This window comes from Balearica regulorum, chromosome 3 (genome assembly GCF_011004875.1).
Source record: "Balearica regulorum gibbericeps isolate bBalReg1 chromosome 3, bBalReg1.pri, whole genome shotgun sequence".
Classification (NCBI taxonomy): domain Eukaryota; kingdom Metazoa; phylum Chordata; class Aves; order Gruiformes; family Gruidae; genus Balearica; species Balearica regulorum.
In genome coordinates this window covers 59,076,597-59,148,685 of record NC_046186.1, presented here as the reverse complement: position 1 = coordinate 59,148,685, position 72,089 = coordinate 59,076,597, and the positions used below count along the sequence as shown (strand labels likewise).

General features: G+C 41.6%; 1 protein-coding gene across 3 annotated transcripts; it reads right to left on the bottom strand.

The window, feature by feature from the left end:
- Nucleotides 1-19,920: 19,920 nt before the first annotated feature.
- Nucleotides 19,921-70,663, bottom strand: TRMT11 (tRNA methyltransferase 11). Of its 3 annotated transcripts, none has more exons than XM_075748030.1 (13): nucleotides 70,530-70,663; nucleotides 67,612-67,677; nucleotides 66,812-66,885; nucleotides 65,406-65,487; nucleotides 65,220-65,312; nucleotides 64,024-64,158; nucleotides 62,234-62,390; nucleotides 58,043-58,123; nucleotides 57,206-57,370; nucleotides 55,729-55,801; nucleotides 54,852-54,983; nucleotides 51,161-51,281; nucleotides 19,921-20,095 (listed from the first exon to the last, which is right to left on the bottom strand). In XM_075748030.1, exons 1-13 carry the CDS (start codon nucleotides 70,602-70,604, stop codon nucleotides 20,018-20,020), a joined length of 1,332 nt encoding a protein of 443 aa, XP_075604145.1. In that variant the 5' UTR covers nucleotides 70,605-70,663; the 3' UTR covers nucleotides 19,921-20,017. The 3 variants fall into 3 exon arrangements, with proteins under 3 accessions (XP_075604145.1, XP_075604144.1, XP_075604146.1); XM_075748029.1 differs by lacking the exon at nucleotides 19,921-20,095 and adding an exon at nucleotides 42,827-43,419; XM_075748031.1 differs by lacking the exons at nucleotides 19,921-20,095; nucleotides 66,812-66,885; nucleotides 67,612-67,677; nucleotides 70,530-70,663 and adding exons at nucleotides 42,827-43,419; nucleotides 66,286-66,304.
- Nucleotides 70,664-72,089: the final 1,426 nt, after the last annotated feature.

Genomic DNA, 72,089 nt, shown 5'->3' with positions numbered 1-72,089 from the left:
AGGAAACAATGTTTGGAAATAGTGGCCTGTTGAGATTCAGGATGTGGAGCACTTTTATGGCCCGTTATGTCCTAGAGAGATTAATGATATGTGGAGTTTTATTCCTATTTTCTGTCAGCCAGAAAAGTCCTCAAGGAAAATAGGCATACAGAAATGAACACAATTTAGATATAGTAAATAAAATAAATCATAAAAGGTATGGTTATACTGGGGTTTTGTTTGTACCTTTGACCATACTAGGATGAACCAAATGAAAATCAGAATATCACAGGAAAATAGCACCAAAGGGGACCTTGAAAGACAAGCAGCTCTTAACTTATCTACACCTTGCCTCCCAACGGTGTGATTCAAACCCTGCAGAAGTCAATGTGTGTCATAGGCTTCGGTGGCTTTAACTCAGCTCCTCAGTGTTTTACAGTCCCTTTGGAGCAAGAGAAATCTAGCTTGCCTCCTCCCATACACCAAATAAAGTTTCCAAAATGGCACCTCTGCCTTGCTGACTATACTCTTTTCTTTTTTAATTGTACACGTGTATCCCTGAGAAACCTCACTCCAAGTTCAGGATAAACTCGTGTTTCCTCTGCTTGCCAGAAGAAAATGAAAAGTAAAGCCCCATCAATTTTATTGCTCATAATTGTGGATAAAATGCAATATATTTGGCTCATATAAATTTGCTAGCAAATTATATTCAATAAAACCCTGGTGAGCAATTTAAAAGCATAAATCCCCCCATGCTGAAAAAAAGCTCATAAATTATACAAGAAAAAGGAGTGATTTCATCAAAGAGCCAAGCTCTGCCCATGGAATGTTTCAATAGTACTGGATTTATAGTTTTCTGGGAGACGATTTATGATCCCTAATTTTCTGCAATAAAAAGCTCAGCAGGGATTCTCTGAATGAAATATCTTTTAACAAAGAAATAAATAAAAAAAAATCTATCTGAGAGTGAATGCAGACAATGCCATTCTTGGAGAGTTGCCCCTTTCGTGTTCCTGATCCAAAATTAATCATGGAAGACCCTAATAAAGATTACATAGTGAGAAAGGAAAGGAAGACCATTAGGCTTTGAAATAAATGTGTTGCACAGTTGGAGAGGGCATTTTTAGTAATAAATTCACCTGTGATACTTCATAGCCATTGTCTTTAAATAAGAATAAAATGATCCGACTGCTTTAAAGGAAAAGTTAAACATTTCCAAAACACACAGGGATGATTACATTTTATAAATAACCCAGAGAGGGAGGTTGTGTGTGAAAGCTGTGCACAGACCTGACGTGTAATCACAGCTAGATGCACTGAGAAATTCACTCACTTCCCTAATTTTAGGGCTCTGATTCATAGTCCTTGCCAAATTTAGTGGTGGTGGTTGAAGAGGTTACTGATCTCATGGGCCATCAGTCACCAGGGACCGTGAATCAGAGTACACATCTGTCGCAGGTCACAGACCAGGGCGCTAAGGTGCAGTGAGAACAACAAGATCTAAGTTAATATGCCAGGTTGTGAATTATGACAGCTGAGGAGGAAACTTAATGTCTCTTTAACTGCTATAGGGATGGGATAGAAAAAAATATCTTCATTCACCTTTTAAAAGCTCCCACATAAATCATCAAGGCTGTGACCAAGAACTCCTTTGAGAATCTGCTACTGGGTGGTAACAGAGAGAAGATAATGGGCTGGATAGACATTTGCTGTAGTACACCATGGCTGTTTCTCATGATGTTATTATTCCCATTTTATTGATAAGAAGCTGAGGCATATAAAGATGTAAAGACCTGTGTGAACGATCAGACAAGCAGACTGACAATACTGGGATCTGAGCCCATTATCCTACATATCAGATTGAGGACTGTCCTCTCTCTCTGCCCTACTAGTCCGTCATCCATACACAGTCCATGATCCTAGTACACAGGGACAGGGATAGCCACCAGGATAAGTGGGACCAGTGAAAGTACCTACTGCTGAGTATCTGCATCGCGGGGATCAACACTCAAAATCTCTTGCTGCCCCCCCAGACTTCCAAACTTTGAGAAATAGAGAAAGGATGAAGGTGCAGTTCAAGTAGATTTCCCATTTCTATCCATTGTGTTTTCCCTGTTTATTTCTCCTGTGTGAGGGCTCCAGTCTAGACCCCCAAGCTTTCAGCTTCCATGGCAAAAAATACAGACACAGGCAGTTTGGGGCTGATTAAATGCCCATGCAAGCCTGTAAATGAAATGACTCTATTGCCTTTGGTAAGTATTAGATTGAGCCCTTGCCTAAATCCATGTGACACAAATGATAATAAAATGCTCAAAAACATTTTGTTTTGACAGCAAACAATGGGCAGAAAAGGTTGGTGAAGATATTTGACTGACCAGTCTTTTTCTCATCAAGTTTCATTATGAAATAGAACAAGAATTGCTGAAAATAACCTTGGTTCAACTAACTCTTTCTTACATAGCACAGCAGACTTAGTTGACAGAGCTTCAGGAAAGAGGGGTAAGAAAACTGCAGCAAGGAGGAAGATTTTTCAATAAATTAATTTAAACTCACGTTGCAGCTCTGGAAGACTACCAGCTAAGAGTGCTGAGGCAGAACAGCTGGCTGAAAGGAAGGAAGTGTGTCTTTGGAAAGGTAATTTGTAAGTATTAAGCATGCAAGATTTGCTATCTATCATCTATCCCTGCTCCAAAACACTTTACAAGCACCGGGCATTTTGCCCATGTCTGTCTGGCAGGACCTGGGACTACTTCCTAGCTCCTCTGCCTAGGTATTCATGCCAGCTACATCCAATGCTATGTTGGGCACAGACCCAGCTACAGACTGGTCCCCTCCATCCCATGCAGTGGAAACCCCAACTTATGGTCCAGGAGGTAACTCCAAAATGCCCCTGCTGTTCCCTTGACCTGGTCAGAGTGTATGTGCCTGGAGCTAACTTACCCTGTACTCTGCAGACAGCATTCGTGGCTGAAGCAGACCAGGAGAAGGCATTCATCAACACCTCTTCATTGTTCCCCTAGGAAAAAAAAAAATGTCTGCAGCTTGATCATTCACTGCTCTTACAGAGTTGCTTTCCCTCCCCCTGCCTCCCTGAGGATCTCGACTGTATTTCTGATTGATCAAGAATGCAAAATAAGACTTTTTTAGCAGGTATAAGTGTTCTAGTTATCTACAGATATTCCAGTAAATACATCTATATTCTTTTCATCCACTATTGATATCAGAAGAGACTTTAGGCAATGTATACATGTAGCCATATATTAACATGACTACTTGGCATCCCAGTGTACCAAAAAGTAGCATTTTCTTATGCAGACAGTGGTATCTGGCTTCCATACCAAATAGCAATAACATTTACTTGACATAAGTAGAAACATCCCTACAAAACAACAGCTCCCCACAAAATAAAGGCATTCAAAACTACAGCTCTGTGATCCATTCTGTCAGCTGACTAGATTAAATTTCAGAGACAGAATGAAATGTCTTTTTTTATATATCTTGGAGATAATTCTAACATTTCAGTAAATGACACTTATCACTGATGCTGCAGTGTCCTAGTGTGTCCCCTGAAGTACATCAACTGGCTGACCTAGGCAGGAGCTTTTTCTGCTTAGGAACAGCTATTTCTGAAAGGGTCTTTTAAACACTCCTTCTGTGGATCTGTCCAGGACTTTGACACAACTGGGGGGAAAAAAGAAATCTCTTAGTTATTTATCTTTATCCACAGAATAGATCCAAACCAACCCTCCAGAGTTTTACTCGATCCCATACGGAAACTCAGGTCAATAAACATGGTAATTATTCATGGCATTGTGAAGCTTTATTGCATTAGTATCGGCTCCCAATGATCTGCAACAATAAAAATAGGATTTGAACAACTCACCCAGTATTAGTGCCTAAAATAGCAAAGCTGGATCTCCAGTAGGTTATGTTCGGAGAAGTGAAGGAACCCTGCCTGAAAGCTTTCCCTTATTCTTGTTCAGCACAATCTAATTCCAGTTACAAGCACTGATGTTGGAGGAACAGGCGGACTCAGTCCATAAACACATGGCTCCGTGGCTGGTGTCACCACCACAACTTTGGGTTTTTTGACGATGGGATGGTCTACACAGCACCAGGCTTGATGAACTCTGATGGGACTCACCTCTCTCAAAGGGGAAAAAGGGTCTTTGCCCAGGAGCTAGTGGGGGTCATTGACAGAACTTTAAACTAGGCTCGAAGAGGGAGGGGGATAACATCAGGCTTACCTGTGACATGTTGTGGGACGACATGCCCAGGTTGGAGGGACAGGGTGCTGGTGAGGGCCCTCAGCCTATTGCTCAGACATGTGCTGGACACACCGCAGCATGCTTGAAGCCTAGAGGAGATGAGTCAGGGGCTCCTGAGGCAACGGGAACCAACAGGGAAACACTGGGAGAATACATCAAAGGAATTCCAGCCACTCCAGCCAGTCAGTCAGCCTCATCAGGGGTACAACTGAAACGCCTCTACATGTACACATGGAGCATGGGGAATAAACAAGAGGAGCTAGAGACGTGTGCATACCTGCAGGACTATGATCTCATTGGCATCATGGAGATATGGTGGGATGGCTCTTGTGACTGGAGTGTTGGAATGGAAGGATACAGGCTCTTTAGGAAGGACAGGCAGGGGATACGAGGAGGGGATGTCGCCCTTTATGTCAATGACCAGCTGGAGTGCATGGAGCATCCTGGGGATGGATGGAGGAGCTGACCAAGACCTTATGGGTCAGGATTAAAGGGAGTGCAGGGGCAGGGGACATCATAGTGGAGGTCTGCTACAGGCCACCTGACCAGGGAGACTGAGCAGGTGAGGCCCTCTATAGGCAGATAGGAGCAGCTTCATGTTCACAAGCCCTGGGCCTTATGGGGGACTTCAACCACCCCGACATCTGTTGGAGGGACAACGCAGCAGAGTGCAAGCAATCCAGAAAGTTCCTGCAATGCATTGATGACAACTTTCTCCTCCAAGTGATAGAGGAACCCACGAGGAGAGATGCCATGTTGAACCTTGTTCTTAACAACAAGGAGGGGTTGGTAGGAGATGTGAAGCTCAAGGGCAGCCTTGGCTGCAGTGACCACGAAATGGTGGAGTTCAAGATCCTCAGGGCAGCAAGGAGGGAACACAGCCAACTCACTACCCTGGACTTCAGGAGAGCAGACTTTGGCCTCTTCAGGGATCTGCTTGGTAGAATACCATGGGACAAAGCCCTGGAAGGAAGAGGGGCCCAAGACAGCTGGCTAATATTTAAGGGTCACCTCCTCCAAGCTCAGTAGTGATGCATCCCAACAAAGAGGAAGTCAAGCAAAAACACCAAGAGGCCTGCATGGATGAACAAGGAGCTCCTGGGCAAAGTCAAACAAAAAAAGGAAGCCTACAGAGGGTGGAAGCAAGGGCAGGTAGCCTGGGAGGAATACAGAGAAATTGTCCGAGCAGCCAAGGATCAGGTTAGGAAAGCCAAAGCCCTGATAGAATTAAATCTGGCTAGGGATGTCAAGGGCAACAAGAAAAGTTCCTATAGATATGTCAGTGATAAAAGGAAGACTATGGAAAATGTGGGTCCCCTCCAGAATGAAGCCGGCAATCTGGTTACCCAGGATATGGAGAAGGCTGAGGTACTCAATGACTTCTTTGCCTCAGTCTTCACTGGCAAGTGCTTGAGCCACACTGCCCAGGTCACAGAAGGCAGGGACTGGGAGAATGCAGAACTGCTCACTATGGGAGAAGATCAGGTTCGAGAATATCTAAGGAACCTGAAGATGCACAAGTCCATGGGACCTGATGAGATGCATCCATGGGTCCTGAGAGAACTGATGGATGAAGCCACTCTCCATCATATTTGAGAAGCCGACACGCTGGAGGGAAGGGATGCCATCCAGAGGGGCCTTGACAGGCTGGAGAGGTGGGCCTGTGCAAACTGCATGAAGTTCAACAAGGCCAAGCAAATGGTCCTGCATGTGGGTCAGCGCAATCCCAAGCACAACTACAGGCTGGGCGGAGAATGGATTAACAGCCCTGAGGAGAAAACTTGGCAGTGCTGATTGATGAAAAGCTGAACATGAGCCAGCAGTGTGTGCCTGCAGCCCAGAAAGCCAGCCATGTCCTGGGCTGCATCAAAAACAGTGTGGCCAGCAGGTCGAGGAAGGTGATTCTGCCCCTCTACTCTGCTCTTGTGAGATCCCACATGGAGTACCGCATCCAGCTCTGGGGGCCCCAGTACAAGGACATCAAGCTGTTGGAGTGAGTCCAGAGGAGGGCCATGAAGCTGATCAGAGGGTTGGAGCACCTCTCCTATGAGGACAGGCTGAGAGAGTTGGGATTGTTCAGCCTGGAGAAGAGAAGGCTCCGGGGAGATCTTCTAACAGCCTTCCAGTACCTGAAGGGGCCTACAGGAAAGACGGTGAGGGACTGTTTCTCAGAGAGTGTAGTGATAGGACAAGGGGTAATGGGTTTAAGCTGAAGGAGGGTCAATTCATATTAGATGTTAGGAAGAAATTCTTTACCGTGAGGGTGGTGAGGCACTGGAACAGGTTGCCTAGAGAATCTGTGGAGGCCCCCTCCCTGGAAGTGTTCAAGGCCAGGTTGGATGGGGCTTTGGGCAACGTGGTCTAGTGGAGGGTGTCCCTGCCCATGGCAGGGGGGTTGGAACTAGATGGGCTTTAAGGTCCCTTCCAACCCAAACCATTCTATGATTCTATGATGCTATGATTCCAACTGACCTACAGTAGAGATCTTGCAGCCACTAAAAAAGGAACCAAGCAAATAAGAAGCCAATTCCTCAAACTGAAATGTGTAAGGGGACATCCAAGAGGAGACAAAACAAGTAAAAGTCAATTGTACAATAGGCATAGAAGAAGCATCTTGAGTTGGAGAACAGTCTGCCTATAGAGACTGAAAACAGCGAGAGAAATACCACCCAGGGAGGGGTCCGGCTTGAACGAACAGCCCCACAGGCAGCATACATAAAATGCAGGGTAATATTTTTGCATAGTGTGTTTGTTCTAGTAAAGTCAGAGTCAGAAACATCCTAGAAATAAGGCTGGAAGGAATCTCAAGAAGTCATTTACTCCATTCTTTTAATGCGAGGCAAGCTAAATACAGCTGAGAGTGATATGCTCAATCTGTTCTTTAAAAATCTCTAATAAAGGTCAAGCCATGGATATACGTGGAGAGTAAGGGAAGGAACTGAATTCAAAACACACTACCTGCCTTGCAAATGGCCAGATTCCCCAAGCTGACCTATGTGTTATCTGTAAAGTCACTTTATAGAAGCAATAAGCTACGTCTTTATTGTCAGTTACAACCAGAAGTACTGGGTGTTGGGATCAGATCACCAATGCTAAAGCTGGATGCTCTTCTTTTCTTCAGAAAAAACAGGAGAGGATAAGGAAGAAGTGGGAAATGGCCCCTTTGAAAGAGAAATCTACTGTTATTGACGCAAGAGAAATATCTCAGTACGACAATGAGTTGGCAACTGGATCCTGATGGCTCTTCAGCATATCTGGGAACTTCCTAGAGTCACAGGTCGTGGCACTGACCAGCCACGAGTCATGAGTTATAACCTTGAAGTCAGCCTCAGCAAGGTCAAGATGTCCCCACATCATTCATTTAGATTTAATGCAAAGGTTATTTTTGTTTGTGATTGTTTCTGAGAGCTGAAGGCATAGGAAGCTCTTCCCAGAATTTCTGAAGGTATGATCCAAGACCCAAACACCATATAATCAATATTCAGCAGCACCCAAGCATGAAGACTTATGACAGGAAAATATTAAAGGGAAAGGAAAGAAATGCTCAACAGTAAAAACAAGTGCTTACTAAGTAAGCCATAAATGAACCAGGGGATGTCTGGGCTAAATATCACAGTGTAATTATTCCTTTCTCCACTTAATTTTAGTCATAAGAAGGGTAAAAATGGCTGAAAAGGAAGGCAGACCAAGAGGAAACTGTGTGCTTTGCCAAAGGTCAATTCTAGGATGCCTGTGGAAGTGAATCAATAGAGAGCAACAGAAAAAACACCTGGAAGGCACTAACCTGCCTACATGCCCTCTGGGGCAATCAAATATCTCCTGGTGATTCTGGGTTACAGTGAGACAAATCAGTGTTGATGTTCATGCCAAGCCACAGATACCACACTCAATTTGTTAGGGAATAACCCCAGGTCTTTCCAGAAAAATATTTACTCCTTCCATATCCTGTCAGTGAGCAATATGGAAAAATTTCCTTCTAATGGGTGAGTGCTGTGTCCTAAAACATGACCGGGAAACCATAGCTTGTACTTCGTGCATGAAAGTACTGGAGAATTAGAAGCTCAGCTGAACCATGCAGATTGTCTGCTGATGAGGGTAGATGCTTATTAAAAAAGTGTGGAGGAATTTATTCTTTGAAGTTTACAGCTGTTGCCATTTCAACCACAAGGCCAAGTTTACATCCATGACAGCCGAAAAACACAGCACAGAAAAAAGAGATCCAGCTTGCTAATTACATGACCATTTTCCACCTTTCTGAGGGAGGCTTTTGTTTCCTTCTATTTCAGTGGCTTTGTCAGGGCAAAAGATGATTTGTTTGGTACCCTAGGAAGATGAAATCTCTTGCTGTTCCCCAAGACGGGGTAGCCGGGACAGGAGGAGCGTCTTGGAGCAGTTTCTGTCCCCTCTGGGTGGGAGGCCAGGCTGTTTTCAGTATGAGTAGGATTGCCAGTCTCTCCCCTCCATAATGCCTTCCTGCCTCCACACTCCCCATAAAACTACCTCTACCAAAAAATTACTTCCCTCACAGAGGGGAGCTGGGATGGGACTCAACTAGAGATGAAAAAGCACATTAGTGTCCATGCTTATCTTCTTTTTGGGTTACCAGTTAAGATCCAGCAAAGACTCTGGAGATGTGTTTTTCTTGTTACCTGGATAAAAAGCTTATGCTCTCTAGCCACTGCAACGACACTCTGACATCATGCGTTTAATGCAGTGTATTGAACAAATGAGAACAACCTTCCACTGCCTTCATGTTATATCCTTGATTAAACTGAGCTGCTACCTATTTGTACTTCACCTCAAAGCTGGGCAACCTCTTCACCATCCAAAACCAAACCTTAACATTGTCACATGGCCTCAGTTCAAATCTTAACAAAACCTTTTTGGAAACATCCCTGAACCTGTAGCTTGCTTAGTCTGATCAGAAGAGCACAGGTGTCAGGGCAGGCATCTCTTTATGTTCATCATGCTCTGTGACTCTAAAGTTGATGTCCTATGGACATGTGCATATGTGAGGGACAAGGAGCAGCCTATTGGATATTTGGCTGGGTGTGATGGACACAGAGCTACTCGACAATAATTTTAACAGTGTGCTTTGGCCTAATAACTGTTTATTGCACAAATGTTTTGGTTAAGTTTAATAGCAGATTGTAAGGAAAACAATCAGAAAGGAAGAAAAAAGGCTTGAACTCAGCCAGCCCTGCAGTTAACACAGGACAATGGGAAAGTCATGGGCTCACAGGAGTCTGGTTCAGCTTCCTGCAGGGCCTACTGAACTGGTTGGGAAAAACAGAGCCAAAAGTCTGACAACCAAGAAGCACAAATGAACTCTGGCTGCATCAGCAGGACTCTCTTTTCAGAGCCAGGGAGATCTTGGGGAGCTGTTCAGGGGCACCAGACCGAGACTCAGGCACTCGCTGTAGTGTCTGCAGAAGCGAGACCTGCCTCAGTTGCCAAAGGGGCAGAGCTTTGGATAACTTGGAAGGTGGGGAAGAATTGCTCATTTTATAAATGCTTTTTGGAAAAGGAAACAATACTATAGCTTTGAGAAAGTGGTTTTGACATTTTGTGGGCATCATTTGTCACACTATCCTTGAGGCAAAGTCCACAGGCATCCAACAATGGCCGGACATTTTGGTGAAACCTTTCCTTCCTGTACTGCAGCCCCCGGCAACTCAAGGACACATGAGACCCAAACTCTTGAAATCTCCCCCAGCTGACCAAGGCTGAATGCCCAAGGTGAGGTCGAGAGACAGTTTCCAGTAATAAACTCTGGTGGGACTATGGATGTAGACACCACCCTGTGAGCCTCCCAGCCCAGCTGGTCCTGGATCACCCTGGTCAAACACTGGCAGTTGGCTCCTCCACATCTCTCCTCCCAAGAAGAGCATCGGACAGTGCCTGATGTCTGAACCAGACTGTTTTCTTCTCCTCCTGTGGGCTTTGCAGACCGTCGGAGTCCCAACATCAGACAGGCAGACATTGCTAGTCCGGCAGTCAGCCCGAGTGGGACAGAGTGTGCATGAACAGATGCACAGGGCAAGCTTATACCATCAGGAAAAAGCATTGCCTATTGGTGCTGAAGAAGGTAACGCCTCTTGCTAGGACCTTGTATCTTCTGCTCTACTGCAAATAAGTAAGCTAGGCTAGTTTAAGTCACCTGAAATAATGTTTAATCTATTAGCATATTAATGATTTTGTGTTACATTTGCAATGAGGTCTGTACCAGGCCTGCTCAGTTACTGCCTTCCAGCTCCAGGGCAGTAACAAGAAGTGCTAATGCATGTCCTCCTTGTGATCATTTGAGTGTATCCTCACAGTGTTGCTTTTCCATGCTGCATTTCAGGACTAGCAGTTCTCCTCTTCCAAAACCAAACTGCTTATTTAGATGAAATTTCATTGAGATTTCTGTGGGCATTATAGATGTGCATCAGTAAGAAAGGACACAGCCCTTGCTGGACAACAGCGAACACTCATTGGCTTATGTATGTGAGGACAAGTGACTGCTAGGTCATATTTAATTTACCCTCACCACACTGACCATAATTCTGTCTAACCAGAAGAAAACATTGCATGATAGGGAAAACAGGCAGACCACGAACTAAGTATACACCACAAAATCCAATACAGCATGTTGAGTAAGCAGATGCCACTGGAAGAAAAGTACAATACTGTAGGTACTGAAAACCTTCAACTGACATCTGCATTTCTTTATTTCTATCTAAAGGTCTCCTTTAATAGCTAGCTTCATGATCTCATTTTTATTCTTTCAGATGTAAAATGGTGATAGCTTATATCTGCAGTTCTCTGAAAGGCATCTTTCTCCTGTTCAGAAGATCACGTATCTTCTTGTTACAGGTGAATTAATGTTCATCTGATATAGACTATTTCTGACCAACACCGGTGGGTTACTTTCGAGAAGGTCATATATGATCATAAAGAAAACGACATTTAGCTGAAGAAAGAATCGGCAGCAAAACCAAAAGGTTTGTCAACGTTAGATAACCTAAGCAGCACCTTGTCCCTTAGCAGGGAGCTAGTCTTGAAAAGCAATACTAGCAAGGGAAGAAGAGGTCCATAAGAGCAGCAATCTTTTCTCTTCTGTCCACAATTGCTCATAGAAACTACAGTTCAAAATCTCAGTAGGGAGCTGGATGCCAAGTACCTCATACTTTGGATGCACAACTCAAGAAATATTACAGGGACCCGATTTTAAGGAGTCCTCTCAAAAACAAGGCTTTGTTTTGGACATCATAAGCTATTCAGCATCGCCAGTCAGATGCTAAGATCTTGGCTAGAAAGTACATCTTCCCATAAGCAGTATGCACATCTTCACAACAGGAACCCAGTCTGCTGTTTGTAATGCTTGGCATTCTAACCTCAAGTAAATACACCAAGTAATCTGCAGGATATGTCTCTGAGCATGCTTACATGGTAATAATGATGTTAAAGTAGAATGGCCGTATGATTTATTATGCCTTGTGAAATAAAGCAAAGCCAATCCCTTCCCACCACGGGAAGTACCATCACAGTAGAAAATGGAAACAAGAAAAAATGAAATACCACCCAGGCCTGGTTCAAACATGCAAACTTTCTAATAAAATATCAGAACCAGATGCTGCTAAAGATGAGTGATAATTAAAGAAGATAAATTAAAGAAATGTTTTTCCAGGGAATGACTCTGCTGCACACAAATTGTTTCAGCATGGGGAAAAAAGTATAATAAAATTACTGCTGCTGCCTGTTTTCAAAAGTTTCCATTAATGAGTCAAGGCAGGTTCCCTGCTAAATTCCCTCATATCCAGGCTCCCTCTTTGCCTCTGTTGGTTTAATCTTGGTGTGGTTTAGCAGAGCGAGCAGAGGACCAAGCGCCAGGAACTCGGTTCCAGCACTGACTCACTGTGTGGGCTCCCTTATGTCATGCTCAGGGCAGGTCAGCCCTGGAAAGCACGTCTCTAAAAATGGTCTTGAGGGGTCCAGAGCCTGACGGTCTCCCCACTCTTCGTGTCAGACGTGCACAGTTCACCAGAGGTTTTCCCCTGACTGCCAGCCCAGCAAACTGATCTCAGGCTAAACTGGTGTAATGTGATTTTTTTTTTCAGTCTGGTGTCTCATCGCAAGAAATGAGTACGTTGGAAGCCAAATTATGCAGACACCTGTGCAAACTCACAGCAGGAAACATGGCTGGAGTGCTGCAGATGAAGGGCGGATTCAGCAGACCCGCTAAGACCACCCTGGAGCTTTATGTGCCTGTGTATAAACTCATCATAGTCCAGGTTGTTGTTAAGCTTCATCTTAGCTAAACACAAGATGATGTTTAAGCCCCTCAAAGACTTTAAATTTCTCTAGATTTCTTGCATGCAGAAACGTGCCTATCCAATTGCTGTAGGCATTTTCATAGCAAATAAAATAACGTGCTGCACCAGGAAAGGAAAAGAATAAAATGAAACCATGTAAATACATGGCCTAGTTCCCTTTTAACCACATGTTCCCCAGGCTCATAACCTCTGCAAATGCCTATGAGGAATAATGTGGTTTTCAGTGTGCCTTTAAGGTCAACAAATCTGGCCTGTTTCAGGCTGAACAAGGGCTCAGACACAAGGTCCCCCTTGCTTAATGAATGAGCTGCCGTGCAGCGAGTGTCTGCGTGAGCACGCTTCGTACATAGTGAGTGCGAGGTGAAACAGCACGGCTTCGGCTGACCTCACTGAGGTTCGCATCCCTGGGCTCCTGCATCACTTGCCTGAGGGGCTGGGAGGACATGTGCAGAGGGTCACTGCAGTTCTGCAGCCGCGTCCCTGCTCACTTGGCCAGGGTAACGCGGCTGCGTGTCTCGCATGCGAATGTCAAAGCAAAGAGAGCTGCACGGAGGACACTGGGCTCACAGCTCTTTCTCCTGGATAGAAAAGTCAAACCAAATGGATGAATGCACACACAGAGTCAAGAACAGGGACAGGTCTCTTGAGCATGCAAGTTCCTAGCTATCTGCAGATGTTTTAGCTACAGCTGGGAATTTACACTCGATTCAAGACTCTGTGCAAGCTAAATCTGTCCAGAGGCCATCACCTGCTGGCCCCAGCCCAGCCACCCACATGGCAAGGCCAGCTGGACTCTGCACCTTCTCCACCCAGCCTCCTGGGAGGAAGGCTGCTGCCACCGCCGCAGCACAGGCACAGGGGGAACAGGCATGGATGACAGTAGCTAGGGCTGCTTCCAAAACAGTAACAGCCATCATCTGCTGGCCAGACTGGCAGAAAGAAGAGCAATGCTGACCACAGCTCTCACTTGACCCTCTAAAAAGTGCATTTATTAAGACCCTCTACCCCCTGCAGGGCTGTGAACTTGAAATAAGTAGTGTTGGTTACACATCTCATAGGGATCCTGGAGATGTCTCCTTGATCTCTGCTTCAGTCCTTCTGCTACCGATCCCGCAGGGCATCTGCCCCCAAGTCACACTTCTGCCTGCTGCACAGGCTCCCTGGAGATGTTGGGTGTAGGAGTCAGAGGTGAGGTGAGGTGAGGGAAAAAGAAAGAAAAAGAAAAAGAAAAAGAAAAAGAAAAGAAAAGAAAAGAAAAGAAAAGAAAAGAAAAGAAAAGAAAAGAAAAGAAAAGAAAAGAAAAGAAAAGAAAAGAAAAGAAAAGGAAAGGAAAGGAAAGGAAAGGAAAGGAAAGGAAAGGAAAGGAAAGGAAAGGAAAGGAAAGGAAAGGAAAGGAAAGGAAAGGAAAGAAAAGAAAAGAAAAGAAAAGAAAAGAAAAGAAAAGAAAAGAAAAGAAAAGAAAAGAAAAGAAAAGAAAAGAAAAGAAAAGAAAAGAAAAGAAAAGAAAAGAAAAGAAAAGAAAAGAAAAGAAAAGAAAAGAAAAGAAAAGAAAAGGAAAAGAGAAAAAAGAGGAAAAGAGGAGACACGAATCTGGGTGTGTAATTTATATATGAGGGAAAGTTTAAACCAGTGTGATTGGCAAGAATACAATGTTACTAAAAGCCACAGACATGCTAATTGGTGAGTCATTTAAGTAAACCCTATTGATCTTGTAAGTTTGCCAGTTTTCAATTTTCACTTTGCTTGAAAACAGCTCAGAAAATAAAACTTAACCAGAAACTCATGATCGGTGACTTTTTAATCCAATTTTTTAGCAAATGTAACTTATCTATCTTGAGGGGTGCTTTTGTTTGACCAGGGGAACAGTTACAGAGAGCTCCCTTTGACCCACCTAAACCCCCCCAGCGCGGGCTGGAAATGCACACTCGGGGCAGGCCAGGTCCTATATGCTTTTCCCCTGCAGCTGCAAACCAAGATAGTCTATTCGATGGCAATCTTCACTGCCAGCAACCAGTTTTAGGTGCATCAGGAATAACCACCAGAGGCCTGTGACACCTCAGCCACGCCACTGCAGAGGTGAGGGAATCCAAATGGTCAAGCTTGGCTCAGCTCGATTGTCTGCGCTTCTCATACCCTTGCCCAGCACAGGAGCTCTGAGCTGCTCAGAGATCTGACTGACATCATCATTTTGCTGACGGTAAATGAACACGACAGACATCTAACAGTTCAAAGATGAGTTTAGTATGGCAATTCATGTAAAGGAACAAAAAAAAAAAGAAGCTTTTATCCCATTATCCCGTTCCTCCTTTATTATTTGGGCTGTACCTAAGGCAAATTTGACAGAAGTGGCCAGAGCAGGTATCCCTGGCTGTCCACCCTGCTCCTCTACCACAGGTTAGGAAGGCCTCGTCCTCCCTGAAAGAAGCACCGTTGGCTCCCAGGCGATCCTGAGCTGCCGTGATAGAGGGACGGGCTCCTTCTCCCCCTCAGAGAGAGTGTCAGTAAGCAGGCACAGGCTTTCCACATTCTTAAGCAAAATATTTACTTTACAAGTGCTAAAACAAAATTTGGAAAAGTGAAGAATAATATTTATTTTGACAATGTTAAATTGCATTAAAGTTAAAAGTGAAAATTAGATGCATGCACATACACCGAGGGCATTATCCACTAATCACAGGAACATAAAAGAACTGGAAAATACCCTCCTCCTCTGCCACTAGGAAAGTTGGTCTGGACTAAATTACAGGCAAAATGTATAATTAAGCAAGCTATTATTATCCAGTGTCTTAGCAGATGCTGACCTCGTTTATGGTGATTTGGATAAGAATTCAACTGAGGTTTGATTTCACAGCTGTGTCCACGATCCCTTGGACCTGTTGTCCTGCCCCAGAAATTCCCAGCACGTTAGCACTGGTGTCTAAGTGCAGTGCTTATGGTCTCCTATCCTCCTTGGCTGCTGACTAGGGAACTTTTCTTTAGCTTCTTGGGAAAGAGAAAACGGTTTTACTGATCTGTCAGCCAGACTTTATACTTAAAACCTGCATTTAATTACTTCGAAGAAGCTTTAATATTCCACCAGTACAAGGAGGGGGGACCTTCCACTGCTGCGTTATTCTCTTATTTTTATTTTTTGCAGGTGTAGGCTTGTGGCTTAGTTACTGAAATAATAATTCTGTTGGAAATATCATTGGCATGAGAGATGAGCTGCCAAAGTGTTATGGGCTCAGTAATTTGTACATGGAAATGAGGATCCAGGGAACAACATGAACATCAGTGGCCCGAGGAGCTTATGATTAAAACATGATGCTGAGCTTTTATGATTTCTACAGCTAATTAGCAAGATTTATAAGCATCTAACAAAAAACAAGGCTGAATACAGTAATGATCCTTATTTTCCACTTGGAGCAGAAAACTACTGGGTTCTAAAATAGCAGGGAAAGGAAGAGAGGAACAAACACTCTTATCTCTTCATTTGGCCATGATTTAGCCTAATTGCCTCTCTCTTTTCTGTAGGATGAGTGGATATCTCTCAGGTGGCAAGCATGAAGTCTGTGACTTATTCACATCGATGGCAATACCTCGTTGATTTAATAGAGAAACGGTTTCCTGCTGTTTCTTTATGGCTTCACACCGGTTTTGTTTTCCAGCAGCGTGTTGGGGGAATGTGAGATGTCTGAAAAAGCCACTTCCACCAATATATACTTGGTTGATTCTGTTGCCCAGAGGTGCAAAAGGAAAAGGAGGGAGGAGGGGAAAGAAGAAATACCAAGCTAGTCCGTAGAGGAATGAAGAGCTTAGTCTGCAGCCATAGACCCGCGAGGGCCCCCGCTGCTCCCGGGAGGGCTTCTGGACGGCAGCGCCTGCGTGACCTGCCTGGGAAGTTCCCGGTGTGCACGGAAGGGCTGTGCGTGACCCCAGCCCTTTCCCTACGGCTTCTGCATTTCCAGAAGCCCAAACATCCTCATGTAGTCATGGACTGGAAACCCCCTGGCCAGTGTGTAAAGCTCTTCAATTCTGCCTGGAGGAACCTTTCAGCCAGAAAAAAGAGACATCCTCCAGAAAACTTCACTGCATGGAAATCTCATCGCATAGGATGAGCCTTGCTCAAAGCGTAGACAAAAGATGATTGTTCCTGATGCCATTGGCAAAGGAATTGCTCCAACACAGACCCACAGCAACTGAAGTCCGATGCGATGACTGGTTTTGTTGTGATTGCATCTAGCTCCTGTGCACAGCACAGATGAGATTTCACCCAGAAAACAGCTGGCTGCTTTGGCCAGGCTGTCCCTCGCCCAGGTTTGCCTTTGAGAAGAGGCTCTTTAGCAGGCAATGCCCTTTTTCAGCATGTGCACCGGGTACCTCTCCCATTTCTAGCCAGGACCCCAAGGACTGCAGGCAGGCCTGTGCTCTCCCAGTTGGGACTCGTGAGCCCCACACAGGGCCCTCCGCTGCCTGGGCAGCAGCACTTCCTGCGGCACAGCACGTCTCCCTCCCCGTGGCTCTGTGTGCTCAGGCAGACATGACGTTCAGAGGGCTGTACTTAATTTTTTGTTGGTCTTAAACGACTAGTGGCAAGCACAGCATCTTCTTGTGTCCACGGAAGGTGTTTTACCCATTCTGTATGTCACCACAATGTCATAATTAAAAATACACTGTTGTATTACACAGTTATGGTGACCACAAAAGTCCGTTTATAAAGCTCCATCTATTTATACTGGAGCTGTGTTTCCTCGGCTTAGAGATATACAAATACTGGTATGCCATGTTCAATAGTATCCTAGCATTTTATTATTTTTTAATGAACCACTGTCATCACCTTCTCCAATATTCTTTTTTCTTGTTCCTGTACTCCTAGACAGTTGGCCTAAGTGGGTATAATGGGATAATTTCCACTCCAGCAATGGTTTGGCGCTTATGTTACACAGTGCCTGGGAGCTGGCGCACCCTTAAGAAGCAGTTTGCCGATGTTTATGGTGAGACCCACACCGGACTGATGCCCTACTCTTCATTTTCACCTCCAAAACCAGTCCATTTTTTTGGTGACATGGAGCGGGAGCAATTACAAAGAAACATTTTTAGAGAGTTTCTGGTCTAACATTAGATAGGGAGGTTTAGCCAGCAAACTTCCACCAAAGTGACACCTAGCATCCTGCTTAATTGGCCAGAGGTGCTTCAGACCACAGGAATGTTGTGTCAGCATCTCCAACAGCAAAACGTCCAGCGAGAGGAGCACCAGCAGAGCTTGCTCTCGTTGTATAATCTCAGGGCTGCGGACAGACGCAAAGCTCTCAAAACAGGGCAGTGGGTGGAAGGATCTCGCCCTGCTGGAAAGAGGAAAGTGGAACGAAGGCCTGGGCTGGGCCAGCATCACCGGGATGCCAGCAGAGCTCTGGCTAGTCCTGGCGGCAGCGGGAGGGGAGCAGGGCCGGGGGTGCCCCGCTGCAGGGCAGCCCCCCTCGCCCCTCTCCAGCGCAGGGAGCAGGGTCTGCCTGGCCTCTTTTACAGGTGTGCAGGGAAACAGGGGAACGACGGGCTGCCGGGGCTCTCCTCCCAACCATGTGCGCTCCAGATGTGCCAGGAGTGAAAGCCAGCCAATACGGAATATTATTTATAATAACAATAATAACAATATTAATAACATAAGAACATCTGGTAGCATTTTTTTTCCATCTACCATTTGGCTGGAGGCAGAGCATCCGGGTGACATGACAATCGGTATTTCTGTTTCCAATTTAGCCCCGGCTCAGCTGCTGCAGTGACTCAGAGACAGGCGCTTCCAGGGACGCGTCCCCGGCTCCCAGGCTCGGCCGGCCCCGCAGGTGTCACTCCTGCCACTCCCAATGGCAGGAGCACCTAAAATCGTCTGGGTTTCCTTTTTTGGCTGTTTCATAGGAGACTGCAAGGGGGTTTTCACACTTCCATGGCTCCTTTCCATCCCACCCTGTGAGAAAGTTACCCAACTACAACGGTGTGCGGTTTCAGACAGAAAACAAAAGCTAGCTGTTTTGAAATCAGAAGTGGCTCTATTACACATTTCACGCTATTGAAAGTGTATTTGACTAAATACATATTTAAACCATTTTGGTATTGTTTTGAATTCTAAGGCTTTCAAATGTGTCCAGTAAATATATCATTTCCACCTACAAAGATTTCAGTTTTGACACGCAACTAACATCTAGCCTAAAAAATGAATGCTGTGATTAAGAAACAGTCCTCCAGCTTTTCTTTCCTCATTTTACTGACAGAAAACTAAAAGCAAAATTACCATGGAAGCTGCAGCGCTGCTCCTAAATTGTATATAGATACTTGTAGTAGAAATCCTTTTATCCATCCTGCTCATCATTAGTTTCTCCCAGCAAGCTGTAGGCTTGGGAGCTGATTTCTTTGGGATCTAGCGCACAGAGGGTGGATTCCTCAGTTGTGGAATAGGCTTTCGCTTCAAAGCAGATAACGCATCATGCACACACTGTCGTCCGCTGTAAATTTATACAGGTTGATGACAAACTTAAAATGTGCTCCATTAAAACTTCATGTTCAAGAATAATGTTCATTTAAGTATTCAAACATTCTCCCTCAAGTCATTAAAGACTGAGATTTATGTAGAGCAAATGAAGAGGCCCCCTTGCGCCTTTGGAGGCATATATCCTGTTCCTGTCCTTGGGGTCAGCCAGCTCTGCACGTACGCTCAAGGACAAACTAGGCCCCAACACTCATTATGTTAGCAAATTTGCATGTGAAGCAGCAAAAGTTGCTGATAACGGGAAAATCTAGGCCTTTGGCACAGTACTTGTCCAATTATTAAAATCAGTTGCTTTAGATGACATCTTAAATAAATCCATTTCTTCTAATGCACTTTACACACCACTCTGTGAATAATAGGTTAGATTAAATCTAATTGTGCAGCTAGACCTCCTAGTTCATGCAGCTGAATTTATAGGGCAATGCAAGACTGCTCTCAGCACCTTTGGCTCTAGTGCAGTGATTTTTAAAACATGTAAGGTGAAAATTTCAATAGTGCAGCACTATTTGTAACTGGCAAAAGTCAGGAATTTGGGTTAATTCTACTTCCAGCCTTATTTTAATCCCCACATAGGTTCCCTGTTGTTACAAATATTATTAGCATATGAAATCTGCTGACTGCTAAAGTTTGGGGAATTATAATAATTAAAGAATTTCCATACCCTTAAATCTGACACATTTTCTGAAGCAGATGCTCTAATGTACATTAGAAAGCTCCCCTGGTTTCAATGCTAACTTACAGTAGCCGAGAGCCTGGAGCTCTGGCATATGAACACGGTGCCAGACTCTCTTCTCTTGGCCTGGACAGCCAGTGGTTCCTCTTCCTCCTGGGGACGCTCACGATGCCACGAAGCGGGGACCCAACGCTCGCCTTTTTCCGGGATGCTGTGGCTGGCCGCGGGTGCAGCGATTATGAGGCAGCACACAAACAGACTAGAAATTTGGCAGCAGAGCAGCCAGAAGAGAGGGGGAAGAAGCAAAGCGGGAAGGAGCAGACCTGGGAAAAAGAAACTGGGAAGGAACAAAGAGAGAGCTGTAATCGGGAATAATCTGAAGCAATGCTGTTAATATGTTATGCATAACAACGCCCTTGATGACAGTCCAGGGCTCTCGGCCTGGGCCAGGGAACTGTCAGCTAGAAAGGAGTAAGTCATTACATAGGTTCATACTATTAATAGTGACAGTGCTCAGTAAATCTTACCTTGTGTGCTGTAAACAAGTTTTTATTCCTATGGCTCAGGACAAGTCCTTCCAAATCCAGAATTTATCTGTCTCCCAGCTACACAGACCAGAAGTCCAGCTTTGCCGGCAGAACTGAAACATTGCAACGCTGAGCACCGCACTGGTTGCATACATTTTTTAGCATAAATAGGTATGATTCACCTTCCTCTTGCAAGATGTTGGGCCTCTCAGTTCAAATTCTCCTCCCCTTCTCACATCCTACCTCTCCAAAATAGGGTCTGCCCTCCATTCTGCAGGGCATTGCCTCGCATATAAGCTTTTTGCTTTATGTGAACAAAAGAAATATCTGTGACAGTCACCCGGGAGGGTGAGAAGTGGGTTCCTGTCTCTGCCTGAAAGATTTGGTGCAGTGGGAGAGTGTCTGGAGAGGTCTTGCAGCCTGGAGAGACAGCCTTGCCTCTTCTGGTGCTTCCTCTGAACACAATAATTAAATCCTTGAACCCAAAGGTTTCAGCTTCAGTGGGGAGACTAAAAGTCCCCCACCACAAAGCTTTCCAAGCCTTTTCTCCTGGAAGGTGGGTTAAACAGCCCTGGTTCCCTCTGGCAAAGGAGGGGTGTCCCACAGACTGGGTAAGCAGGTCGAGCTGGAAGTGCCTAAATCCCTTCTGAGTCCTTCGGGGTCTGCCTTACTTTACCATCAGAGGTAAGCAGCGAGACAGACAGTCTTTGAATACCAAGTCCCTGTGCAGCAGATGACTGAACACCTTCAGGCAGATGTGCTCTGCTCCCCACTCCACGGTTTCAATAGTCTGTTATCAGGAAATCTTGAATATCGGCATTGATTTTCTAATAAGATTTTCATTGTTTTTTAACCCTGCAACAGTGCAGGAGGCTGATGAAAAATCCCCAGAGCAATGTGTGTTATGGTGTCAACATCAGAAATCTAGAGAGAGTATCAGTGAGTCACTCTCATATTTCTGCAGTCACGTCATCTGAAAGAAAAGCTTGTTTGGTGCTGAGCATCATACTATTACAGAAGGACAGGGAAATCAAATCATAGGAGAGGGCACACACACTTCTGGCCACACTAAAAATATCCCTAGGGATAAATGCTGCAAATTTTTTTTGTTGCTTTCCTTTGTTTCTTCCAAAGGTTGCCTTTGAGCGTCACTCAGAGGCAAGACATCTTTCTCTCCTTCCGGGCAAAAAATCAAAAATCTCTCTCCCAAAAAAGGCCTGGAAGGGAGTAGATGCAGTCTACCTGCCAATTAAAATTTGGGAGTCTCCATGAGCTTCAGGGTCTTCCAAGCGTCAATGTCCACAAATCTGGTGGAACATTCAGATGACTTCTTCAGTGAAGAAAAAATGTTGACTAGATTTACCCTTGATTTCCAAGAGTAATTTGTGGGCTTCCTGTGCACCCATGCATGCATTGGAATACTTGACACTCCCACTTATGTTCTTCTGAGTGTTTTGGCCATGGAACCACGGATTACTCTGTCTTCTCTAAGAGGATGCTGCTAGCAGTGAAGCTTCCTCTTGGCACAAGGTTAGTGTTGCTGTTAGTGAGCTGTGGGCTCATGCTGTGGCAAAGGAAGAGCAAATAATTCTGGGATTTGTAAAGAGACGACCCTGGAACAGTCAGTAAATGGGAGAAGTGAAGATGACTAATGTCGTACCAATTGCTGCAACTCAGGGCACAGTCCCTTCCAACCTCTTTATAAGAAAGACAAAAGACTAGAAGTGGGGAAGAGAAGCAGCCACCCAGCCCAGTGAATCAGGATGGACAGTCCATCTCTGCAATGGGTAAATGAGCTGTTCCAGCTTCTACCACAAAATAGCAGAAGCTGGAGGGCTAAGCCCACTTAACTCTAACCAACTTTTGCTAATGTGGGACCTTAAACCACACATTTTGGGGATCAAGAAACAAGAGTGCTACTGGCTGCATTACAATGAACAAAATGAGCAGCAAAGTGACTGCATATGGGTAATAAAAATAATAGCCGGTGGGAAACATGAGGAATCATTTAAATGATGCAAGAGAAAGGATATACATCTGAGTATATTTTTCATAGGCAAACAGATGAAAACTGGTCCTCCAGCAAAGCTGGGGTACAGCCAGGGACTTAGATGTTGCAATGTTTTAATTTGCAGATTTCCTGTTGCCTAGCAGACTCCTCAGCCAGGAATTAGACAGTCAAGATACGATTCAAGGGGAGAATTAGGTGCCTTAGAATAGTATTCCTAGAAACCGGCACACTGAGCATGAAGTTATTTACACTGGCCTGGAGAAACCACAGAAGAACAGAATAGGACCACAGTCAGAGACAGCAAAAATCTCTCTCTCTGCTCAGTCCTGAACCTCTCCTGAAGGTAGTTGTCAAGCCCAGTTCACCCTTTGTCACAAAAAGACACTTTGTTCTTTCCTTCGCCTCCCATTGCACTCCGTATCTCAGTAGCTAGATCATTTGCCACAAAGAAGGGAAACCTGCTTCAAACCTCCATGCTGCCGGATCCATGGCAAGGATTTGGTCCTGACTCCTGCACATCACATGCAAGCACCCACATCAAATCAGGTTCACCTGCTCCCTCTCCCTCGACTATGCAAAGTGAAACGGCTTCAACAGGAGAAATTGAGAAAGGCTCACTTGAAAACACCAGGTGAAGCAGTAAGCTGAATGCCAACAGAGGATGTCAGAGTATGGCATTCAAATTTTTGTTCCAAATCAGCTAGTGTGTGCAAGCTTGCAAAAATAATCCACTTCCCAGGTCAGCCTTCTGTCTACTGGGTAAGGTCTGTCCGATACATCCTGAAAAGCCTAATTTGCAAAAGCTTGCAAAAGCAAGCTTGTCTCTGCTTGCAAAAGCGAGACCCAGTTTGAGGATAAGCATGAAGGGGGCTTGTGTTCATGTGATGGGGGATGACATGTTCCATTTGAGAAGCTGCTCTGCAAGAACTTGGAGGTAAGTGGGACTCTGAAAAGACTGTCCATACCAAGACTGATGCTGCGGTAGGCATGACAACAGACAGAGGTTAGGTAGACAGCACGGCCTTCCAACTGGGCCTAGAAATCAGGATTTAGGTGCCCTGAGAAATCTACCCATCTATTACTAATGCAACAATCCCATAGCTGCCTATATTACTCACGGTAAGGTGAAGATGCAGATGAACTGCAGAAGCTTAATGTGGGAGAATTTCACAGCCAGCTCTTTGTCAGCATTTTCCCACTCCTGTATTAGGCACGGAAAACTGATGGACAGACTTTTGTTGTCTTCCCTTGTGCTTGCTACCTTGTGAAAGGAGGCTCTGCTCTCCCTGAGGAAGTGAAGCGCAGCTGTGTATTTCTTTTATATTGGATGCAATATCTGTTGAACCCTGCCAGCAACTTACCTCCTCCTTAAGCTTCCTTATTAAGTGTACATGAGTAATATTTATGTGAAATCAGCTGAGAGCTACAGCCAAAAAATAAACTATCCCAAAGAATATATTATGTGATTTTATACAGCTAACAGTAAAATGCTTCTGCACAAGCAGAATCTCTTTAAGTAATATGATATGGACAGCTGTATATTGCTTGCAGGCAACCTCTCCACTGATTTCAGTAGGTTGGTCATTGTCAAATTTAGAATAATCTTGAAGACCTAGCTTCAGAAAATAATTTTGAAGTTGACGTGAATTATATATGCTTCAGACTTGTATTATGGATTGTTTGAAATTTAAGATAAATATGCACTAAGTCATTTTCATGATGATGTTTACAATAGGGCACCACTCCTAGTCTTAGATTCAGAGGATTTCTGTCTCTGTGGCTGCCAGTGAAACCCTATTTCTTTCTCTAGGCAAGTAATTTTCAGTAGTGTCTTATCTAGCTCCTTAAGACAGGCTTCCTTACTAGATAAACCAGGAAAGCAAACTGCAAACCTCTTTGCCCAGAATGACTGTAAACATACAAGCAAACAAGCTCTCAATAAATGACAGAGCCCTTGAGTTAATGGCAACGCTTGCCAATAGCCATCTTGTTGTCTGCTAAGAGAATATTCTAGACTGAAAGGACTGAGATAAGCAGGACTCAAACGGTGCTGTTGATGTAGGGGTTTGATTTGACCAGTTAATGAAACGTGCCTCAGAAAAACGTACTGAATCTGATCTGAGTAAGAAGAGTCAAAAACCAGATAATTTTTCTGACCATATGAGACCATCTCCCACCTCTCAACAATACCCCAGACTACTCCCTTGTTATAATTAAGGTTATGTGGGGTATTATTGGTGGCAAAACTTTGTCAAATAAACAAGACCTATTTAGCAATCGGCTGGACAAAACAATAGCAAATAGACCATGAAAGCAATAATCCTGTGCTGGCAGAGATGGACGTTGGATGATCTAATTGACCTTCTGCGTTTGGACCTTGTCATCAATCACTGGCTACGGGCTGCAGAAGAATGAAAAATGTGTAAGATGAAAACAGGTTTAACAATAGAAAAAGAAAACACAAATGCAAATGTAGAATGCAATACAATTGCTCAAGATGCAAATTATAACCAGACCCAGGGACAGATTAAGAAATGATGAGTATACTCAGAATGCCAGACTCCAAATAGTAGGTTACTGTAATCCCTCCTTTTTAACCCCACTCAGTCACTTAGCCAGCAGTACATTTCCTTTGCAGCACTTGGATCTTCTCATGTTCAGGACGTAGGTAGAAATGCACATTCAAAGATCCAATTTTACTTCTAGGTCTATGGCACATTAGAGACAACAACCTAGACTTCATTTTACAACTGGAAGAGTCACAGAAAGTACCTCATCTCATTCAAGGCAGCTGAAGGCTGGATAAAACCCACGTCTGTGGAAGGTAGTATAACTGACACATCACATCTGAATACAGCTCTATAAACTGATTTCCCAGAGTTTATACTAGAGGATATGCCAACGGTAGTGCTGCCATTAGCTGAAAAAAATACCTTGGATTTCTACTATAATCAGCCTGAAAGTCTTTCATTTGTAGAACAATTTAATGTTCATTGCTTCCATTTCTGCTGATTTGTTACCACTTTGTGCACACGCTGCAGCCAGCCCCATCAGGCAAGCCACGGCCTATGGACAACAGCATGCTAAGTGCTTCTCAACACTTTCTCTCCTTCGAGAGAGGTAACCATGGACGGATTCTCCATCCTCTTCCCCAAGCTCAGGCTCATCACCCCACCAGGCAAAATACAGGAAAAGACTGTTCTCCTGCCCTAGAACTGCTCTCCTTCCTTCCTTTGGGAAACACTGGATTTGCTTCCCAATTCCTGGTAAAGAAGCAACTCTAATGCATCCCCACTTTGTCCAGCTGAAGCTCAAATGCAGAAATTTTATAAAACAGAGAAAAGAAGGAAAAGTGCTTGTGACGGGCCACTGGTCTGCTCTCTCTCATCTCTGCTACTCAGCTCGAGGTCCACAGAGCACCGGGGTTTCTACAACATCAGGAGGTAGCTGGTAAAATGACTACACCTTGCTTCAAGCATATCCACAGCTTCCAAGGGAGTCTGCTGGGAAGCATCACTGCCTGCTGAAGAAAACAGTGGGAGTCACCCAGCCATCAGGTTTTTTATGGGTTGGCAGGACCTACTGGCAGGCATAAAGACATTTTTATTATCAACACTTCTAATCAAATTGTTTGATTACAAGATTAAGCTAGGATCTTGAAAAGTGATTAGCTCAATTGCCAAAGATATTTTTTACTTATACTGACCCTCTTATCCAACAAAGAGTGGGATACAGAAAGGTTCATAGACTTTTATAAGACTACATCATTCTTCAGTTAAGAAAGGTTGAGAAATACTACCCTTATTCAAAGATGTTACAAATCCCCTTGCTCTCTGCCATACGACTTTCAAAGCTAGATTAAGAAGGGAAAAATATACCCTTAAAACAGGCAGATCAACCTCTCCCAAAAGCTTAGCTGCAATAGAAACGGATCTGGAAGTCTGTTAGTGACCTTTTATTTTGCAGTTTTCCAATTTCTTCTCTTGTAAGTAGAATTAATAATAAGTTTAGGTTCATTTTATTCCTCAGACCCTTTAACAAAAGCAATTTCTGTCCTCCATCTCCAACAAAAGGTCCCAAATCTCAGCATTACCCCAACAGCTCTAATAAACAGTTACGGGTCTCCACTGAACAATTTCTTTGCAAATCAGATTGACACAGAACAATTTCCTTGGCCAAGAAAACCAATAATTCAGCCAAAAAAAGACAAAAAAACCCCTTTCCCCTCAATTTTCAGGCAAACACACAACTGTAATAATATTTGAGCATATTTTATCATCAAAATCAACTACTTCACTCTTAAACAACTTACACTCTTTAGCCAACCATCCATCTAAACTGTTGGTCTGTCCAAACAATTAGTCATATTTTAAACCAATGATAACAGGCAAGATCATGGTTTCCATAATAAATAAAGTGAGCATTTTCAGTAGAAACCATACTTTGTATCTGTTTCTCCAATATATATGTTACTGTATGCATATCGATGAAGTTAATACTCAGATGACAACCAATGGAGAATAGAAAAGAAGCTGAGGCTGGCGTAGATCCTACCTCATCCTGAGTTTCTGCTTCTGGGACAGGAGTCAGGAAAATAAAAGGTCTCGGTAAACTTCATTCTGTCATAAGTAATGAGTAGGAAAGAGGAAGGTGAACCCACAAAAAAACCAGAACAAGATGAGACCTTGGGATTTCAAATTCTCTTCCAGTTCATATAAACAGGCTATTTCCTTTTGGTTTAAATCCCTACTCCACCTTATTGCTCTATTGCACATTGTAAGAAGAGGTCCCAACCATTTGCCTGACTGAATTACCACAATATGTTCCCAGAAGAACTCCAGTCACCAGGAGAACTGAAGTCATCAGTGGCCATCCCATGAGAATGGCAGCTCTACCATTTGCATAAGGGTGGGTGGTTTTACTGGTGCGAAGGCCAGTTGGCCACATTTGAAGCCACATTTGGTCCTTCTGAGCCCTGCACCTCAGGACACAATGTCCTGCTTCAACAGAAAAGGTACTTACAGCACAAAATAAAGCAAATAAACACATCGATGCTGGCTTCCCACCATGGTGGGGAGAAGGGGAGAATGGGTGTCTCTCGGCCTGTGACACCCAGGTGTAGATGCCATTCCCCTCTAACGACCTGTCTAGACAGGTGCTGAGAGGGGACCCATCACCCTTTCCAAGCTGCTGGTGTGTCACCTCGAGGTCAGCTTCAGCAAGGACCCCCTTTCTCACAAGGACCAGCTGAACCAAAGACAGGATCTTCAGAGCACAAACCCAGGCTTTGGTGGGGGTGTTTTTTGGGCTGAGTTTTTTGGTTTTGTTTCTTTTCAGGCAGACATTTGTATAACAGGGAGCACCTGAACTAACTGAAATCTAAGTACCGATGTGGGGAAGGGAGAGGGGGAGGAACAGGAAAAGGAGAGGAAAAACTTGGTCGTCAGTAATTCCTTACCTGTAATAATTTCTAAAGCTGGCTAAGCACCTAAGCATGTGCAGATCCAGGTCTTCCTCTGGATCACCTCCAAGACATTAATTAGAGCTTTCAGAATTAAAAAAAATACAAATACAATTATAATTAATGAGATTATAGATTTCGTGAGATCCCATCATTTCCAGCTCAATGTAAGACAAATAATTTTGGAGGGGTCAGTTGCCCTTTCTTATCCAAAGGACTTGTGTCAATGTAAAATTACTAAGTGGGAGGAGAATTAAAGCATGTTGCTGGAAACTGGACAATTTAAGTCTCTGGAGATATACATCTGGTTTTATAGTTCATTCTTTGATATTTTTCTTTAAAAGCCTGAAATAGTACAAGCAATTGAATACCAATTAAACCATTACATTGTCTGCAGGGCTTTTTTGCCATTACAGGTTCAATAACCTAAATGAGGCATTTTACTTACTTCTACAGATTCACAACTCCCCCCCCCCCCCCCCCCCCCCCCCCCCCCCCCCCCCCCCCCCCTCCACGCACACACACACAAGCCTTTGAATGCTGAAAACCCTGGTTTGTAAAATCACATATTGTTATCAGTTTTGAGGAAACTCAGAAGCAACAGTGCAGTTATGTATCTGATAGGACAGACAGCAGATAGGGATCATTTGGGAGAAAGGCACCCCTTTTGTTCCACTCAGAACAGCTGTATTTTTGACAGTGAGTCAAAGTGAAGTACGTGCAGCCGTTGTAGCTACAAAGGCACCCTACAGTTACGGCAGGGGCTACTGCAAAGTTACAGCATGTGTGCTTTGAGTTATGGATAAAGCAACCTGTGGGACTGGGTGCTTAATGTTTGCAATTCAACAGATATTCTTTATCCCCTTTTTTGGAACATAGGTATTAACACAACAGATTAGTTGGACACTTTAAAAACTGCCCTATCCAACTTTCCAGACACTCCAAATCTACAAAACAAAAGGCAACTGGTACCAAAATAGAGTCTTGGGGTACCAATCTTACAGACTGGCAAAACCTTAAGCCAAAAAGCAGTTAGATTTCCTGCTCTCTGCCCAGACTATAAAGAGGATGTAATATTTCACAGTAAAATATTGCCATGGAAGATATTTGCCTGGACTTTTTTTAATAAAGTCTATTTGGCAGCTAGAGAAAAATGGACCATTAGGTATTTTTCCATCTCTAGCGTCTATTACTCTAATTTAATCTAGGAATAGCAGTTCGTTATCCATCTGTAGCAGTGAAGCTAGAAAGGTAAAGTTAAGCACAGACATAAACACACCGGCTGCTGGAGCAGCCAACACAATCAGCTGTCCATATCTGGTAGCCAGTAATCTGATAGACTAGCCTCTTACCTTTAAGACTGAAAATATCCATCATCATAGAGTGGGAATTCATTTCTAGAAGAACAAACAGAAAACTTTGAAAATAATCTTCTAGGCATGTGCTGGAGGTACCTCACCACCCTGTCCTCTCTTTTAGCACTGATGTGTTGCATCCTGTGAAGAAGGCTAAGACAGACTCTCTGAAATGTTGTGATGTTTTTCTCTTCACCTTGTCACAGCTCTGCTGAATGATGGAAGAGGATCTGAATGGTCTATTCTCTCTGGAGTGAGCGAATAGTGTCAACACTGCTCTAGATTTCAGATCTGGCAAAACGTGCCTGAAGGTGACATGGAGGAACAGTAAGTTTTAAATGACATCTCCGTTCTCATATGACACCTGTGAAGGTCTGCCATTAATAAGATGAAGCTTTCTTAAAAGTCAAAAGTTATTCTTCTGTCTCTGATACTGAGTATCTCAGCACAACACTGAGTTAAATAAAGCAGGCACTTATTTTAGATGTGGAGTGATAAGCATCAATTACTTACCAGTTTTAATGAAATTCTGTGAGGACATTTTAGTCCCAGCACCATCGGTGCTCACAGACTAGCAATGCTCTGTAGATAAATTAGTCTTTCTTGACATTAGCAATCACAAACGTTCAGCTTTTTCTTTGGAAACCCTAACACAGTTGGGTCTTTTGTGGAAAAAAATTTTCAGACAAGCTTAGAAGATAACCGCTACAATAAAGGATTAATTCTCTTAGTAAGGAAGGTACTCTTTATTTTATACTGAACTACTGACCTCTCCTAGGTCTTGATCTGTTTGCTGTAGTTCATTATAAAATAAAGAGTACCTTCCTTACAAATGACAAGTTGGAGTGAATGAAACCAATTGTGCGGTTTACAACCTTTGAAGTTTTACTTGAAGATCATACTAATTGTCCAGAAAAATTTAAGAATCATTGACAAATCTGCTTGCATTGTTGCTCATGGTACCAAACAGTTTACATAACCTGTATTTTGTTCAAAAGAAAGTGCACTATATTGTGGATGATTACTTTATTGTTCACCATGAACTCCCCCGCTAATTGTAACATCAGTCTTTCTTTCATGTATTTTCAGTAAACTCTTATGGATCACTATTTCTTTCCAGTTACAAAGTAAGTGAATGTAAACGGTGCCCAGAAGCACTAAAATATTAAACGCTGCAACAGAACCCTACAAAATTACTAGTTTCACACACAGATCCAGATTTAGATTTACAGATTCATTACATTTTGCTTCTCCTAGCACAGAAAAAAATCCCAGTGGACGTACAGCATTGTGAGCCATTTGTGGTCAACCCTAGAAGAAAAGATGGTGGAGTGTTTTGGGAGCTACACTGAGACTCGGGAGATGTTCATTTTCGTGCTCCATCATAATGTCATGTGCGACCTTGGGCAAGTCATATTTCTAACATGGGAATAATATCTTTTTCATAAGGATCTTGTGAGGACAAATGCATGCAAGACACTGAAATCATAGAATCATAGAATCATAGAATCATAGAATCATAGAATCATGGAATGGTTTGGGTTGGAAATGGTCTTTAAAGGGCAGTAGTCCAACCCCACCTACAATGAGCAGGGACATCTTCCACTAGATCAGGTTGCTCAGAGCCCTGTCCAACCTGACCTTGAATGCTTCCAGGGAGGGGGCATCTACCACCTCTCTGGGCAACCTGTTCCAGTGTTTCACCATCCTCACTGTAAAAAAATTCTTCCTCATATCTAGTCTGAATCTACCCTCTTTTAGTTTAACACCATTACCCCTTGTCCCATCACCCTACTAAAAAGTTTGTCCCCATCTTTCCTGCAGGCCCCTTCAGGTACTGGTAAGCCGCAATTAGATCTCCCCGGAGCCTTCTCTTCTCCAGGCTGAACAACCCCAACTCTCTCAGCCTGTCCTCATAGGAGAGGTGCTCCAGCCCTCTGATCAGCTTCGTGGCACTCCTCTGAACCTGCTCGAGCAGGTTCCTGTCTTTCTTGTACTGGGGGCCCCAAAGCTATTTATTTATTTATATTTATTTATTATATTATTTATTTATTTATATAAATACATAAAATAATTATGCAAGCTCTGTGGCTGGAAGCTTTGCAGAGTGAGGAGTCCCAGTTCCCATGTAATCTGTAGAAAGAATGGCCACAGCACTATATAAAAGGAGTCTTCACTCTGAATTCCTGAAGGCAGATGTTCCACACAGGAAGATGTTCTCAGCCTCAGAGATAAATGCCTACTTGCCTTTCAGACACAGAAAACCCCTTTGGGCTTCAGGTGGGATACAAAAATCTGGAGTACCTACTGCAGTCACAGTTGCTGCTCTATCACTCTTGTACCACTTCATCATCTCAGCATGCAGGGTACAAATACCCCCATGAGCACACACATAGCAGCTCGTTACAAACACCTCCCAAAACTCCTCTGCGTGTTGCTGTTCGCTGGCTAACCGACTTAACCTGCTACACAACACTGCTGCTCCCCTGTGCCATTGAGGGTGGGAGTAACTAGTCAGTGGTTTCACACACTGAGTCTGGTTTATGTCCTGCTATTCAGACCTTACCCACACAGACAAGGACTGTCTCACCAAACCACATTCAGATAGCAAAAAACCGCAGCACATCCTCACACCAGCTACCCAGGCATGTTCTTTGAAATGCCTGGGTCAAAAAGTTGCAGCATCCAAACTGAAGGAATCCCAGGCCACCCCTCAGCTGACAGACTGAGAGGAAAGAACTGATTTCTCAGTAAAAAATCAGTAGCCACTGAGATGCAAATCCAAATAGGACAAAGACCAAATCAGAAACACATTATGCTCCAAAAGGGCCAGTTTCACGGGGTTGGAAAATATTATGAGCCAAATCAGATTGGAGAGAGAATTTTTGAAAGGAAAACAGAAGTGATAATTAGGAGGTATTTAAAAGGAGACCACTGAATACCTAAAGATCCACAGTCACACACACAAAAAGGAAGTTTTTGCTGGTGTGGCACACACTGTGGCAGGACTTTTCTACACCTTAAAACCCTCCAGAACCTGAAGGGAGGCTGCAAGTGCCTCTGGGCTGCAAATCTCTTCACGCCCCTCTGAAGTGCTAAATCCCATGGACCAAAAGCCCAGTTGCAGCTCCACTACTGATCCTCACGGTTCCTCTTGGTTAACTTTGCCCCACCCTGTCCCTGGATCACAACAAGAAAAGAAAGCTTTCAGCGGCCACAACAACATAGCTTTTCATTTAAAAGAAAAAAAAAAAAACAATAAAGCATAAGTTGCAAGTGAGTAAATAACCCTCAAAGGCACTTTTAGTTTATCTTTCCTTTTCTCAAAGACACGGTCAGTCTGTGTTTAGAAATGCAGCTAATGATTTTTCTTCTTCAACCTTCCACAGTTTTATGTTTAACAAAGGCCACTGTGACACAAAAGACCATCAGCTGCTTTCCTTCTCCTGCCAGGAGGCTCTTGGGTGATTCAGCGAGGAGCTGCACAGTCTCCACAGTCAGCCTGAGCTCCAGGGGAGATGTGACAGAGACCACAGTTTGATGACCACAGCAAGCTGATCCAACAGCTCACCTCCGATGGAAGGAAATTCATTCCCTTGCAACAATCTTATTCAGCGAAAAGAATAGTTTTCTGCTGGCTTAGTAAATTGAACTGGCACAAGAAAGGCTCCAGTAAGAACCAGCGTCAGTACAAGGGTGGGCAACTCAGCTGAGCACAGCGTGAGAACAGCCAGGGCCAGGGAAAAGGCACCAACGCCATCTCCTTTCAGCAGCACCGCACTGTCACGTTAGCTTCCTTGCCTGTGAAACCGCAGGCTGAGGACTTGCTGCGGAGCAATAACTCATCTGCAAAACCTTTCATGAAATGTAATCCGCTACTTCCAAGCAGGATTCGTATCTCACCCATCAACTCCCCAAAGCATCATACATATAAAGTAACAATCTAGTGAAAGGGGAAGTAAAATTAGCCATATAAATATTTAGATAACTCATGAAAAAAGGAGAAGTAGGCAGCAACTCACAGAAATCATAAGCCAGAAAACTGATAAGGCAGCCAAAAGCACAGAGGGAAATAAATTCTGTGGCTGCCAAAAGGCACTAAGAAAGGAGATTTTGATGTCTGGGTGTTTGCTTTCCTGTGTGCTGAATTCTTGTTTTCTGCTGTATATCAAAAACAAATTGGTTCACTTTTGGATGGACAAAGTAGATGAAAATGAAGAGGCAGAACTACTTCATAAATATTCTTACCCAGCACTATAGAAGCAGCAGCTGATATGCATATATGAAATGAAGGTGAATTAACTGGCCTCACTGTAAACAAAGAGTTTCAGTAAAAAAATAGGCATTACCAACCAGACTAATCCTTAAATGAGCAAGTCTGAGTCCTCCACATCCAAGGACTCTAGAAGAGAAGAGTGACAAGTGCTCTGGACTTAGTCCTCTCCATTGACTAGAAGGCAGCCAACATCACTGCTTTAGATACAGCTGTTGACATGAAAGATTAGGTGAGTCACACCTCAGTCTAAATATTGATTGTCCATGTGTTGCAGAACCTTAAGGTGTCTGGAATAAAGTGAATGTTGTGCCAGTTTGGTAAAAGACAAAGAACTGGACTGCCAATTTGATCAGCAGCACCAATCTTGATATACCCAGTTAATAAAAAAATTTAAAGGAGATTAAAGCAATCAATACCACTCAAAATGGGTATCTGGAAAGCAGGCTTTCTCAAACTTGTAGCAATTCCTGAAATCCTGCTATTTGAAATTCAAAAAATCAGAGTATTTTATGGATTAAACCACCCAAATTTTGGCAATGTCATTCCCAAACCATGCCTGATTACCATAAATCAAGAGAGAATGAACTATCATGGGAAACAATGAACTGTTTTGTCCCATTCATTGGTAGTGAGTTGGATGAAATTAGCTCTTGTTAATTAGGTATACATTTCTGAAATATAAATGGTTCTTAGTGAGATGAAAAATCAGAGGAAGGATTCAAAAATCTTCCATATCTTGTTATTCTTGTAGAGTTGAATGAATTAAAAACTTTTATCATATTAAACTAAAATTGTACAATATTCATCATTTGCTAGGTTACTTTGTTAAAAGCTTTAGCTTTTTCAGGGAGTTCATTTCAATCCACTATCGCCGTAAGGATCACAGAAGCCCTACTGTCAACAAAGAACTTCCTATATTATCTTTAACCTAAATACTCTTCTCTGAATGGCATGCATTATTGCCACTGAACACAGTGGGAATTGCTTATGCAAAAAGGAATGTTCCTTGTGGCTTAGGTTATCAACTTTTATATTCTGACATGCCAGCCTAAGAGTTACAAGTTGATGGAAAAGCAAAGCAACCCATTAAAATATTTTTGTATTATTTCAAAAACGAGATTCAAGACCTGTTGATTGTTAATAACTAGAAGACGATTAAACCATATATCTTTAAAAAGAAGCATGTCCAAATTCATGCCTATTTTTTGCACTAATACTATAAACAGGTGGATTGTGGCAGATGTTTTTAAGGGCAAAATCTGAAGGCAATAGCTTTATAGAGAACTTGCAGGGAGAATACATGATCCTGAATAACTCTTTCTGCTCATAATAGGATGACTATAAAAAAATCCACTTGCTATTACAGAACTCAAAATCCATTTGCAAAGGTGGCAGTCGGGGAAGAAGTACTTCTTGCTCACAGACTGTGCACATTTGGTATGGAAATATGCAAGATGATGGCTGAAAATACACCCCAGTCCTGACTGAAGACAGGCTGGACTTCAGCTGAGACACTTCACTTTCCTCTTTCTGCCTCCTTGAGATTACATTCACCCCTACCTCAAGGCATCCTGAGAAGGAAAGAAGAGCTCAGTCACTGCACTTTCCCTGTTCCTTCAAAGCAGCTGGGAGGTAAGTTGAGGCAGCCTCTCAACCATCTGCTCACACCTGCTGAACCGTCGATGAAGAAAACCAGCAGCAAATGGTGACGAGGAGCGTGCCCTTTAAAAACAAAGCCCTCAGCCCAGTGGAAATGAGTGGGAGGGGTAGGTCTCCCACAGGAGATCAGAGGGGCTGTATGGCTTTCCATGCCAGTAGATGCTGCTGCCTACACCATCGCCCATAAAGCGCTAGCAGTGGCCACCTCCTTCACAATCTTCAAATTTGCTAGAAATTGTGAGTGGTCCATCTGGGAAAGCTGCTGTTGCTGTTGTTCATAACAATTAATAGAATATGCCATAAATATAACTGGCAGTATCTGTATTCCTTTTCCATGCAGGAGGTGGTCCAGGCAGGTCAGCAAGGCGCTCAGAGCATCTGCAGCAAGGAGCTCCTGCCACCCCTCTGGCCAACGTGCTCACAAATAGCTTTCGGATGCCCTCGTGAGCTGCAGCCTCACACCGGGGGAGCTGCGCTGGTGGAGAGGGCACCCTCTGGCAAGGCCACGGGAAGCGGCTGTCAGCGTCCCATGGCACTGCCCGTGGTCGGAGCACTGCCCTTACTCTGTCTCAGCTTGGTCGTGAAGACAGGAACACACCAAGCAAGGCCTTAGTAAGCTCACAAGCATCCAGAAGACTCTCCTGGTGAGAGGGAGGAAGGGAAGGAACACGGGCCACTTGCCAGAGATTGATCTGTCCAATTTAAAGAAATTAATTTCATTGTTTGTGGCAGCAGGAGAGCTTGCAGCTGCTGGCTCCAGGAAGCCTGGACAGTAAGAAAACACGGCGCCAACACTGCTAGAATTAAGCAAGTGAGGTGAGCATCCAGCAGCCGGGACTCAGGAAGCTCGGTGGCTTCACGTCCCTGCAATGACAGGCTTGCATGCTCACCTTTGCCATCTTGAACAGTTACTTCCCAGCATGGCAACTCTCTCTCTAAAATCCACGCTGGCTGTTAGCTGGTATGAGATAGCGCTTAAAAACCTCACCACCCTGCAATCAAAACCTCGCCCTGCAAAAGCCAGAGGTCCCTCCCGCAAAGGGGAGCCCCAGCAGGCTACTTGGGCGAGTGGGAGCCGCCGGCTGCGTGCTCCGTGCCCTGCACGCAGGTGCCCACTGCCCCAGCCCGGGGAGGGGAAAGGCAGGGAGAACGCTAACAACTGTGTCATTCCAAAATTATGTTTGCTTATTTTTTTCTTTTTTTTTTTTTCTTTTTTTGCTTCTTTTGCCTCAGAAGATAAGAACAGTTGGAGAAGTATATGCTGTGGGGCCTCAGCAAATCGACTGCCAGGATTTGCTGTTTGAGGCTTTCATCCATCCAGTTTAAATCCAAATTAGTAGGAGCTTCAGAAAGGGATTCTGGCAAAGTCACAGCTGGAAAGATTTTCATCGTTAATTCTGCCAAGCATATCAAAATGCAATTAAAAAAAAAGAGAGAAAGGGGGGTGGGATATAACAGTTCTTGGCACAAACATGTTTTGGTTTGCTTTTAGAGTAAAAGCAAAAAACAAAAGAAAATCTATATTTAATTAAGAAATAGTCCATATCTTTGTCTTGACATCTTTACATAAAGCTAAAAATGCTATTCTACAGTTATTAGAAAATTAACTTCTCGGGTAGAAATTTTCTTTGCTTTATAAAGAGGCAGGGCAGCTGAGGGGGAGAGGGGAGGTCCCACTTCCCTGGCCCCAGCAGCGCGGGGCCTGTGCGGGTTTTTGGCAGGTCATTCCCCGTAGCAAACAGCAGCAGTTCATCAAGTTCAGCTTGTCAGGTCACTCCGGGGAACACCAGAACGGGGAGGCAGAACAAGCGCAGGCAGTGCTTGGGCGCTTGTGCATATTTGCCCAATACTCACCGCTGTCCGTACCAGCTGCTTTGCAATTACAGGACTGAGCAGATGCGTCACGCTACTGAAGAAGCTGCTTTCCACTAATTGCTATCGAAGAGCCACCCATAGGTGCACACACACCTCTGTGACAGCTGCTGTTGCAAGCCATGGAGACTAAAACATGACATTTTGCAAATGCCAGCTCTGACAAATATTTACTGATTAAGCGAACCAGCCCCTTTTCTCATATAATTTCATTACCTTTCTCCAGGGAGCATTGTGTAAAGGAGTGAGATTCAAGCAAAGGCCTACAAGTACTACCTGCCACGTACATGTTTTGAAGAGAGAGTGGAAACTTCCCAAACCTTTCCTAAATTGCTAGGGGTTTGTTTATTAGAAAGACAAAAGGTTCTCCCGAAGACAGGAGCGAGTGTCCTGTGGTGCTGCTCATGATTCTGGTTATCCTAGTCTGCCACAACTGTTACTGCAAAAAACACGTTGCACCTGCCTCGCACTTCTGATCTCAGGATCTCACAACTTTATGCAAACAGCCTCACAACAAACCTGTAGAGCAGAACAATTTATAAAGGCATGAACTGCGGCCAGAGAAGCATCATTCCACCCATCACATACATTCACGTGAAGAATAGTACCACAACTCAACGGAGAAGACTGCCTGTCCTTCCAGTTGAATAGGTCCAACTACTCGCAAGATTTTGTCCATATAAACAAAACCTATGTTTCATCTCTAGCCAAAAATCACAATATTTTTTGAAACTTCCCTATTACTTATTAAGAACTTCCATGGCTGAATTTATTCTGTACTGAAATTACCCACTTGCATTTCTCCTAGTGCTGCATTCAATAGGAAAAAAAAAAAAAATAGATCAAGGATTAGTCTTGCCTCCAAAATGCAATCACGAGCATAATTCCCAGTGTTCAGTGGAAAGCTCTCATATCAGTCTCGGGATAAAGCAAAGACACTCTAGGCTGTCCAGTCGTGGCACTAAACATCCACCCCATCACTAAGAGACATCACATCTTTTGGGACAGGCTCTTATTGGAGGAAGTATTATGACGAATTACTGAAGTATTATGACGAATTACTACATGACTCTTTTGCCAATGGTATCTCCTTATGGAGATGAGATTGTTTAGTTAAGAGTTATGTATTTGATTAGAATTAACTACTTATCCCATCACATACAGTAACGTGAGCTGGTATTTTGCACTTTTTTAGTGAAAAATTTATGAGAATGAATCCACAAAGAAAAAGTTTTGAATTAGAATTTTATAGAGCAAGTGGCATTTTCATTGGAAAAAAAACCCTGAAAAATAATTTTAAAATAAAATTTAGTTTTGAAGAGAATTAAAACAGTGATAATTCTATGCTGTTTTGACATTTGAGAAGGTAAGATTTTTTTCTATTTTAACCATGTTTATGTAAAGCAACAGAAATTTTGGATTAGAATCTCAGATGATCATTTGCAATCATCACATCTTTGTACAAATAGTCCCTTTCCAGCACCTGAAAATTGAATTTAAAAAAATTAACTTTTGGAGAATTTTAAATGAAGCAAAATGTCCTGTTCCTACCCAGTTGTACTCAAAATACTCCTTGTCAGACCTGACATGCAGGTCCGAAGCCTCTTGTGCCTCAGTCTGCTGTGGGTTGTCAGCAATCTGTAATGCCTCTCCTGGGCACCTTGCCGAGTGTGCAGACACCTAAAGATCACAACAGTGGCAGTAGAGACAGCAAGATCCCCCTCCTATCAATGGATTCTACCTTTCAGCTGCCCACCTCATTTCAAGCAACCTACAAGAATTAACCTTGCCAAACCTGTCTTGAGGTCCGACAGCCTTAGTGTAACCAGATGGATTGTCCTTTCTCCGCGACCTCAGCTCTGATGAGGCCTTTTAGCTAACAGAGAGATGACAGAATCACAGAATCAGAGAACAGCAGGGGTTGGAAGGAACCTCTGGAGATCATCCAGTGCAACCCCCCTGCTAGGCCAGGATCACCCAGAGCAGGTTGCACTGGATGGTGTCCAGGTGGGTTTTGATTATCTCCAGAGAAGGAAACTCCACAACCTCTCTGGTCTCTTTTGAGTGGTGTCCTCCCCATCTATAGGCTCAGGAAAGCTGTAAGTGATTAGAGGCACTGTACAAAATAACAGCAGCCATGATAGAAAACTATAATGAAAACAGTTGGGAAGATACATACATAAACAGAAATTTTTCCAGTCCAATAAGAGAATATCAGAGAAATATATTAAAAAGTGTTGCACAGAGGCAGGTAAGATATATTTCTCCAGTTTAAATGATGTAATCACCAAAATCAATGACATAAAAAACCAAGGTTAAAAAAACCCACATTTTTTTTCCAAATAGCAAACAGAAGAGAAAGGCAGACAGGGATACTGGCTTCTTCATTCTCCGGGGTACCCACACCTCTATTTTTTTTAGGAGTAGGGACGAAGTTTCCAGACTGAAAAGACAGCCTCGTTCAACTCTGGACCTCAGTTTAAACTGCAGACCAAGCTAAACAGCAAAGACAGAACGCATTAAATTTTTCTTCTCAGCTTCTGTGAAGGGGTAGGAAGAAGAGTCAGAAAAGAGAAACATGGTGGTGACAGGAGCCAAGCCAGCAGAGAACCACCTTTCCCTTTTGGAGAGTTCATCAGCCTCCTGTCAGCTAACCCCAGAGCTGCTTGTTGTCCCACAGGGAAACCCATACCCACTGCGTATCATCTGCCCCAATCTTGCCCATTCCAACTGGACATTTTTGTCCCTGGAAAACCTGTGGCCAGAGGACAGTGCAAAGTCACAGGGTCACCCTTTCTGTGACACCCTTCTCTAGCTGGTGGCCCTGAGGCTGTGGAGTTGTCCTGGGGACAGTGGAAATAACAATTAAGAAATCTTAAAAAGCAGTGATAGAAGGAGAGAGAAGATTCAGAATTATTAAGGTGTTTCCTTCCTATAATATCTCTACAGTTAACTAGTATCAAAACAGCCTGAGAGAAAGCCCATACTTTATCTTGTTAGCAGTGCTTTTCAGACAGGTGAGCCTTGACTGAGAACTCACCAAAATTTGACTGCCTTCTGCCAATGGCTGCATGTATGGGTACCTATGACCCTCTTGTAAGTCACAACTCTGAGCTAAAACACTAGTCTAATGGAAAAAGAAGAGACACGAAACAGTTAAGGACTTCCACCACAGTCTTCCAGCCCCATTGAACATGCAGAGAGGAAGGAAGGATCCACCCAACCAAACTTGAAGAGCTGCTGTTGAAGTGCCTGTACCCAGTGAGTGGGCATTGCTGCAGTGCATGGTGCCAGCACAAAGTCCAGGAATGGGTGTTGTGGAAGCCTGCCCTACTACCTACTCTGGATCTGAGGAGATCCAGAGTCAGATCTTGTCCCAGCAACAGAGATCAGTTTCTTAGGTTGCTGTAAACGGAGGACTGCACTCTCCTTGAGATGTTCAGCAAGTTGATGCATCTCCTTGACTCCTCTCATCAGAGTGATAAGGAGAAACTACCAAGTCTGAGTTTTTGTGAATCTCACAGTAGAAGTGGAAAGTTCAGTCAAGACCTTTATGTTCCTTGTAAAAAAGCTCTTTGTACGCTTTTATCTGGGTCTTTTTACTTTAAAGAGAAAATCAAGAAGCAGCAAGACCAGCACTGGTTGTTGCAGCAGCAACAAAAAACATTGGTTAGTTTTTGTCTCCAGGTCTTGTTTCTACATGGGTTCTCTGATGTTTAGTGAGCTGAACTTGTATTACAACCTTTTCCCTGGAAGACATTAACTAGGTCTTTCTCTTCAATACCTCTGCCTGTTTCAACAAAATTTGTAGCTCCCTGTTATCTGTAAGACCTCATCAAACCTTGACCTTCTGTCAAACCTGTTCAAATTGGCCACTAATTAAAAAAAGTTTTTAATTAAAGAGAAAGATAGTAGGTAATTAATGCAGAGAAAATCTATTTCCGCTACTTTTCCACACCACCACCAGGTAAAAGGATTCTGTGGAAAGAGGGGGCTCCTTCCCTTTGTTGCCTCAACAAATCACTCCCCACAGCAAGAGGCCGCCTCTGCCCATACAACCTCGCAGCCTTTTTCAGCTCCTCCCTCCATCCAATTTGCTGCAGCGCAACGAAGCACTCCAAAAATAACATTTCTTGTTCAAAACTGGAAAATGGCACAAAGCACCCCAAAGGAGGGAATGACAACGGCGTGAGTTCAGCGTGGGCTCGTGAACTGACACTGCCTGCCAGGGACAGGAAACTGGAACCTCACGGAAAGAGACTGAATGGAACCAGGTTGAACGGAAGTGCCAGAAACCGCGACCATCGATGGCCAAGTGCTGCCGAAAGGATAACTCACCCGCCTGTCAGTCCTGCGCTAGAGCGAGCGCAAGGACTGTGTCACAGCTCTACAGCTATAAACGCCTCCGCTTTGCAAGTCTGCGCGTACAGTAGACTGGAGCATGCACGTTAAGCGAGAAATTTAGAGATCAGAAATATTTCCAAATGATAGCTTTAAAGTTGGGGATCAGCAGAGCTGGAACATCTGATTTCAATTCTGAACTATTTTTGATCAGCAGATGTTGATGCAGTACCCCAAATACACTTAAGAGTTTCTGTTCAAAACGGTATTCTTCAGTAATGATAGAGCTGTTATGTATGAACTGCTAAACAGAGGCCACACCACTCCTGCTGAGTGGACTAAAAGTTGGACCAGGCAGAGGAGAAATAAACTAAATCATTCTCTTTGAATGACCTTACATCTTGTATAACCATTTAGATCATGTCTATGTAGGGTAACTTTTATGAAAATGAAGTTATAAATGCATAATAAATCCATCTAGAAAAATTCCTTGCCTATGAAGAACAGAAAGTAATTTTAATTTGTAAAGTAATAAAAGCTGAATGCCAAAGTGTAATGCTAAAATTGAAGTCAGAAGTTATACGAAGACAGGTTTTCAGAAGCAGTAATTTTTTGATGTAATATTTAAAAGTGATCAATTCAAATTCTGCTTTTGAAAAATTTTCTGAGCTTTGATCTTGCTCCAAGTTTAGCCCAGAACAACTATTATATGGCTGACATTAAAGGTCTCAAAACAAAGTGATTTATAATGGAAACACAGAAAATAAATCACTATTTCAGAACTTCCTAACACACCACAGATGAGATCCAGAAGGTCAGACAAAGTTGTCATTGAGGATATGAGCTCTCCCTGCTGCAGCTGAGGACCACAACATATATAAGAGCAAATTCAGTTAATGAACTTGATCAGATAGACACAATGACTCATGCCTTCCCAGGTATCACTGGTTTTTTTGGAGAGGCACTTAAAGACTATGATCTACAAAGACTGTAACACGACCACAGCCAGTAACTTGCAGCAAGTTGAGAAGCAAGGCTTTCTCTGGCTGGAGCAAGTAGATACACTCACCAAGGCCCTGCTGAAGAATATTTGACCATCAAAATGAGAACAGCCATTAACATCCTGAATTAATGGGCTTAGTGGTTTTCAAATGAGGTATTTTCATGATGGACATGGTGTGGATTCAGCAAAGTTTGCCCTTTAACAAATACAGTTTCGATTTCAAAGATCTGATTAGGCTTAATACCATTAGGGAACCATTACTGATTTTATGCTGTTGTTGTTACTGCTTTAACTATCAGTTTCTGAACCAAAAATTGCAGACAGTTGGCTTGACCAAGAGTCAAGGTTTAGGAATGCAAAAGCAAATCCAACGTACAGATGAGCTTCAGATGTGGACAGGCTTCACAGGGTTTAATAGGCTCTCCAGAATTTGTCAGGTCACAGAGGCTTTTGGGGTGTGTGCGCGCGCGCATTTGTTTCTTTGTGTTTTTTGTTTGTTTTAAACACTGCTGGCCTCAGCCAGAGCCATCGGAATTCATACAAGCAGTTATTGCATGCAACAATTAAAAAAACCTCACAACAATCATTTCTGGTTTATTGTATACCATTTACAAAAAAAGAAAACAAATGAAAATGATCTTAATAAGCAATCCTTGATCACCACCACGTGTTTCTAAAACAGCCAGATGTTCACAGTTTAAGAAGCCAAATAATACTACTACGTTCTTGTAAACGTTAACAGTGAAAGAACAATAATAATGGTTTTAGTCAATCATCATTAGTACTTGAAAGTACAAATATAAATTAAATAAGACTCAAAAAACTTGTACAATAAAATCCACTATAAACAAAGCTAATTAAAAAGAACTGCCTTCAACCTGTGTTGTGGGTTTCATCTTGTTTTAAAATTAAAAGCAGTATTTATTTTTCTGAGGCATCCAAATGAGTGTTCATATCCAGATGTCCTTACAAAGAAACACAATCTTCATTCTTTCCTCATTTTTTAATCTGTTTATATTATATTTTACTTCTGATTGTCTTTTTCTTCCTTGGCAATCCTCTTTGTCACACCACTGAAATACTTCTCACGGAATGAATTGTGTCCCCTGTATGGCATATATTGACCATCCAACAAGTAAGAATTCTGATCTTGATCCTGCATGGTATCAAAATGCAAACATTAGGTTTTACAGTAGTACGTTGAGCATGTATTGCCATTGGTTTTCCTCCAAACATTTTCAGACAGTTACCAGCAAGAGTAAAGTTGTTGGGTTTTGGTTGGGATTTTTGGTTTGGTTTTGTGGGGTTTTGTTGGGGGTTTTTTTGGGGGTGGAGGGTGGGGGGGTGTTGTGGGTTTGTTTGTTTGTTTGTTGGGTTGGTTTTTTTTACAATTCAATGGCAAATGTTTAATTCATTAGATTGATTAAAGAATTCCAAAAATAAAATGCTAAGATTTCCATTAACAAGAACATATACATCCTACTGCAAAGTCTTACCATTTAACATAAATGAAAATACATATGCAATGGATTCTCATTTGGCATTGAACAAATACAAGCTATAAGCAGACAAGGGGGTTTTGTTGGGGTTTTTGTGCATTCATTCAAATCTTCATTATTCTACTGTGTACAGCAAAATGATGCAAGTTGTCAGTACCAGACAGTTTTAACAGTGCTACATCACTGGAAGTATCTCAGCTAACATCACCAGAATCCAACTCCTGAATAAATGAATGAGAGTACGGGTACAATGCCACACAGTCTTTTACAAAGGAAAATATAAAGGTTAGTTTCCAGAAAAAATACCATCTGGTGAATTCAATCACTCAGAGGTTTGTGGAAGGCAGATACAAACAGAAGAGGAACACAAATGACTAAAATGACTTCCTACAGTTATTGAAGCTCAATCAGAGGAATTTTTCTTGTGCAGTAGTCACGTACTTCTGAAAGTTAAAGTTGACACAGTAAATCCCTACGCATAATATCTATTTGACATCAGCCAGCAACATAGTTTAGAAAATTGGCCCATTATATATACAAAGGTTAAGTTCAACATGTACTGTGGCTTTATATAATTAAGATACTTGTCAACTAATGTTATCAATACTGTAAGGTAAACAATACATCAAACTTTAATCTGAGTGCTAAAGAAAACTGATGGCAATTTTTAAAACAGTTTTACACTTATGGTTGATCTCAGTTTACTATGCTCAATAGCAAAATGGAGGTAAGATAAACAGCATCACAAAGAACTGAACTGTGCAAAGAGAAAATAAAAACAAGCATACAACGACTAAACCTCTATTCCAGCAAATGTTTCTTCTCAATGCATCCTCATTGCTATATTTTAAGCAATGCAGCAACATACAGATTGGTTCACTACTTAAGTTTACAGTTCAGAGTTATTTGTTCACATTTGAAAATAAGGTTATGGTAGAATGCTGTGGCATCAGTAGTAGGAACATGGAAGTAGATTTAAGTCAATATTTTTATACTATGAAAGTATTACAATGAGAGGATGAACTGAATCCTAGCGGACAATCTCCCTCTTCAGCTATTTAGTAGCCTTTCCAGGCTTTCACCTAGCAAGATCAACACCTCATCTTGCTTTGGATATCCTAATATGCATTCTAAAGGAGTGAAACAAGGTTTTTCAACACAGCAAATGTTACATATACAGGTGCCCTCTTCTGGACACAATGAGATATTCCTATGAAGTTGTTTTCATCTGCTACCCTAGCAAATAGCAGCAGTATGCCACTGGCTTAAACTAACTTGCTAAATGTTGAGTGCCATGTGGATATCTAACATGTAAAGCATGTAAATCAGTAGCAGAAAGTTAATTCTATTTAAGTACTGCAATGTCGAAAATAGCAGGAGAAAATGTCCTCAGTAAACCCACTGCAGAGTACTAGCTATTGTCTTTTGGTCACCTGTGAGAGACTGCCATCTCTGAGACCATTCTCAGGCTGATAATCAACAGGAATTTACCATGTTTACAAGGAAAAAAAAAAAAAAAAGAAAAAAATTACTATTGGCAGACAGGAAACAAGGAGGATTTAAGACACGCTCCTCTCACAGCCAGCCTGTACCCATTTCTCCAGTGCTCTTATACAGGACCACGCTGAGGAAAAGAGCACTTATTCTTCCCCTGAATTTGTGTATCAGTAATCCTTCTTTGACCTAAACATATAATATATTTTTATACCTTTAGGATGTGTTTTAAGAATAATTCTACATAATTTGCTTGTTTTGAGAAATGGATGTGATGTTTGACCCTGAAGGATAATGATATATGGGTCAATAGTATTTTAACATAAAAATTAATCCCTACAGCCTCTAAGAGGTCACACATCTGTACACCATTCTTGATTCCTTAAGTAACAAAATGCTGATTCAGAGGGAGGGAGGGAGGGAGGGAGGGAGGGAGGGAGGGAGGAAGGAGGGAAGGAAGGAGGGAAGGAAGGAGGGAAGGAAGGAGGGAAGGAAGGAGGGAAGGAAGGAGGGAAGGAAGGAGGGAAGGAAGGAGGGAAGGAAGGAGGGAAGGAAGGAGGGAAGGAAGGAAGGAACTACCCCCCTCTACCCCCAAGCTTCTTAGGGCAAAGAGAGGATATGATACGTAAGAGAACAAACTTTGAGTTAAACACAGCTGCAAGAAGAGCATCTGCATTCATCAAATGGAAACAGGCTTGGTGCATCACTCCACAGAAGAATCCATTTTGTAAATCCAAGCTTCATCAAAAGCAATGCAAATCATTGCTCACTAAATGAGAGGAGATCTACAGTCAGGCATGGATTTCTTGGGAGAGCCTACAAAGGAAGGTCCTGGCCCACATCACAAAAATTCCAGCTTAAGAGCTTCTATTCCCTACCTCTACCCTGTACAGACATGACTGCCCGATAAAGATGGTAATTGCTTTAAAGAAAAATAACAGATTATGAATTTCTTCTTAAAAAAGAGGTAAAGAAAATAAGAAACCCTGAACTACCTGGAGATGCCACTCACTGTTGACATTTACTAGTCAAACCAGTTTTATGGGCAACATGAGTACTGATCAAAGTAAAAGGAATTCTTGGATTTCAGAGACTAACGATTTCTGAACAAATTCTAACTTAGGGTATTTTATATCTACATGGGGAGCTGAATGGGTACAACCTGAACACTAGGGATAGGCTGCAGTTAACTCTACAGAGATAAGACCTTGTCAAAAAATCATCTTCATGAAACAATTTGACTATTTGCACTAGAATTTGCCTGGGCATCAGGCACCAGCTTGTTTCAGTAAAGAAGCCAGTCAAACATCCTCAGTTAAGCTCTATCTTGAGTAGCATAAATTGGTAGAATATCCACTCTAAATATCTGGCAGGAATGTTTTGCAGTAACAGAAGATCTCCTATGGAGACTCTCAGTGGCAGTGCCAACTCTGCCTCAAGTGCATTAACTGTCCAGTGCAGTTAATAGGGATGGTTTTTTCCTTTCTTTTGCCTTTTTTTTTTTTAAAAAAAAAAAGTTTAAATTCAGGGAATGGAGCTGAACCACAGTGTTTTAAGGGAGAGAGTCTCTTTCCTCCTCCTAACATGACGCACTGGAGGAGGAGTAAGGAGTACTGCTTGTGATACACAGCTGCATCTAGGGGTGAGGAGTTTTTTTTCAACCTCCTTCCTTTGAAACAACTGCACATAGTTTTTAAGGTATAAAAGTTTATAGTTGGTTATTCAACTTAAACCAATGAGACTTCCCAAGAAATCACTTCCAAGACTGATCAGCAACGATCAGCCTACTTGGCACTAAGTCAGCTCTTTCCCCAGTATGCCAGCACTACCAAGACAACACAGACTTCAGTTCTGACTTTTACAAATAAAGGAGGACGTTTGTTAATCCCTAGTCATTCTTTATCATCATCCTTGGTTCTCACTTTGAATAATTTAAGTTCTCAAAACAGCAAACCAATTGCAAACAACAGTTATTACATAAAAATTCTACTCCGAAATGTTTTATGATAACTTCTGTGACAACTGAAAACCAACAAAGCTCTTGTCAAAGTACATGCTACCAAACTGCTTTTAGCTAATTTGAGTTTTCAACTCAATGCTTACTTGTTCTAAAGACAACACTAAAAAAGGTGTTACAGATCGCCAATAAATAATGAAAGAGGTGGAAGAAAGAAGAGGAAGCTTAAAGATAACAAGAAAGCTTTGCTTTTCTTTAAATCTTGGCAAATATTAAGTGAAATTCTAAAGGTTTTTATGAATCTAGCATGCCTCAGTTCAGCCTCAGGGTAATTACCCACATTCAGTTTTTGTTTAAAAAAAATCTTCCTAGCCTTATCACAGCTTCCTACCACTCTACATCTGGTGCTGGACAGTAGCTATAGAAACCACTTGTACTAATGTTATACAGCTATAAACAACACCTGGCAGTTTCCAAATCAGGGACAACAGGGTCATATGCAGGAACAGACACTGCTAAATTCAGTAGGAAAAATTCTACACCAGTAATGACTCTGGAGTGACCGTGTGATGTGGAAATGCTGGACCCATTCAGTGTGGTGGATTTGTATGCCCAATGCTCCAGAGTCCTTTCATGACAAGTCATTTGCTCAGAGTTGGTCCTTCAGTCAAGTTTTCTGTTTCATCTTGCTACATAATTTCTAGGTGTCTCTCTTAGCCCTTGTCAATTGCAGATCTTTATTCCAATAGGTTTTTTTAAGAAGTCCTGATTAGAAACTGCAGAACTAGGTAGCGTTTACCAGCCAAATAGATACCATATACTTCTGCAAGACAGCCATCAGAGGAATGAAACAAGTAATTCAGAAACAGCTGAAATAATTCAGCAAGGAGAAATCAACAAGCCTCAGAAAACAGAAGGCTAGACATACTGTTGCAAAGAAAGGAAACACCAAACAACCCTACAGTTAAACACTGCTAGTAAGTCCACCTCTTCTGAAAACACTTGGTTGATCACTAGATACAGATTCCCAAGAATCCTTGTGGTAATCATGCTGTACATTTTTATACTCCAGTTTTCCTACTGATTAACAACTTACTAGTTATTTGACATTTAAATAAAAAATAACGATGACAATTCAGATTCAGATATAGGTGTGTCAGATTGAAAACTTTCAGTCTTACGTAACTGTATTTTTTAAGGCCTTTGAAAAATAAACTGGTGCAATGGAAGGTATGTTTTCACTTGATTAGGGCTGGAAGAATTGGTTCAAACCTCCTCTGATGTAAAGCAGAAGACTGGACTCCTATTAGATCACAGTCAATAGACATTACAACACAAATCTACTCAGCCAACAACTTCTCATTCTTCCACTGCCACTGTGTTCATTTCTTACATATGAATGCCTACAGTCTTTACAGAGCTGGACTTGTGTTTTTACTAATTAAAAAAAGCCTCCCTTCACAGTTCAATGAGGGTAGATTCACACACAGTCCTGCCTGCTATAATATAAATTAGAAAATTCTATTTCAGGTTGAGAGAGATATTGAGGAGATCCATATCCATTTAATACCAGAAGGGACACTTATGTCCATAGAAAAAAGTAATACATCAGGCTCTCACCTGGTATCGCTTCTGTTTTGTTCCTCTCCCGTTCCACACTCCTGTTCTTCACTTCTCCAATTCTTCTGCATTCAGGGTTTTAGAAGACTACAATTTGCTAGCTGGCTATTGTTAGCTGCCCTCTACAACAACTGCCTTCATTCACTTTTATTATTATCACTATAATTTAAGACTGGGGAAGAGGGGAGCTACTAATGACCACCGTGGCTGTCCAAAAAAAAAGCCTTAAATGTTAAAAACCAAACAACTCTTCTGCTCATATTGTGCACAGGCTGGAAAAGTCTATTTGTATCAACACTGAGTTCAGTAAGAAATCTTTTCTAGTTGGCATGATTTCATCGTAAACTTAAATAGAAGAGACTGGATGCTTACAAGGCAGTGAGTTATATACCACCTTTTGTGATGTTTTTAATTCAACATTTATGATCTTCATGTTTATGATTAATTATGATGCATCCATACTTCAAACAGACATATTCTTTTTTTACATTCACTTTGGTCTCCTTTATATTATAAGCACAATCAAATTGCACCACCAATTTCACGTTCAGTAACTGAATTAATCTCCAGTTAAGAGTTTAGAGTGTTAATAGTGAAATCAAATTTGCTGTGAAATCAGCAATTCATTATTGGTGGCAAACATTGGGGAAAACAAAGGACTGCATAATGACACTACATGACTTCTAAAACTTCTTAGCCACTTGCAAGTACTAGACTAGCCTGAATTAAAAGGCATTTGTGAATGTCTGTTACAAACTAGTTAGTAAAGCAGACAGGAACTGTTTGGAAACATAAATGCTTGGATATTTATAAAAACTCACTCTTTCATTTGGGAAAAACAGCCACAGCTCCAACTATTCAATTTTATGATCATATCTGGTGAGTCAGAAGTATCCAATTCAAAGATTGTTCAAGATATTAAGACAGGGAAAAAAACCCCCACGTCCCACGTAAGGGACAGTGGGGTGGGGAAATCTGAGATAGTTAGACACCAAACAACAAGACCCTAAATCAAGCAGGCACTAGCAAAGGAGTCAGTATGTATTTTGTTATTTGGACAAGAGAAACAGTACATGGGTTCTGGTATCTTTAAATTATCTGAAAGACATCTGGAGTTCTGAGTGTAAGCACCTGCACAGTTTTATCTAAGCTGTAAGCCTGCCAACTAGACTCAGGTGCTCAGAGCTAAGCATTTCCAGACATGAACCTGTCAAAGCATGTACTGAAGAACAGGTGATGTACAAAACAAGAATAACAATTTATAGAAGTCTATTTGCAGAAGGGTGGATACATTTTTAAAATTAGAACATGTTATCCTACAGCACTGGCAATAATAAAACTCCTGCAGAAAACCTCCATGAAAACCCCAAGACATACTTGTCAAAAACTTTCATGATTTACCCTCTTGGATCACTACTAGTGAAGTTGGCAGCTCTGGCTCCGAACTCCACAAACAGTGTTTTTAAAAAATTCAGGTGTTGCTTGAGAATCCCAGTCATCATTAGCATTATGAATGCAGTACTGAAACCCTGCTGTGTTATTAATGCAAGCACCCTGCAGACACAGCGGTCTGACTGGATCTCCTGACATTTAAAATAGCTCCTCCAATTGACAAGGAATGTACTAAAAACACTCGCTCACCGTTTGTGTGTAGTTTCATTAAGAACTTGCTTCAACTTTGTTCAGCATCTCTTTAAACAGGTGAGAGAAGCAGCAGTGAGAACAGAAAGGAGATCTGAATGCTCTATTCCCTGGTCTCAATGCTTCAGGAGAGGCACTCAGCATGTCCCAAAACAAACAAAAAATGTGCTTCCCTGTACTTATGTCACAGCTACGTAATATTTCCAAAAGTTAAAAAAGTACCACTCTAAAAATGAAGTAACAATTGAATGTGGTTTACCTGTACTGTCAGACCCGCAAAGGCATTTAGTATTTACTTGGGCACCAAATTACACTTTGCAATAAATGGGTATTTAGGCATCTCTGTGGATGGGATTCACAGAGTTCAGTTTTCCAAGAAAAGCACATGCAACTTACACAAGTAACTGTAAGTTCAAAGATCTCTTTTACACTATTAAGTGGCTTGCTCAGGATGAAAAGTTTATCAAAAACTGAGGAAAAAAAGGTAATGACCAAAACTAGAACAGTCCATTAAATCACTACCCAATTTATTATAAAGAAGCGTGCGGCAATTTTACAAAAGCTCTAACTCTCATCATAAAAAACTCAAGTGTGATAGAAACAAGGATCAAACACCGAATAGCACAAACTTCTAATGAATGCAATAGCTACTACTTTACACAATATAATCAAGAATTCAAGCTTACCTTGAATTCTTTCACCTTTTCCATGGTTATCAGGCGCCTTGATGTGTGGCTGGAAAGCATCTGCTCACAGTTGCTAATAAGTTTCAGGCACGGGTGGCGGGGAATGATCTCTTCTGTGTATCTGGAAGAAATAAACATTCATAGAGCTGTACGCTCATGAACTGGAACACTTGCATCTGAACCAAATTCATACAGATTCTTCACAAAATGGCTTACACTAGAAAGTTGCCATGCATTTTAATATGATTAAAGAAATTCAAGTATTGGTGCTTGTGACATAAAATGTCTAAAATAAATTAAAACCTCACAGTAGAGAGACCCACACACACATTTTCTACATATATTTGCATGATGTTAAAGTATGCACACAAGCCTGCTTGTATCATTTCAAGCAGAAAATATCTCAGTCAAGAAGGAGTAATAACTTATCCAATGAGAAGCTATGATTTTAAAAATGTATTCCACATGTATATTCCATATACATATAGTTGCGGGAACAAGGGACTTAACTCTGGCTCCCTAAAAGGAGACCATTACATTTCAATTCCAAATTGTATTAAACCAGCTCTTATTAAGACAGTGACATTCCTGGACTTCAGAATTTGGTGTTACAAATGTATCACATTATAATTACTTTTTCTAAAGGGAAGAAAAAAAATCCATTATCTTTTAACATCAGATGGTAGCAACACTGGCTTGCAATTAAATCTTGTCTATAGAAGCAAGCAGTTACAGTGTTTTAAGTGCCCCCATGTCATAAGCATACTATTTTCTACAGAAACAGCCTTCTCTAGATTGCCTATTTCTCCAAATGCTGAAAGAGGAATTTAAGGATTTACAAGGCTTGCATGGGACTAGAGGAGCAAGTAGTATTGACCTAGCTAATAAGATAAATGTGAGATCAGACATCATTCCTATATACTGAGAAATACAGAATCATAGAATGGTTTGGGTTGGAAGGGACCTTAAAGATCATCTAGTTCCAACACCCCCTGCCATGGGCAGGGACACGCTCCACTAGACCACGTTGCCCAAAGCCCCATCCAACTTGGCCTTGAACACTTCCAGGGAAGGAGCATCTACAGTCTCTCTGGGCAACCTGTTCCAGTGCCTCACCCACCCTCATAGTGAAGAGTTTCTTCCTAACATCTAATCTAAATCTACCCTCTTTCAGTCTAAGGCCATTACCCCTTGTCCTAATACTACATGCCCTTTTAAACAGTTCAGTTCAGTCTTAGTTTCTGTAATAAGCTTTCCTGTAATAGTTACTACAACATAATACAGCAAATGGTATATGGTATTGTCAGTGACTATGATTTCATATAAAATGCTTGCTCTCATGATTCCTCAATGCTTGGGGATCAAGAGAAATCAGACATTTAAAAGCAGAACTAAACAACTTTCACACCTAACACTTGAACTTAAAAGATACAAAGGAGGAGCTTCATATTTTTCCTGTGAAGAAGTGGATTTTCTGAATGCACTTTACAAAGTAAATGCATATTCTGGGAGAAAGAGAAGTCAAATCCAACACAACTCTAAATAGGATCCATCCATTCCTGATGGAAATCTTGACATTTCTTAAAGATAATAGTGAGCTGTTAAACAAGTAAGATAATATCAAATACAGACTTGTAAATAGAAAAACAGAACTGCCTCTTTGCATTGTTCCAAAACTTCCAGATCGCAAAACATTTCAGTCACTTCTCACGTGTGAAATCAAGTCACCACTTCTGCTAGGGGAAGTCAGAACATGCTCTTGACAAAGGAGAATCAAATTAATTCTTAATTGTCTTTTCTATTACACAAGACTCTTGATGCATCTAGTACCACCAAACTGCCTCTCTCTCTTACAAAGGTAGGCACTCTGCCACAACATCTTAAATGCTTCTCTTGGTAACCATATAAAAGCTTGACTGCGAAGGAATTAAAAGAATTCAGACTCAACAATGATTTCAATGTCAGACTGAAAGAGTAAACTTTGGAATGAGATGCTATCTTGCAGAGGGAGAGATCATTATCACTTTGTTAAAAAGCCTTGTCTGTTAGCATTAATGCATATATTTCTACATTCTTTCAGGTAAGACTCAGAACGTTATCAAATAAGAAATATAGTAGCAGTGGTTTGAACAGACATCCATTTTAATCCAGTTTTGATTTTAGTTTAAGGAAATACACAAAAATCTCAAATAACACAAGAACCTGATGGCAGGTGTTGCCAAGGGATATCTGATAGCACAACATATTAGTAGACAGTATCTTATCTTCCCCCCCACATACTTGAATATTTGTTCCTGTGTTCATCATTACGGCTGAAAATAAAATGACCATACTAATATTCTGTGCTAATATAATGACTTCAATATTTCAATGTTCATTGCATAAAGCCAATTCACAGTAATACTTTTTAAGAGGCAAGCCACCTAGAGCTTGAGGGACCTGACCTCCCCAAACCAGCAACTAAAGTAGAACCAGAATGTGCAGTTCATAGTTATCTACTAACTGCTGTACTGAGGAAGCATGCTCTTACCAATGTTCAATGAGCAAACAAAGAGCTCTGGTATCTTGACAAACAGAATAAACTCAGTAATTCCAAGCAGAGTTTATTGACATGGAGATCTAAGAATTCACAACCACACACTGTCTGTCAGGGTTAAGCATGTACAGACAGACACTTTGAACAATTAGGTATAATACTGTTAATGGCATTCATTATTTTGTTTGTGAATAATCTTGCAAGAAAAAAAGCCTACGATACCAATTCTATCATTTAAAAAAAAAAAAAAAGCAAGCTTCTAAGTGCACTCTTGTGTTACGGAAGCATGTAACAGAAATGTAGGACTGTCACAAACCATTTCCATGGTGAAACCAGGGACAAACACCACTTTTCCTATCAGTATAGTTTGAGCGTACATAGAAACATACAGCATTGTCGAAGCTACCTTCAGAGCACATGTACATCTGGAAGATACTTAGAAACAGCTACTGTACATCAACTCCCCACTTTACTATGAAACAGTTTGGGGAAAAAAAAAAAAAACAAACCAAACAAAAAAACCCCTCAAAACCTTATCTAAGAGATGCTGAAGTAAGGTATGCAAACAGATGTCTTTCCTTTTAAACTCAGTTCTAATCTCAGGCTGCACTACTGAGCAGACAGCATCCTGCAGTCTCTGCTGGCCCCTCTCGTCCTTAACCAGGCTGCTCCCCTATGCTTCCTGCCTCTCACTGCCATCTCTTGGTCTTCCGATTTCTCAGAAGAAAGCTAAATTAGTAGTGCCAAACCCCAAAGAGCCAAGAATGTTCTTTTACAGGACCTTGTCAGGCACCTCTATCAACTACTCTAGTAGAAACACATATTAATAAGAGCCTTGCTACTATTATCTTAGAAATCTATCTGCACCTTGAAAGTCTAATTTTCTAAGCTTAAAACTCAACCTATTAGACGTGCATTTGCAAGGACATGTGAAGGTTTTTTTCTTTTTGGTAACAGTCAGGAATTACCTCTGTCCAAAAGCCTTATTTCAAAATCTGCTTTCCCTCATACGAACTTTTACAATCTGAAGTCTGAGCGGTACTCGTAAGTGCTAGTACTATGGAAGTTCCAGCTGTACTATGCCCCAAAAGAAAGCACAGCGAGAATGCAGCATCTGTTCTGACATACTACATACCAGAAATCAAGAATACATACTCAGGCCTGTATATTGGCAGCCAGTAAACTAATCTTCCTCCCATCACCAGATATTCTGCCGCAAACTTCAATAGGTCAAAAAAGATGTCACTTAGATGGTAACTGGATGAAACGAAGATGTGATTTTCTGTGCTAAACAAAAAATTTACAAGTGTAAACATAAAAGCACAGATAAAACCTGCATTTTTAATTTAAAACAAAAAATAAACAAACAAAAAAACCGCCCCAAAAAACCCCAAACTACAGAATAGCACTGAGATTTGCAAAACTACCTATGACAATCCAGGAGTACAATTTCTACTATGAGGAACATGACTTCCCAAATTCCCCTATTGGCTCTTTAGACTATCATCTTTAGTACCCATGGAAGTGAAAGAATCACAAGCACAGGAATAGTTATTTTGCACAGCATCTTTCTTAAGGACAATTTAGAGTAAAAGGCAGAAGACAAGGAAGGCCAGACAGTGGAGAAGCCACGTGTTATCTCTGAAGAGAAAGGAGCCGTGGAAATCCAAGAGAGAAGGTTAAGGTAAAATACAGGTATTCCATTTTAGATTGATTTGGCACCCTGCAGGAATTGAAGAGAACTTTCTAGGAATAGGAAACACAAGGTAACAGTGACTCACAGATACGAGAAATAGGATCTGAAAGCTGAAAAGATGCAAACGATAAGCAGGGAGAACAAAACCAAGAGGACTTCAGGAAGTGACATACTAGTTTTGCAAACAGAACAAAAAGGGCTTTTCTTCTTTAATTCTTATTACTTTTTTTTTTTTTAAACTGCTGACAGTCAACCAAGAAATAATAAAGATTCTAAAACTGTGACTGGGTTTCCACTAAGACATTTATATTCTACAACAGACAAGACAGTTCCTACCTTCTTTCAGCTGACTTAACTGTTTCCTTTTGTGAACCCATTCTGCGAGTAGCTTCTCTGATACCATATGGTGCTACAAAGCAAATGCATAAAGCAGAGATGAGAACCTCACCCTTTGTCCAAATAACATACAGTTATATTATACATACATAACAGTGCACAAGCTATGGCTTATACAAAGTTTAAAAAAAAGAAAAGCTTTTACAAAGTAAAATCAGTAAGAATATTTTCTTCAAGATTTATTAAAAGTTTCTTGCTCCAAAAGGTTACTTTAAAACTGTTTCAAAGAAAGCCTTTCAGCTGTAAAAGGCTTCTAGCAGCCTAGACGTTTGCTACACTACAAAGGACAATGCTTTTCTGTTTTGTTCATTAAAAGATACTCCTTACATTTCCAACATGTGACAAATAATCCCATCCTCTTTTGTTTGACAGACACAAACATCTCCTCTATAGTGCTTAGATAACCTTTTTCAAAATGAAATTGTATATACCGGAATTTCTTGCCAACACGTTACACAAATGGTAATGCTCGCACAGACAGACAAGAGCAGCCAGAGATGGCTTTTTCTCATACATTTTTGCATATTTCTTATAGCATAACATACTTACTTCATGTCCAACACATTTGGTTTTGTGAGACTTGTTTCAGCATCATGGAAGCACCAATATCACCATTTTATAAACACAAAAGTTGTGACACAATTGGCAAACTGAGTTCTAAATCATATTAATATTCTATATTGTCTTATTGCCAAACAGGCCAAATAAAAATTAGCAGGTAATCCACAAAGAAAAGTCATACTCCTTATTCCTAATTAATATGAACGTGTTGTCATAAAAGCCAGCACTAGAGATCAGAAATTGCTGTATCAAGGTCTTTTATTTATTCTTTTAGCCTCTACTCCTTCTCATGCATGACAAATGGTGTTAAGTACATAGGTTTCTAAAAAAGTGGAGGATCCTTTCAAACTGCTAGTGCTTCTAGTAAAGTGTATCAGAAAATGCATTAAAACTTCTCTTTGGAAGCATTCCAATAAGTACTTAACATAAGTCTCCAGAAGTCCATCAGAGCTGCATGGCAGACTCCACAGTGTGTTGCAGATCAACTCCTAACAGCAGCATGAACCATTCTGATAAGAAGTCTCTGTGCATCAATAAAGTTATGCCTTTACCGAATGAGACTTCTTTGAAGGATGATTTTTTCAGCCATATTGATTTCTACTGGCAAACATAATATTCTCTCCACGGAAGAAAGTATCATGGCCAGCTTTGTTCCACATTTATAACTATCCTTAAAATAAATGCAGAGATGTCAAATGCAGATCCAATTTCCACAGTGCTGCTCTCAACAGTTATCTTTTGTAATATGGAAACTGCAGATCTGAGCACTCATCAAGGCATTAAATCAATGTACATAGGCACAGGCAATAATCTTTTAGACATTGTCATCAGCAACAAAAAGCATTAACAAACTTACGATCTGTAATGATTGCATCAAACAGCATCCCTTTTCGCCATATTGGTCTTGAAGAATCAGAAACTAGTGCATCAAGGTAATATTTCTCTAAACCATACTGTCGGAGATTAGCTCTGATATTTTCATCTGGCCCTCTCCATTTCTGGTTCTTTCTGCTTGCCTTGCCTGGGCAGGGAGTGGGGCATGGAACAAAAAAAAAGCATACTCAACAACAACCTATTTTACAGGAAAAGCTTGAATAAGCTCTATCATTTATTTCAAAGGAAAAGAATTAAATGTCACATACAAAATTAGAGTTTATCTGCTGCCTTGTTCTACTCATTGTCACAAGTATTTGCAATAAACTTCACAAGTAGCAAGGAATAATGAAAATACATGAGAAAAGTTCTGCTGCACCATCTGCACAGGGTGTCACAGAACACATTTATAAAAAATGTTGGTTTGTAAGATGTTCTCACTATCCATCAGTCATAATCCTGTCCAGTAAGTCAGATATAATTTGCACTGCAGTATTTCAGAGAAGTAAGAATGGAATTAGACTTCCTGGGTTAGGTTATGAGAAGCTTCCTACATCGCAGAAAGAACAGCACACAGCTGTTGTAATTATTATTCGGAACTTTGTTTTGGTTTTCATTATTCTTTTTATTAAATATTTCCTGCTTAAAAAATAAGAGAATAGGTTAGCTAAGATACATGTAAAATGGTCAATAAAGCATGACCAAATAAATCCCATGAAGATTAATGTTGCTTTAAAATCCACTAAGTATCATTCCCTACCATCAGTATTCTTAAATTCCAGAGAGTTAGATTTCAGTGACTTAGAAATGTGTAACATACCTAATCCATGGATTGTGTTGTAATCTATATCAGTACCACACACATATGCTCCAAAGTGTGCTGAGGAGATTAGAAGGCCACCTATAAAGGGGAGAAAAGGGGAAAAGTATAAACTGCTGTCCTAAGTGTTATCTGTGTTAGAATTTTTTGCTCAGGAACTTCAGGAGTTTACACCAGTAGCACACTAGACCCAAGGAAAAAAAAAAAAAAAAAAGGAAAAAAAAGAATTAAAACTACCAACCAGTTAGAATCACTATGCAACTATAATCAGAGATAATAACACTAAGCCCTTGTCTGCTAGACTTGATCTCCCTTAACTTGCTATGCCCTATGTCACTTCTTATCTTTGGAGACTGTTCTTAGGAGTTTGTTTATGGTTTTCTACATTTCAAGGCAATAAGATCCTTTAATCATTATATGAATCAAAACATTTAGTTCTACTTTGCAAGCAGCAGAATTTCAAGTTGTTGGCAAACAATTTGAAAAGTCATCACCAAATGAATGGCAATTCTACCATGTCTGTTCTTAAAGTCAGTCCCCTTAACTGTGTCGAATTTCAAATTTGTTATATAATATGGCCACTCCCCGCGCAAGAAGCAATGGTCAAGAACCTTGCAAATGTAAATATCTCCAATGTAAACAGCAATATCAAAAAAGTTTCTGTAATTGTTTTGCAGTGTGAAAGCTACATACAGATGCTTTTTTTTGTGTGCCGCTTAGTTTGCCAGTACATTTATTTGCGAACTCATCCTGCAATAAAACTTTTTTTTTTTAAATCACTACCTTTCTCATGTGCTTTCCTAATTAAAAAAAACAAACAACCTATACAAAAAAGCATGTGTGATTTCCCCTTGAAACTGGGCAATGGTTGAATAGCCCACAGAAAAAAGCAGATGACATTATCTCTTTAACAGCTTCCAAATGAAAAAAAAAAAAAAAAAAAAAAGGACAGCCAGCTTAAGGTTACCGAAGAGCTGTGTTGTTGAGTTAATAAGGAGTTACGTAGCTAACAGAATGGTTTAAAACAGAACAGTGACTGAGAACAAGGCTGTGAACCCCCCCACACTATTGACACCAACTGCTCATAGATACAGTTCTGCTAAAATAAAGGGGACAATTGCTGCAGGACGCAGAGTTGTCCAGCGTGGGGAGCAATGTGCAAGCTGGCTATGCGGGTGACACCAGTCTCCCATTCACCGGCAGTGTGGAGAGGAGCATCTCAGGTGACTGCATTGCCCACGCCACCCACTCAGCACCAACAACCCCCTAACACGCACTAAAGATCCTATCTCAGGGTGCCAGAAAACTCCTACATCATATGCTAATGAACTCTACCAAAACTGATGGTGAGGGAGAAAGAAAAAAAAAAAAAAAAATTCCTCTGCTTTTTCTTGTGAAATGGATCAGGGAAAAGCAAGGTTACTCACCCCAGAGGAGTCACCCATTTCCCTTCTCGGCTGCAATCCCTCAGAACAGATGGGCAGTACCTCCAGAGGGTCAAGACAAATTTAGCTAGCCCTGACCCCAAGTATGGCATACCACCCAGTCCTATAAAAAAAGTAAGAAGAAAGTACTTTGCCCATCTAAGAATGTTTTTATTCACAGGGAAAAAAAAAAAAGTTAGGAAAACATGAACTTAATAGCTTTTAATAAATCTCAGCTGGTACTAGTTCAATTGTGTTCACACAGAAGGTGCATGAATGCTTAAATACTCTAATATGGCCAGCCCTTTGACCTACTTTATCGAACAGATAATACAGAGGGTAATCAGAGAATCACTGTGTCACCTGATGACTATCATCAGAATGATGATGGCACAGAAATTCATGCCTTTCTATTGTACACTATTTCCCCTATCTCTTCAACACAGATGAGGGTCTGGTCATACTACTATCCTCTAGGATGTCAAAGAAAAAATTCTTGTCATTTGCAATTACGCTGTATCACAAATCGGCAAAGAGAAAGTAGGGACAAATATCTTCCAAAGGTACAAACAATAAACTTACTGAGATAACCTGAACAGATCATCTAGGAGGAAGTACAAAGTATTCAGGTAAAAGACTTGATTTATTCTTCCAGAAACCTCCAGTCTTCCTTCTGCCCAAGACTGAGGGAAGAATACCTAAACAGTTTGTGGAAGTTACATTTTACAACTCACAAACAATCCTGGCCATTCCAATTCCGCTTTATGAAAAAAGGGAATCAAGTCTCCTAAACCAGCCTGGTCAAAAGCACTTTTTATTCCAAGGACAAATTCCAATTGTCCATTCTTACATTAATGTGGAAGACTTGTGATTTGGCTCATCCAGTAAAACCAGCTTGTTTCCAACAAGCAAGCATCATTTTGCAAGACTGTTCTAACTTGGTAACACTTGCCTTTTCACTGTAAAAAAAAAAAAAGGGAAGAACCAAGCCAGGTATTAAAGTTGCACCAATAAAGAAATCTGAACTGCAGTTTCTTCAAAATACTCCTCAAAATCTGAATGTATGTTCTTTCCAAACCCATCAGGTCAAACTCACTGCGTCACTCAGCTCTTGACTACCTCCCAAAATTCCAGTGGCAGGGCACTGTAGCACTCACAATCTTGAAAATCCTCTAAAAGACCTCAAGAGACAATTGAAATTCCTGGGGTTTACTCACAAAAGTAGGTGCAAAAGCCACTGTTGAGTTGTCTAGTCATATATACACTTTACTGACAAATGGCGTGCCACCCTGTATTTCCAGTGTCCCTACGTACCTTTAATCTCAAGTCTGTATGTTACAGATGTCTAGTGCAATAAAACCACAAAAATTGCAATTCATATCATTAAGCAATCTGGGGACAATTTTGTACATGTTATCTTTTGAACTGTAACAACGACTTAACATTTATCTTGAATTTCTATTGCTTTGCCATTTAGATGTGACTTTTCTTCCTCTAAGTTTATCCTTCCTTTTTTTTCTCCACTCCCAAGATAATGAATGCTCTCAGAGATTTTTTTATGATTTAGGTTTAGTAGATTTTTGTAAAAAGACACAAAACCATAGACACCCATATGAAAGAAACTGCTTGGAGATGAAGTAGAGGAATTTCCTCAACCTTTCAAAGAGTACTACCCATCTGCAAGGAACACAAGCACGAGGAGGAGCAGGGGGAAATTTCATAAGACATGATTATGCATGCAAAAAATCAGGTTGTATATGAACAAAAGTTTAAGACAAAAACACACAGTTCACTGAAGCCTTGTGTTTCTGAAAATACTATATCCCTGGTCTGTTTTCCATGGTACAGAGAAATCACATGCTAATAAGAATTTGTCCTACTGATGACCCTGTAGTGTTGTCTTCTCTCTCCCCAACTTCTCTGCAGTGATTTCTGCAGTGAATCCTCTTCATCCTCCCATTAATGCATTTTTAATTGTATGCGTCTCACACATGGTCTTCATGACCCAAGTTTAGCAAAATCCAGGTCAGAAACACAGCCTTTGTTATACTTTTGAAGAAACTACTATAGGTAGCTCTTGTATGATTAAATGGCACAATCTGACACAACAGATCTTCTATTTCACCTACAAAACAGCTGAGTTTCCCTTAAGTGAAAAGTACTTCTATGCCATGCACAGAAATACGTGGAATAAAAGCTCCCCCTCCTGGCTCAACTAAGAAAAATTCAGCTCGGGGCGAATACATGGTGTGAACAGTATTATCCTGAAGACAAGACGTGATGGATGGTACAAGGAACTGATCACAATTGAATGCTATGACCTAACTATTGCTACGTTGTGTTATACGCCCAGAAGTGCCCTCAGCACTCCTCTCAATAGCCACCTCCAAAGATGCTGCTCCTGAACATTCTGAAAGTAGCTGCAGGGAGTGCTCTAGTCAAATTTTAGTTCTGAGTCACTTTGGACCTTAAGCACTCCATGACACATGTGAACTAGTGTTTAAGCCATGTTACACAAAATAATACAGTGAAGATAGACTTGTCAGAAGTGTAAAATAAACTCTTTACATCTTCTGAAGTTGGTCTCCTTCCCCCCAGATCCCTTTCAAATTAACAAAACATTCATTTTATAATCACCATTTTACTTTTGGTATCATTTCAAATATCACTACAACACCAGCAGTCACTGTGCCATGTAAAAGCATGGTGTGAGCAGTAACACAATCTCCCAGTTTTTCCTGCCAGTAGAAAAAAAAAATATATATACCTGTTCCAACAAATGGATCATAGACAACATCATTGGGTTTTACTCTCCCATGGTTTGCCATAATGAAAGACAGGCAGGCATCCATGCTCGTATTTCCAATAAAGTGTCTCCTTTTTACACTGTAGGACTCAATAAGTTCTCTTTGGCCATCTGCAATCTGTTGAAACATTTAAAAATCACTGTCAGGTCTTAGATACAAGACATGAGCAGGCAGGCTAACAGACTTGCTTAAGTGACACCATCCAACAAACAGCTAAGTCTTCATTTCATAACATACCACCTTGCTTTCTGCCATCTGAAAATATGACAGACTTCTTTCCAAGCAACAGGTATCTTGGTTCAACACCTACATAAATTCTTCAAGAAAGAGGTCAAAAATATAGAAACAATTGAAAGGAAAAATTCTTCTGAAGAAATAACAATTAGAGCAACTTTGCCATTATTCTAGGTATCAGAAAGACAATTCCTGGCAATTCAGAGTTAAAAGAATTTCAAAATTATGAGGAGTAGAAATGCATGCTAACACATGCATGCACATACACACGCAAATGCTTAAGGTCACACAGAATTTCCATCTTCACCAGCATTTCTATCATGCTCAAAATCTAAATTTAGGGTAGTGTTGACAGACCAGGATTTACTGGAAAAACAAAGACCAAATGCTAACATTTTTACATCAGATTTCCAAAATATGTTGAAGAAGACCAAAGCAGTCTGGAAGAAAACACATTCAAAAGCTCTTCCAACAATATCCCCCAGCTCCGGTCAACATCAGTTTTACCGGGTAAACAAAATACACTTGCCTGTTTTTTTTCAGGTTGGTTTACTCATTTTTAAACACTTCAGGAATCCAGCACAGATGGGACAACAGCTGCAATGTTTTGCAGTATTGCCATAACCCAGGGTGCTTCCACATTAATCACAGGCATGGAGAATATTCACAGGTGCTAACAGATCACTCTGTACACAGCTCCTGACCATAGCTGTACAACCTCAACAGTGGTTCTCCCTCCTTCCAGCTGCCCTTGACCCAGGACACTGCAAGGGCATATTCTCATCAGCAGCTGGTATAATTCTGGAAGATGCCCTTTGGGGAGCCACTTTTTCCTCACAAAAAAGAAAAGACTGGATCAGATTTCCTCAGGATATCCTAATAATGCAACAGGTTTGGAGTGCATGCACCCAACAGGCAAGAACGTTTGTAGTAAAGACCGCAGACAACAAGTTTTTGAACATGGTTACTACTGTACAGCGCTCTCAGTGTCCCCCCAGGGCGAGCATCCATCTGTGGGCTGGGGCTCGCTGATGTCCAAAGCCTCAGGGATCAGTCTGCACCTGTCAGGACCACTTGAGGCACTTAGAGAATGCTCCAGCAGGGCAGATGCAACTCAGCATGGCCACAAGCCATCTACAGTTCCTGTAAATCTTTCTTCATGTTTGAAACAAGCTGCTGGTGCTTTTAGCTCCACCTGGGCCCACAATAATATAATGCACCACTACAGCTGTAGAGTCACACTGCTGCATTGAGTTACCTCAGTGGAGGGCAAGATAAGGTGTGTTCCCAAATAAAACTTCAATTTTTTCCACCGCTAAATTGCTCAATTAACCCGCTTTTTCCTAGTCACAATAAGGACTTTCAAGACTTGCATCAGTGTATTATGCAGTGACAGATTCAGCCATAATTTTATTGTCTGCATGCATTAAAACTCAACACAATTTTTTACATTTAAATTGAAGAACACTCCTGAAAATACAAGCTCATAAGAACTGAAGCAAGCATACTCACGCACCCATCTACCAAAATAAAGATGAAAGGGCTCTTCTGGAACATTATTAGGATCCGTTCCATAATCTTCCAAAATCCAGAAGATGTGTTCTGGATTCTTTAAATTTACTCTTCCTTTGAATGGTAAAAATTCAAGGGCCTATACAATAAATAAAACCAGAGTCAAAAATAGGAAGGTCAAATTTTGAAATAAGCATCCCACAAAAAAAATAAAAAGAAAAAAACCAAACCATAAAACAAACCCCAATGTCACTTGTGAGAAATGACAGATTAGTACTAGAAGTACATTCTCAATTTTCTCTGGATTTCTGAAATGCCTTTCTTGTGAATAGAGATAGCTCAAATGATTAAGGATTAGAAATCAGGAACCATAACATTTTTTATTAACTGAAGAGAGCCCAACTTTAGAGGAAATGAACTGTGTATATTAATAATGCAATTTTCAAGTTATAAAAACAACACTGATGATGAACAATAGGATTTACAATTTCAGTGATGTGTAGCTACATCAATTTACATACTCAGCATTGTTTCATGTACACAAAAACTGAACAACAGGAAAGGGTAGCTATTTTAATACAAATAATTTCAGTCTCTGTAAATGAAGTAAATAGGATAAATAGCTGCTAAAAATAGAATGTGGAAGAGCAAAAATTAATAGTAATTTAGAAAAAATTCCTAATTAAACACTGATACAGTTCAGAGGAGAGCACAAGTGCAGACAAGAGCATAAGGACAGAACAGGAAATCAGCACACAATCCACAGCTTGCAACTGGAGTCACTGGACTGGCTTGTTCCACATTCTGCAACAACAAAGGCCTAACATGGAGATCAAGCAATAGATTTTCTAAAAATCTAGCACCTAACTCTAGCCATTTGAATCTTATAGTTTTAGGCAATGGGCTTCAGCTTCCCCACAACACTGGGCTGAAATCAGCAGTGATATTTGTTTGTCTTTGTACATGCCTTATATTGTCTGTTTAGAAAAGGGGGAAAAAAAAAAAAAGTCATGAATTGTGAGGAGAATGTTCATTCAGACACAAAGATCTCACATAGACCTGATAAGGTATGAGTTGTAAACTGCTTTAAGATCTTCAGGAAACCCAAACTTAAATACACTCTAGACAAGACTGATAGCATGGAATAACAACAGGAACAGATTAAATTAAATGTCAAAGTTTTCTTAAACATGTACTTACATCTATCTTCTTTATTTTCTGTGCTTGGGTCAGTGTTTTATTAAATGTATGAATATGTACTTTGTAAGTAGAGTCTGACTGTAGATATGGAAGCTGAAAAAAAGGCAAAGACACTTTCATTAGTACAGCTGCAGTGCTATTCAGTGTGATTAAGGAACCGTATTTCCAGATTCTTTATGTGCATACCATCTTGTCCACTGGATAGTTCTTCAAAGATGCATAGAGCTCCTCCGCAGATCTTCCATGACCCCACAGTTCAAATATAGACCTGAAATTACAAATTTTTTTAGAGTGCAGTCATATAGGAGGAGAAAAAAATGCCTTACAGATACTCATTTTAACCTTCTTGGCCAATGTATTTAGACTTTGCTTTATGGAGTATTGAAGTGCGTTATTTAACTCTTAGCACATGTTTAGGATTTGTTCTTAACAGTGACACACTTATTTTTAATCCTAAACTGGTATTTCAATGAAGCTTTTTTGTTTGGTAATACATACTAAAAGGTAAATTTCAGTCTTAGTACCCTTGGATATCACCAGGCCTTTCTCTGGCATACAGTGATACTAGCAAATGAGATAAAATTCACTTGTACCTGTCGATTTTATGGGGTAAGCAAGGGCTGAAAAAGGTCAAGACCAGACTTTCAAAGTGTTATGCCATCCTGGAGTAAAACAAATCGTGAAACTGTAACATTTGATGTTTAGTAACATCATCAGAGGTTCTATCCCATTTTAAGATGTGGTTATGATGCCTGATATTTTCAGATATTTAAACATTATGCTGTCTTACACTTTTTTTGTTTTGTTTCCGTATTGCTGGCTTTAAGAAAAGCGTTGCCTTGGAAGATGATATAACCAATGCTACTGTAAAGAAGGCACACCACCACATCATAGACCTTTTCCTCAGCATTCAAATATTCAAACCGGGCGAACTTTCCGCATCAAAGAAAAAGATCTTTTTAGTACAGGAATCCTAGTGTCACTGCATGTATTGTTAGACACTCTTATGTGCATTTGCAACACACCATAAACACAGCCTTTAAGGATTAGCAGTGCCATGTAGTACCTTTTCAAAGATGACTCCTGAAAGAAAATCTTCAAGATGTTCAAAGGTTTAGCTCACTCAAGCAAAAATAAATTTTCTAGAAGGACCTCCGCTGCAGCCATCTGGGCTGAGGGGTCAGATACCAGCACTAGGAAGGGGACACAAGGAATCACTACCTTTCCCTTCCAAACTTGATTTTCATTTTTTATGTATCACTGTTTTTATCTTTTAATTCCACACACATTTTAAAGCAAGTCATTAAGTAAACGTTATTTAAGGTGGCTAAAACATCAGTGACACTACAAGACAAGTACTGGCTCTGCAGTGAAGAACACTGTTTCAAGACCCTGCGCTGATCATACACTAAATAAAGAGGATGGGCATACTACCTAATCAGTCCTACAGGCTCTAGTAATACCTCCTCAATTCTAAAGGTAATCAGAGACTGTTTATTTTAAGACTCCATACAAAATTAATATTTGCCACAATATAGCAGAACAATTTTCTACAGCCCATGTTATCATTTACAAGATTTTTCATCTCTTACTTTGCACATACTGTCCGTTTCATTAGTCCCCTTGCCATCTCTTCTGAAAGAATACTGAGAATCCAAAATGGAGACTGAAATAAAGAGAAGATAAGCGATGCACACACCTAGCTGGAGGATGTCACGTGATTTGCACAACTACACAATTCTGTTCTATAAAACCAAAACATGCACACTGAAGATTTTTTAAAAAATAAATCTGTTAACTCTACAGAGAACATGAGGGTAAAACATTTAATTTGAGGTAAAACTGTATAGTCAGCTTGAATGTCTGAGAAATTTTACTAGGCATTTCATTTTCCCACCACATCTTTGACTTGGTTTGTTTATGCTCCTTGGGATTATCCATCCTCTAGAGACTCAAAACACCTCATTACACAGTAGTACCACCTAAAACCCAGTAACATTTTCTGACTAATCATTGAGACCACCATCATACAGCTTCCCAGCTTCACTCTTCCAGACACACTGTCTCATTGATTTAGAAGCAAACACCAAATTCAAACTGCTGCTGAATGTTTTCATGGTTCGGCTATTCTGAAAAGCAAGGAGAGCCTCCCAGCAGATGGCACTGTTTCTTTTCACACTGTCAAATGAAGACATCCTGACGTGCGCTTTGTGCATCTTTTACCCAGTACCCAGTCTTTACTGAAATTAAGAACTGCGCAGTTTTGGAACACTCCTTATTTTCATAAGGAACTTCAAAATTTATTCAGCTAGCTACATTTAATAAAAATACTCTAAAGAACATACTTGTATACCATACATGCACTTAAGTAAAATATTTGGTCCTCACTTACATTGACATGAATTTCCTGCTCACCGCTGAACTGTCCACCATAAAGGGAAAGCAAAGCTGTTATTTCCTAAAGTGAAAATACAAAGGGTCAGGCTTTAGGAGCATTAACTAATGTTTTAAAGAAAGAAGAAAAAAAAAAGCATCATACCATAAATTCTAATGCAGACGATGACCTCCATAGGGATTATGAGCAAAGTGTTAGAGACAGCAACAGAAAGAATAGTGTTTATTACAGACTTACTGTGGGAACCAACAAACACTCTTAGAGTAGTTGTGTGGATAGAACAGAGGTTCACAATTAAATTTAGCTTGTATGCAGTGTTCATGAACTGAAAAAAATTAGACTCTCCCGCTATAAAAGCAGCTGATTACCTTTCTCAGAGTTCAGCTGCAAAGGAACAAGCTATGGTTAGGTTACGAGAAGTTGTACAGTATACAACACAATAAGATCAAGTTACGCAAATTTCAGTAATCAAGTCCCACCATTTTGCGTTCTTCTACTCCTATTTCTATTCTATTTTTCTATTCCATATTTCTATTCTATTTTACACATGAATCAACAGCATCTCCCCACACTACCGGTAACATTATCTACAAGGAAGTGACAGGAATGAGAAGCAGAGGAAACATGGCCCGTGAGGAAAGGCTTGGAGAGAAATGTGATCACGACCTCTACACACGCTAAAGGTTGCTGTGATAAAGCAAGGTAATAATGTGTTTTTGACATTTCCTACGGATGAGACAAGGGCATCGGGTCCAGATCACAGGAGCACTCTGGATAAGAGGCTGGGAAGACCCTTCTAAGAGCGAAGACAGTGAAACACTGGAACAGATCTGCCTGAAGATATTGATAAGAAAATATTTGACATGCATGTATTGGTCCATTAGAGACACCCTATGGTGGAAAATTGGATCCCTGATGTTACCCCTCGGTATCTCAGACATCCCAAGAGAGATCCTTGACTATGGAACATGGTTTCTTACCTACTAAGAAATATGAAATACAGACCTTTATTCTACCCTTAGCAACAAATGTCAACTTCAACAAACATCTTCAGCTATTGTGATCCAGCACCGCCACCAGAAGAAAAGCAGTCCTCTCATATCCCATATACAGGTGTAGTAGAGATGGAGATCAGGCAGCTGACCTGCCTGAAAAATCTGTCTTCCTTGTTTTGTTAAGTTTTCAGACAAATCAGGTCCCTAACGCAGCTCATGACAGAGCCAAACATACGGCTGAGCATTCACCAGAGTACAAGAAAAGGGAAATGGAATTGCTTTCTTCAGCAGCTGTATCAACCAAGTGCAACTGCAACCTTGGTGAAAAAAGAAAAACTTTTCACGTTACATACATATATAATCTTGTCATTTTGGTTTTGGCTTTTTTTTTTTTTACTTAATCTGATGACCTCGCCTAAAGAAAAATTGGGCTGATCATAAATAAATACATTAATGTTCCAGTCTTACAAAGCAGATAGTAAAAAACAATACACAAAAGAAAGCCTTAAGGAAAACAAGGAAAATAAATGATGCAATACACATTAAATATTTTAAGACATGTAACAGTGACCTACCAATTCTAACAAAATAACTCTGCATTTCAGCATAATTTTAAACAATAACATATTACCTTGGATATCATATTACTAGGTCTTCAAGATGGTGCCTAGAAGAGCACCTAAGGTATCAAAATTTGTTACAGTGTGTAGCAACTCTGTAAGTCATCATGGAAAAAAAATAATCAGAAGTTAAATTTACAAACAAAATGGTTTTCTTATAAACAAGAGAAACTGAGTGTATGCTAAACTAGACATTGACTAAGGACCCATAAAACCCATTAGGGACTCATAAAAAATATCTGAGCTTCAGATCAGTCACAATTATTTTTTTTAACGATTTCTGTGAATACCACTTGATAAAACCAATTTAGTGACAGGGAACAAACTCTGCACCACAAATTTTGCAACCAACTGGCATAAATGTGACGAGTAGACTGCAGTTCTTGATCCAGGACTTGCTGGCTCCCACACCCGACACGCCACGATCCTACCACAGAAGCAGGTCTACTCTCTCTGATCCTGCATCGGCCAGCACAGCACAAATCCTTCTGACCCCACACAAACAAAAGGTTCAGAACCAAAAGCCAAAAAAAAAAAACAACCAACGAGCAGTCCTTGGTGCCACCGGTGCGACACAGACGAGGGATGCTCGCAAACAGGACGCCAACCACGGCCTTGGAGACCTCCATTGGACCCTGGCAGGACTTAGGGCTTCAGAGAAGCCCCATCCTCACTGCTCCCCAGGTCTTCCTCCAGATGACGAGGATGTCCGTGCCATCCCGCCTCACGCAGCTCCTGGAACACCTGGGCAGCACTGACACCCACACCACATCGGCGGGAGCAGCTACGTAAACAAACTAAAAAGTCACCAAAACAAACCCTTAAAAACATTTTTGTAAACCCATTTTTTCCTCCGAGTTTCAATTTCTTATAAGGAGCCCCAGGTACTTTGCTGGCAACCTCTCCTAGCTCCGAGGGCTCTCGAAAGCCGCAAGGAAAGTGTTGCCTTAAAGCCACCACGAAGAGGCTCTCCGTGGAGCCTGGGGGCAGGAGCAGGGAGCCTACGCCCGCTGCAGGGAAAAGAGGCAGCCCCGCGTCAGGGGGCCGCTTGCCACAGGACGCGGAGAGCGGCGAGCGAAGGGGCACCGGGCGCCCCTCGGCCCCAGCAGCCGCGGGCTCTCTCCGAGCAGCAGGCGAGGCCCCACCGGAGCCAGGCCACCTCCCAGGCACAACCGACGCCGCGCTGCCCGGGGGCGCTCCAGACGGCAGCGCCTCGCCCGGGCCCCCGCTTCAGTGAGCCGACCCCTCCGGGCGCCCAGCCCCGGCCCTGGCCCTGACCCCGGCCCCGCGGGGCGCTTACCGGCAGGCGGAACTCGAGGTGCTCCTGCGCCAGCAGCAGCAGGTACCGCCTCAGCGCCGGGACTGCCAGCGCCATGTCCGGCCATCCCCCACCTCCCCGGGCCGCATGCGCCGCTGGGCGGGCCTAGCGCCGCGCTGGGAGCGGGAGAGGCGGGAGCGGCGGGAGGAGCTCGCCCGTCTTGGCGGGGAGGTGCCGCTGCCGGCTCGGCCGCGGCCGCCGGTGGGGGTTGTGTGACAGAAAGACCCCCAGTACCCCCGTGTGCCCTCCTGCGCCTCTCCGTAGCGCTGGGTGCGGGCGTTGCCAGCGGCGCGGCTGGCTGAGGGGGCCCGGAGCAGCGGCTGCCAGCGCGGGGACCAAGTACTGCTCGCACTCTTCATTAGTGTTTATTTCATCTAAATCTCATCCTTTTTTTAATTTGTATTTTGTGTATGCTCTATAATGCACGCCATATGCATTGTACAGTAGTACCTGTATATGATACATAAATAAGTAACTATATGTATACTGGGGACCCACGCAGGACAGTGTTTTCCTGGTTGGGCCATGCCCGTAAGGCTGCACAGCTGCAACCTCTCCTTCCCCCAGCAGTAACCTTCCTTCGCTGGCATCGGTGGAGCAGATCATTAAATAATATTAACAACCTCTCCTTCCCCCAGCAGTAACCTTCCCTCACTGGCATCGGTGGAGCAGATCATTAAATAACATTAACAATTAACAGACGCCAAAGGAGTCACGTTCGTTTTTCCGTGGGAAGGAGGTCCGCGCTGGTGACATGGATGTAGGAGCAGATAGAGACGAGAAACAGATTCCCAGGAAAGGGGCAGAGATGTGACTATCCAACGGAGGGGAAGGTTTTTTCTATTGCAGTTTATATTTTGTTTTATTTTAACATCTAGATTTGGTAATTATAATCCTGTACCCACTGATCTCCCTGTTATGTTGAGCTGAAAGGTTCAGCTTATCCAGATTTCACTAAGCTTTTTATTAGGGCTGGGCCAGCTCAGCACTGAATTAATGTTCTGTATTTTCTGTGCTGATTTTTGGACAGCTTGTTTTGTAGATGGCTAAGATTTTGCTCATGACCTGTGAGCACTGCACAGGCTGTGTTCTTTATGCATCTCCATAATCTCATCCTGCAGCTTCTCCAGTTATCTTGTCCTGCAGTAATCAAAATTGAGGTTTGCTATGAAGCTTTAGCCCTGACGATGGACAAAAAAACAATCTCAATGTGAACTGACATCTAAACATGAACTTTCCGAGAAGAGCAAGAAAAGACGTAGAAGTGGATCGGGCTTGTTCACCTCAGCAGTTGAGTGCTGACACCTGGCAATAAACACCTTGCCAAACTGCTGACAAGCCCTGCAAGTCTGAGATTGCTTACAAAATCCTGGGATTGCTGAAAGAGATTTAGTGGAAGAAGTCTGCTTTTATTTTTCCAATCTGTCTTACTTTAAATTTTGTAGCTGTATAGCTTCCATTTTAGAAACTCCTTAGGAGGGGTTATTGTATTATTGTTTAAGCTTAATCTCTTTGAGACTGGCTTTCTCTTACTTTATCTGC

Excerpts from the sequence above, each read along its gene's own strand:
- TRMT11 (XM_075748029.1), bottom strand. The coding sequence starts at position 70,604 with ATGGCGCTGGCAGTCCCGGCGCTGAGGCGGTACCTGCTGCTGCTGGCG. Across the intron at positions 65,488-66,811 it reads AAACGGACAGTATGTGCAAA|GTCTATATTTGAACTGTGGG; the intron begins GTAAGAGATGAA and ends TTGTAATTTCAG. Across the intron at positions 55,802-57,205 it reads TGATGCAATCATTACAGATC|CACCATATGGTATCAGAGAA; the intron begins GTAAGTTTGTTA and ends TTTGCTTTGTAG.